Below are 72,089 nucleotides of genomic sequence, written 5' to 3' on the forward strand. Positions count from 1 at the left end.
AGATGGATGCGTGTCTTTGCAGAGTGGCGATGCTTTTAAGCCGGTGAAGATACTGCGAGACACTGGGGCGGCCCAATCCTTCATTTTGGAGTGTGTTTTGCCTTTGTATGACACTTCAGCAACTGGTTACAGTGTGTTAGTACAAGGTGTGGAGATGATGTTTCTTTGTATTATGTGGAACTCTAGTCCTTCTTCTGGCCTGGTCTGAAACAGGATGTTGTGGTTTACTGTAAGTCCTGTCGAGTTTGCCAGTGGATGAACCAAGCTATGCTGGTTCCACCGTTGCAGCCTATTATTGCTTTTGATTAACCTTTCAGCAGGGTTCTGGTAGACTGTGTTGGTCCTTTGTCCAAAGCAAAGAGTAGTAATCAGTTTCTCTTGACCATTATGTGTGCTGCCACTCGTTTCCCTGAGGCCATTCCACTGAGGAAGAAGTTTAACTAATGTCTAATTATGGGGTCTTTGTTAAACAAAAGTGTCACAACACATAGAGGTATATTTATCAATCAGGGCATTTGAAGCCAAGCAGAGATCTTCATGCCTTCTGCCAAACCTCGTCTGATATCGCAAAGATTTGTACTGTCCCTCTGGGGATTTAGATAATTAAACTGTATTTTAGGGACTGCAGGTTACCGACATGGAGCTGTTTTTAAGCAACATTAGTCTGTTCGATTACAGCCTAATGCTGTTTTGTGGGGTTTGTATGGAGTCTCTTACAGAACATCTGATAATTTAGTTGCCTGAGTACTTCAGTCTGATAGACTGTGTAGTTTAGAGTAACAGTGCCTCTCTTGTCCAGATGACTATAGAGGTGGCATTCTGGACATTTAAGGCCTTGTTTCTCAGAGCAGGTAAGTTATTACTGACAGGGGATATAGGCCTCTAGCTGGGATAGGCATTTACACACAGTCTGTAGTATGTATCCACAGCTGGGTCAATAGGTCCAGGTGGAATGAACTTAGAACTTTTCGTGGGGACAGAGGGGTTGCAATCTCTAAAGAACCATTTGAGATGCACAGTGTGTATGAATTAGGAATATTTAAACAAATTCTAGTTTTGTGTCCTGATTCAGGCTGATTTTCTCCTATATGTATTATATTGTATATATTTTCTGGTCACCTACTTGTTTTCTTTCTCCCATCAAATCTAAAGAATTAGCCAAATAGACACGAAGAAAATCCACACACTGGGGCGGCTTCATCTCAAAGTACTTTTCAATTTTAGGCTTTTCAAATATTCCATTCTCCTGTTTCTTGTTTATAATATGTCTATATTCCCACTAATATTCCTTTGTGATCAAACTTTGACATGTATAATATTCTGTCTCTATAATAATAACAGTAATATTGAATATGTAGAGCGCATTTCCCATGCTCAATGCACGTGAAACTCGTTTCTTACTTCTGTCCTCAAATCCTTTGACGGTGTCATGGATTCCCCCGTTACTGCTGCTCATTCTGTGCACCAGTTCCGGAGGTCTACGTCACCGGCCTCTAGGCGTCACTGAACTGTCTCATTATGCACACCTGATTCCAATTCCCCTGATTAGTAATTGTATATATGTGCCCTTTGTTCACCATTGTCTTGTCGGTTATTGTTCCAATGTCCGTTGGTCTGTTGGTACCTGTGCTTTGCTATTTCGGCTTTCGTGCTGCCTGTATTGTGCACTTGTTATTGCGGGTCTTGTCGTGTGTATTGTTGTGCATTTGTTATTACGGGTCTCGTGTAGTATATTGCGGGTCTCGTCCCATGTATTTATTAGAGGTTTTGCATCAAAATAAAGTTATCTTCCAGCAAGACAATAACCCCAAAGAAATGGTTAATTGACCACAAAATAAACATTCTGCTGAGGCCATCTCAGTCTCCGGACTTGAACCCCATTGAAAACCTGTGGTTTGAATTGTAGGGGGCAATCCATAATTGCAGACAAAGGAAATAAAGGATCTTGAAAGATTCTGTATGGAGGAATGGCCTTAGATCCCAATGTGTTCTCCAATGCCAATGTCATGAAACAATTTAGAAAAAGTCTCTGTGACATTATCCTCGCAAGGTGAGGTATTGAAGACACTGGTGCCAATAATTGACCCTTCTGAGAAAAAAAGTATTACTTGTTAAACAAAATCCTTATCTCTGAGCAAATGTATTAGTATAAAATAATATAATTTGTTGCTCAGTTATTTATTTAGTTATTTAGTTATTTATTTTTCAAGTGGGACAATTTCAAACCTGACTGACCATGGAAGCCGCATTCTGTTACAGACAGAAGCCTGTGACATGACAGACCAATCAGGACTCATCTCTCGGCATGTCCAGTCTCTCCATAAGCTCAGCCAATCATTGCTAGCTTGGAAGAATCCTGTCTTTCTCCCTATATAGCTCAGTGCTTTCTCCTTGACTAAACTACGCTCAACATTTTACATTATATTCATATTTACAGATCACATACGAGTTTGTAATTAAGGCACCGGAAAGTGCACATATTCAAGAAGACATTTCAGCCACATAAGAACAAATCTTTAGGAACTAGCGTCAAATGACTAGGATACTATAACCAATCACAATTTGGCTAATTTTCAGGTGTGGCGTTAACTCAAACTGTAATTTGAGCTACACCTTGTTTGTCAACATAAGTAAACTATGAGTATCATCTGAGGTGACCCATCTATCTCCTGCCTTTATCTACATGCCAATCACTGATATTAGTATTTTATCTGCTCCTTGATCTCCTGCGCATTATCTGGCTTTATGGTCACGAGTCTCCCTTGCATACTGTACTCCACCTGCATACCCTTCAGTGGAAAACACACGCAATAGAGATTCATTGCTCGCACAGGTGTCTGTTCATGTGTTCTCCCACTGGGCATATACATTTACATTTACATTTAAGTCATTTAGCAGACGCTCTTATCCAGAGCGACTTACAAATTGGTGCATTCACCTTATGATATCCAGTGGAACAACCACTTTACAATAGTGCATCTAAATCTTTTGGGGGGGGGGGGTTAGAAGGATTACTTTATCCTATCCCAGGTATTCCTTAAAGAGGTGGGGTTTCAGGTGTCTCCGGAAGGTGGTGATTGACTCCGCTGTCCTGGCGTCGTGAGGGAGCTTGTTCCACCATTGGGGTGCCAGAGCAGCGAACAGTTTTGACTGGGCTGAGCGGGAACTGTGCTTCCTCAGAGGTAGGGAGGCGAGCAGGCCAGAGGTGGATGAACGCAGTGCCCTTGTTTGGGTGTAGGGCCTGATCAGAGCCTGAAGGTACGGAGGTGCCGTTCCCCTCACAGCTCCGTAGGCAAGCACCATGGACTTGTAGCGGATGCGAGCTTCAACTGGAAGCCAGTGGAGAGAGCGGAGGAGCGGGGGGACGTGAGAGAACTTGGGAAGGTTGAACACCAGACGGGCTGCGGCGTTCTGGATGAGTTGTAGGGGTTTAATGGCACAGGCAGGGAGCCCAGCCAACAGCGAGTTGCAGTAATCCAGACGGGAGATGACAAGTGCCTGGACTAGGACCTGCGCCGCTTCCTGTGTGAGGCAGGGTCGTACTCTGCGAATGTTGTAGAGCATGAACCTACAGGATCGGGTCACCGCCTTGATGTTAGTGGAGAACAACAGGGTGTTGTCCAGGGTCACGCCAAGGTTCTTAGCACTCTGGGAGGAGGACACAAGGGAGTTGTCAACCGTGATGGTGAGATCATGGAATGGGCAGTCCTTCCCCGGGAGGAAGATTCACCTAGTACTCAAAAAGACAGCCAAAAGTTAGTTGAATGTCCAATGTCTATCACTATGCTTTCAACCATCTAAAAGCACAACTAAATTCCAATGGAAAAATGTCTGATTTTTGTTTTAGTTGTCCCCCAAATACCTATCACTGCGCTTTCAACCATTTAAAAAAAATGTCACTTGAATTCAATGTCAGATATTTGGTTTATTTATACAACAGACTGTGCTTCATCTAGTAGCAGAACCAAATTACTTGGATTGCATTTGAGATTACATTTAAGTGCATGGTACAAATTATCAATGCCATTTGAGTTTCTGTGCAGATTATTAGAGCAATTGTGAAAATCTCCACAGACTTGCAATGATCTATACATGCTTTCTTGAACATGCACTTATTATATGATTATATAACAAGAAAGTTATAGTTACAGTAACCTCAATGTGGCCATGAATGTGTTACTCATTTTGAGGTTGAATGTTACATAACTTTGACTAAAGCCATAGTGTCACGGGTGTCGTAAAGATTGGACCAAGGTGCAGCGGGAATGTGTACACACATCTTCTTTATTAAATAAAAAGAAGAAAAAACAAAAGAAACACGTATACGAGACAACAAACGACACAACAAACGACACTAAGAGTCCGAACAGGTGCATAGACACTAAACAGGAGACAACAACCCACAATTCCCATTACAAACACACCCCTATACATAGGACCTTCAATCAGAGGCAACAGGAACAGCTGCTTCCAATTGAAGGCCAATCCCAATAAACTAAACATAGAACTAAACAACCTAGATCTAACATAGAAATACACTAACCTAGAACATAACCCAAAAACCCCGGAACACTCTAAACAAACACCCCTCTACATAACACATAGCCCAACAAACCCCGAAACCCTCTAAACAAACAACCCCCTGCCACATACTGACCAAACTACAATAACAAATAACCCCTTTACTGGTCAGGACGTGACACATAGGCTATTTCACAATCTAGCAAGTAGTGTTTCCCCACCTAGAAAGGAATGACCTTTGACTTTCACCTGGAATTCCTGCCAATATTCAGCAACTTCGCACAGCCATTGAAGTGGAGTGGGACAATATTCTACAGGCCACAATCATCAGCCTGACAAACTCTATGCAAAGAAGATGTTGCACTGCATGAGGCAAATGCTGGTCATGACAGATACTGACTGGTTTTCTGATTTACTCCTGCATTTCTGTACTTCCAATCATATGAAATCCATAGATTAGGGCCTAATACATTTATTTCGATTGACCGATTTCCGTATATGAACTGTAACTCAGTAAAATCTTTGAAATTGTTGCGTGTTGTGTTTATTTTTGCTCAGTGCATTTCAAAAGTGATATTGATTTGGTTGTCAACTGAACCAAATATCAACATTTTAAGGTTTATCTTCTGCTTGGATAGTTCCGTCTGTGAAAGTCACCCAGTAAAAACCTACTTGATTTAACTTGTTATGGATAGGGGGCAAAACCTGAGAAGATTCTGTACAGGAAGTACCCTGTCTGACCATTTCTTGGCCTTCTTTGTCATCTCTATCCAAAACAGAGGATCTCTGCTGTAACGTGACACTTTCTAAGGCTCCCATAGGCGCTCAGAAGGCGCCAGAACATTGAATGATGACTCTGCTGTCTCTGGCTGAAAAACAGTAGCGCATTTGGATAGTGGTCGATCTGAGAACAATGAGACGGGTGAGCGCGTGCACGTGAAGAGGCCATTTTACAGTTTCAGTCTTTGAACGAAAACTACGACTCCCGGTCGGAATATTATTGCTATTTTACGAGAAAAATCGCATAAAAATTGATTTTAACCTCTCTAGGGTTGGCGGGACGAAATCGTCCCACCTACGTAACAGCCAGTGGAATCCTGTGGCGCGTTATTCAAATACCTTAGAAATGCTATTACTTCAATTTCTCAAACATATGACTATGACTACAGCATTTTAACCTGTTAGGGCTAGGGGGCAGTATTTACACTGCCGGATAAAAAACGTACCCGATTTAATCTGGATACCACTCCTACCCAGTAACTAGAATATGCATATACTTATTAGATATGGATAGAAAACACCCTAAAGTTTCTAAAACTGTTTGAATGGTGTCTGTGAGTATAACAGAACTCATATGGCAGGCAAAAACCTGAGAGATTCCTTTACAGGAAGTGGCCTGTCTGACCATTTATTGGCTTTCTTTGACATCTCTTCCCAAAACAAAGGATCTCTGCGGTAACGTGACACTTCCCACGGCTCCCATAGGCTCTCAGAGCACGGGAAAAAACAGAATGTCGTCATTGCAGCCCCAGGCTGAAGCACATTATCGCCTTTGTCAAGTGGCCGATCAGAGGACAAAGGGCTTAGGCTCGTGCACTGGCCGCCCCCGTCTTTCTTTTTTTCCCTCTATGAACCGAAACGCAGATTCCCGGTCGGAATATTATCGCTTTTTTACAAGATAAATTGCATAAAAATTGATTTTAAACAGCGGTTGACATGCTTCGAAGTACGGTAATGGAATATTTAGAAATCTTTTGTCACGAAATGCGCCATGCTCGTAACCCTGATTTACCATTTCGGATAGTGTCTAGAACGCACGAACAAAACGCCGCTGTTTGGATATAACGATGGATTATTTGGGACCAAACCAACATTTGTTATTGAAGTAGAAGTCCTGGGAGTGCATTCTGACGAAGAACAGGAAAGGTAATAACATTAACTCTCATTAATCTAACCACACTGTCCGATTTCAAAAAGGCTTTACAACGAAAGCAAAACATTAGATTATGTCAGCAGAGTACCCAGCCAGAAATAATCAGACACCCATTTTTCAAGCTAGCACATAATGTCACAAAAACCCAGAAGACAGCTAAATGCAGCAATAACCTTTGATGATTTTCATCAGATGACACACCTAGGACATTATGTTATACAATACATGCATGTTTTGTTCAATCAAGTTCATATTTATATCAAAAACCAGCTTTTTACATTAGCATGTGACGTTCAGAACTAGCATACCCCCCGCAAACTTCCGGTGAATTTAATAACAATTTACTAAATTACTCACGATAAACGTTCACAAAAAGCATAACAATTATTTTAAGAATTATAGATACAGAACTCCTCTATGCACTCGATATGTCCGATTTTAAAATAGCTTTTTGGTGAAAGCACATTTTGCAATATTCTAAGTAGATAGCCCGGCATCACAGGGCCAGCTATTTAGACACCCAGCAAGTTTAGCCTTCACCAAACTCCGATTTACTATTAGAAAAGTTTGATTACCTTTGGTGTTCTTCGTCAGAATGCACTCCCAGGACTTCTACTTCAATAACAAATTTTGGTTTGGTCCCAAATAATCCGTAGTTATATCCAAACAGCGGCGTTTTGTTCGTGCGTTCAAGACACTATCCGAAAGGGTAAAGAAGGGTGATGAGCACGACGCATTTCGTGACAAAATAATTCTAAATATTCCATTACCGTACTTCGAAGCATGTCAACCGCTCTTTAAAATCAATTTTTATGCAATTTTTCTCGTAAAAAAGCGATAATATTCCGACCGGGAATCTGCGTTTAGGTAAAAAGACGAAAGAAAATAAAGTACGGGGTCGACTTGTGCACGCGTCTAAGCCCATTGTCCTCTGATCGGCCACTTGCCAAAAGCGCAAATGTGTTTCAACCTGGGGCTGCCTCGATATCATTCAGCTTTTTCCCGGGCTCTGAGAGCCTATGGGAGCCGTAGGAAGTGTCACGTTACAGCAAAGATCCTCAGTCTTTAATAAACAGAGACAAGAAGAACAAGATCTTGTCAGAGAGGGCACTTCCTGTAAGGAATCTTCTCATGTTTTTGCCTGCCATATGAGTTCTGTTATACTCACAGACACCATTCAAACAGTTTTAGAAACCTCATGGTGTTTTCTATCCAAAGCCAATAATTATATGCATATTCTAGTTACTGGGTAGGAGTAGTAACCAGATTAAATCGGGTACGTTTTTTATCCGGCCGTGTAAATACTGCCCCCTAGCCCTAACAGGTTAAACAGCGTTTGACATGCTTCGAAGTACGGTAATGGAATATTTAGAATTTTTATGTCACGAAACGCGCCGGCGCGTCACCCTTCGTTACCCTTCGGATAGTGTCTTGAACGCACGAACAAAACGCCGCTATTTGGATATAACTATGGATTATTTGGAACCAAACCAACATTTGTTGTTGAAGTAGAAGTCCTGGGAGTACATTCTGACGAAGAACAGCAAAGGTAATCCAATTTTTCTTATAGTAATTCTGAGTTTGGTGAGTACCAAACTTGGTGGGTGTCAAAATAGATAGCCTGTGATGGCCGGGCTATCTACTCAGAATATTGCAAAATGTGCTTTCACCTTAAAGCTATTTTAAATCGGACACCGCGATTGCATAAAGGAGTTCTGTATCTATAATTCTTAAAATAATTGTTATGTTTTTTGTGAACGTTTATCGTGAGTAATTTAGTAAATTCACCGGAAGTGTTCGGTGGGAATGCTAGTTCTGAACGTCACATGCTAATGTAAAAAGCTGTTTTTTGATATAAATATGAACTTGATTGAACAAAACATGCATGTATTGTATAACATAATGTCCTAGGAGTGTCATCTGATGAAGATCATCAAAGGTTAGTGCTGCATTTAGCTGTGGTTTTGGTTTTTGTGACATTATATGCTAGCTTGAAAAATGGGTGTCTGATTATTTCTGGCTGGGTACTCTGCTGACATAATCTAATGTTTTGCTTTCGTTGTAAAGCCTTTTTGAAATCGGACAGTGTGGTTAGATAAAGGAGAGTTGTCTTTAAAATGGTGTAAAATATGTTTGAAAAATGGAAGTTTTCGGACTTTCGAGGAGTTTGTATTTCGCGCCACGCCCTATCATTGGATATTGGAGTGGTGTTCCGCTAGCGGAACGTCTAGATGTAAGAGGTTTAAAGTCTAAAAGTATTTGGTTTTAAATATACTTAAGTATCAAAAGTAAACATATACAACATTGCAAATTCCTTATATTAACCTTTCTGGGACATGTGGTATGCTAGCGTCCCACCCGCGGGACACACTGCCAACAGCCAGTGAAATAGCAGGGCGGCAAATTCAAAACATGTAAGGCTTGGGCGTAGTGGAGGAGGAATCAGACGCAGGAAGCAGCGATAAGGGTGATAGCTTTTAATGCGCGACACAGCAAAACACCAGCCACCCCTAATAGCGAACTGAGCGCACACAAAAATCAAAGTGCCCCAAACACAGGGGACAAAACACAGTGAGCGCAAAACCATGCACTAGCGCCAAATACATACAGCGTGTAACAAAGCAACACACAGAGAAACAATCCCGCACAAAGAGCAGGCGGGCCAACTAGCTAATATAGCCCCGCTAATCAACCCAACTAAGGACAGGTGCAAACAATAACAGAAAGAGGAAAACAAAAGGAATCAGTGGCAGCTAGTAGGCCGGTGTCGACGACCGCCGAGCGCCACCCGAGCAGGAGGGGGCGCCACCTTCGGTGGGAGTCGTGACAAAACAACAAAAATCTCATAATTCAAATTCCTCAAACATACAACTATTATATCCCATTTTAAAGATAATCTTCTCGTTAATCCAACCACATTGTCCGATTTAAAAAAGGCTTTACAGTGAAAGCATAACATTAGATTATGTTAGGATAGCGCCTAAACAAGAAAAACCACACAGCCATTTTCCAAGCAAGGAGAGGCGTCACAAAAACCAGAAATACAGCTAAAATGAATCACTAACCTTTGATGATCTTCATCAGATGACACTCCCAGGACTCAATGTTACACAATACACCACATTTTACATTGGCGCGTGATGTTCAGAAATGTTTTGCCTCCCAAAACATCCGGTGAAGGAGCACATCAATTTACCAAAATACTCATCATAAACGTTGATAAAATTTACAACAGTTATTGAAAGAATTATAGATACACTTCTCCTTAATGCAACTGCTGTGTCAGATTTCAAAATAGTTTTACGGCGAAAGCACATTGTTCAATATTCTGAATACAGAGCTCAGCCATCAAAGCAAGCTATACAGTTACCCGCCAAGTTCTGGAGTCAACAAAACTCAGAAATAGTATTATAAATCTTCACTTACCTTTGCTGATCTTCGTCGAAATGCACTCCCAGGACTCCCACTTCCCCAAGAAATGTTCGTTTTGTTCGATAAACTCCATATTTATGTCCAAATACCTCCGTTTTGTTCGCGCTTTCAGATAACTAATCCAAAGGCATAATGCGCGAGTGCAAAACCAGAGACAAAAAGTCAAATAGTTCCATTACCGTTCGTAGAAACATGTCAAACAATGTTTACAATCAATCCTTAGGGTCTTTTTAATATAAATCTTTGATAATATTCCAACCGGACAATAGCGTATTCATTACAGAGGAAAAAGAAGGAGCGTGAGGGCGCAGTAAACAACTCACTGGTCCCAGGCTTGAGACAGCACTTATTCTCGCCCCAGTAACAGTAGAAGCATGAAACAAGGTTCTAAAGACTGTTGATATCTAGTGGAAGCCTTAGGATGTGCAAAATGACCCCACAGACACTGTAGTTTGGAAAGGCAATCAGTTGAAAAAACTACAAACCACTTCCTGGTTGGATTTTTTCTCAGGTTTTTGCCTGCCATATGAGTTCTGTTATACTCACAGACATCATTCAAACAGTTGTGTTTTCTATCCAAATCTACTAATAATATGCATATCCTACCTTCTGGGCCCGAGTGGCAGGCAGTTTAATTTGGGCACGTCATTCATCTGAATTTCCGAATACTGCCCCCTGTCACTAAAAAGTTAAGCAAACCAGACGACACCATTTTATTTACAAATAGCTAGGTGAACACTCCAACACTCAGACATCATTTACAAACGAAACATGTGTTTAGTGAGTCTGCCAGATCAGAGGCAGTAGGGGTGACCATTCTCTTGATAATTGTGTGAATTGGACAATTTTTCTGTCCTGCTAAGCATTCAAAATGTAACGAGTACATTTGGGTGTCAGGGAAAATGTATGGAGTAAAAAGTACATCATTTTCTTCAGGAATGCAGTGAAATAAAAGTCAAAGTTGTCAAAAATATCAATAGTAAAGTACAGATACCCCAAAAAACTACTTAAGTAGTATTTAAATTGCCCCTGAGCAAGGTCAAACCCACTGTTCGCCGAAGACATGGATGTTGATTATGGCAGCCCCCCGCACCTCTCTGATTCAGAGGGGTTGAGTTAAATGCGAAAGACACATTTCAGTTGAATGCATTCAGTTGTTCCCTAAACAATTTTTTACTTAAGCACTTTAAACCACTGCAAGGGACCTGGTGAGCTGGGCATACAAAAAAAATAATACTAGTAATCATTTTTTTTAAATGTCTCTGCTTGATGCCCCCCCATGGGCTGCTCAGGTCATCGCTCTCATTCTGTCTTGGTTAAGCAGGTTGGTTCAGCAGCAACAAAATCCATGGTAAGCTTCCTAGTTGCATAGGAAATGGGGAGGGCTTTGAAATGAAATCCATGGTAAGCTTCCTAGTTGCATAGGAAATGGGAGGGCTTTGAAATGAAATCCATGGTAAGCTTCCTAGTTGCATAGGAAATGGGGAGGGCTTTGAAATGAAATCCATGGTAAGCTTCCTAGTTGCATAGGAAATGGGGAGGGCTTTGAAATGAAATCCATGGTAAGCTTCCTAGTTGCATAGGAAATGGGGAGGGCGCGGGGCTTTGAAATGCCACTGTGGCCAGGTTAATGATTTTTGCAGACAGTATAGGAAGCAACTTTATAGAGATGAGATGATGACTTGGAATTAAATAAGTAATCAAATAAAACAAATCTGTTATTAAAGTAATGCGAATGTGAAGCAGTAATGGGAAGTCACTACCAATGCATAGTGCAATGATTGTAAAAAAAAAGCAAATATTGAAACCGAAGTCGAAAACCGTGATTATTTTTTAGTAAGTGAACCCAAACCCGAACTGACCTCAAAAAACACTAATCGCTCAGCACTACTATTGACGCACCCACAGCATGGGCCGCATCTCAACCCACAGCATGGGCCACATCTCAATCTATCCCATCTCAATCCACCGTTTGGGCTACAAACTAATATGACCACATTATAACCCATAAAAATGATTGGAGGTACGGATGTAGTTTTGTGTCAACAAAAGAAGGGGTTGAATATGTGTCAAAAAATAAAACAATCCTGAGCTTTCTTATATCTCCTAGATATAGGAGAGACACTTCAAAACCATATCATTTTTGACTGTCTTTTTTTGCCATTTATGAAAGTGTTATTCAACACATTTATGTGGGCTGTAGGGGTACATTTATTATTATTTTATTTTTTTATATACATACAGGGGTCTGTGTTCTGTCTGCCCTCTCGACTCCCAGACTGACTCCTCCAGCACCGGTCGGCCGTGTGTCCTCTCCGGCCACAGCTGGTGCAGGAGGACCCACCTTCTCCGGTGCCCCTCGACACAGCCCCCACTAACTCCATAGGAGTAGGGGCGGGGTTGCACGGAGGTGGAACGGACAGGACCCTTTCCGAACGCCCGCGGGCAGCCAGCAGATTGTCCAGTCAGATAGACATGTCGATGAGCTCATCGAGAGAAAGAGCGGTGTCTCGACAAGCTAGCTCCCTGCGGACGTTCGCCCGGAGACTACACCTGTAATGTTCTATCAGGGCCCTGTTGTTCCACCCTGCCCCAGCAGCCAAGGTCCTGAACTCCAGCGCCAAGTCCTGCGTGCTCCTCGTCTCCTGCCTGAGGTGGAACAGCCGCTCACGGCCTGAAAGCGGCGGGTGAACTCTGGATAGTGATCCCTCGCCGAGTCCGGACCATTCCAGACTGCATTGGCCCACTCCAGAGCTCGGCCCATCAGGCAGGAAACGAGGGCACTCACGCTCTCCTCCCCCGAGGGAGCAGGTCTGACGGTGGCCAGGTACAGCTCGAGCTGGAGCAGAAATCCCTGGCACCCAGCCGCCGCTCCATCATACTCCCTCGGGAGCGCCAGACGAAGCACGCCGGAGCCAGACGCAGTGGGAGGCGGAGGTGGCTGCGTCGGAGGAGGTGGAGAGAGGAGACCACTCCTCTCCCAACGGTCAATCCTCTCCATCATTTGATCCATTGCGGATCCAATTCGGTGGTGGACAGATGTATGATGGAGCATGCGCTCCTTCATCGAGGGAAGGGGGTTGGCAGCTGCTCCTGCTGACTCCATAGGTGGTGCGGGATTCTGTAAGGCTTGGGCATAGTGGAGGAGGAATCAGACGCAGGAAATGGGAGGGCTTTGAAATGAAATCCATGGTAAGCTTCCTAGTTGCATAGGAAATGGGGAGGGCTTTGAAATGAAATCCATGGTAAGCTTCCTAGTTGCATAGGAAATGGGGAGGGCTTTGAAATGAAATCCATGGTAAGCTTCCTAGTTGCATAGGAAATGGGGAGGGCGCGGGGCTTTGAAATGCCACTGTGGCCAGGTTAATGATTTTTGCAGACAGTATATGAAGCAACTTTATAGAGATGAGATGATGACTTGGAATTAAATAAGTAATCAAATAAAACAAATATGTTATTAAAGTAATGTGAATGTGAAGCAGTAATGGGAAGTCACTACCAATGCATAGTGCAATGATTGTAAAAAAAAAGAAGCAAATATCGAAATCGAAAACCGTGATTATTTTTTAGTAAGTGAACCCAAAACCGAACTGACCTCAAAAAACACTAATCGCATGGGCCGCATCTCAACCCACAGCATGGGCCGCATCTCAATCCATCCCATCTTAATCCACCGTTTGGGCTACAAACTAATATGACCACATTATAACCCATAAAAATGATTGGAGGTACGGATGTAGTTTTGTGTCAACAAAAGAAGGGGTTGAATATGTGTCAAAAAATAAAACAATCCTGAGCTTTCTTATATCTCCTAGATATAGGAGAGACACTTCAAAACCATATCATTTTTGACTGTCTTTTTTTGCCATTTATGAAAGTGTTATTCAACACATTTCTGTGGGCTGTAGGGGTACATTTTTTTTTATTTTTTTTTTTTATACATACAGGGGTCCTAAAATTCAAATTCAAATAGCTAAATGATCTAAGGTATGACCATCTTACAACAATTCCACATGTTAGCTTAGTTGAAATTATCTCTATGTTTGTCTCATCCTCACTTTTAAATTTGGTGGTGGATCTTTGATGTCATAGGGCTATTTTGAATCGATTGGTCCTGGGCACATTAAGGTCAACGGCAATTGGGCGGCAAATGTATATTACAGTAGCTATGGGATTATTTCCTGCATATGCATCTTTCGATGCAAAACCCACCACTGGTGTGCATGGTAAAATAGCTCTATTTTAATGTCATCCAACAAATGGAATAGCTTGGAATTTGCTAAACGGCATTGGCAATTGGATTGGAACCGTTGCTGTGGTCAGATGACATGAAAAGCTCTTTGGTCAAACACACCAGTGGTGGATTTTGTGTTGAAGAAAGATGCATATGCAGAAAACAACCCCATACCTACTTTCACATTTGGTGATGGATCTTTGATTTCATGGGGCTATTTTGGTTCCACTGATCCTGGGCCCGCTAAGGTCCATGGCAATTGGGCGGAAAATTGAGTTTCAGTTGTGCGTTGTTTTTACAGCATTACACTACTTTGAACCCACGACTTGAACCACCCCCGGGCAAATGTGGCACCACAGGTCCCAGAGTTGTGGGGCAAATAATACATTTTTTAATGGTCACCAGGTAAAACTCAGAAACCTAGCTGTAGCAAGGACCTGAAGGGTTGCCCTATTGCCTGGGGCAAGTGAATTGAGGAGTCGGGCAAGTTGAGCCTGCTCTAATTGCTCCAATGAGGGTAAAGTGACATAGAATTTCACATGATTCATGGACATGAGAGTAATTGGAGTGATTTGGTGTAACTAGAGGGGCTTTGTCTGCAGTCAAGAGGAAGCTGTACCAAATTTTGACACTTATTTGAACAATGAACAACATAGCAATTTAGATGTGGAGTAAATTGCCTTGGACTTATTTGAGCTCTCAATCTGTAGCACTTGTAATTCACACAAAGCAGTTTACAGATTGTGAACAAGCCTTGCATTGATGCTACTGCAGCTTGTGTTCAGATTTCTTGGCAGTGCTGTAAGTGAAATGACGTTTGCACTTATAACATGAAACACACCCACAGTCTCCCAGAAAGCAGATACACTTGACATTCATTGACATGGAATGTATTTTCACTTTAGAGACTGACAATCTAACATCAAAGAGGACAGGTGTTGACGAATGCCTGGTGTCACAAGTAAAAAATGCATTGATACCATCGTTACCACCCTTGTGCTCCACAAACCCTTATCTCAATCCCAATCTTGATCTCGATCTGTCACATTGTGTTGACTGTCACATTTGAGAAGTAGAGCATGACAAGGGTAGTCTGACTAACACCTAACTTGAAGTCCTCCTGACTTCAGAGTCTGCAAAGGCTATTTACAGTAGATATTGTTGGCAAGATGCGTCGATAATAAAAGGTATGCGTTTTTTTACTGATTGTTTCTTCTCTGTGTCTTTCTCATTCACAAATTGCAGTTGGCTAAGAACAAGGCAGCACAGATGCCCCTTAAAAGTACCCAGAGAGCTAATACTAATGGCATGCATATCAATCTCTCATGGCTCAAAGTGGAAGAGAGATTGACATCATCATTACTTGTTTTCGTAAGAGGTGTTGACAAGCTGAAGGTACCGATCACCCATGCATACCCCACAAGACATGCCACCAGAGGTCTCTTCACAGTCTTCAAGTCCAGAATAGACAATGGGAAACGCATAGTACTACATAGAGCCATGACTACATGGAACTCAATTCCACATCAGGTAACTGATGCAAGCAGTAGAATCAGATTTTAAAAAGCAGGTAAAAATACACCTTTAGGAACAGCGGGGAGTGTGAAGTAACACATACATGGGCACAGACACATACAGTTCAAGTCAGAAGTTATTTTATTTTTTATTTTACCTTTATTTAACTAGGCAAGTGAGTTAAGAACAAAATCTTATTTTCAATGACGGGCTAGGATGGCCTGTTCAGAGGCAGAATGACAGATTTTTAAAATGCAGCTCCGGGATTTGACCTTGCAACCTTTTGGTGACTAGTCCAGTGCTCTAACCACTAGGGTACCTGCCACCCCAGTTTACATACACTTAGGTTGGTGTCATTAAAAGTTGTTTTTCAACCACTCCACAAATTTCTTGTTAACAAACTATAGTTTTTGCAAATCGGTTAGACATCTACTTTGTGCATGACACAAGTCATTTTTCAAACAATTGTTTACAGACAGATTATTTCACTTATAATTCACTGTATCACAATTCCAGTGGGTCAGAAGTTTACATAAACTAAATTGGCTGTGCCTTTAAACAACTTGGAAAATTCCAGAAAATTATGTCATGGCTTAAGAAGCTACTGATAGGCTAATTGACATCATTTGAGTCAATTGGAGGTGTACCTGTGCACCAGGGTTTGAGTTCAAGGAGGAAAGAATGCTTCTTTTGAAGCTGGACAGTTTTTCTTCTGAAGAAAGAACATGTTTTTATCCAGATTCCCCCAATCTATATATTCATCTATTCAGTTTGTTTCTATGTCAGGTTGCAAATAAAGTGCCATTTTGGATGTATTTTGTCTGGAGCAGTTGTATTGTTTAAAACACTATGATGAACTGTAGTCCAAAATGCCTACTGTTAAATCATGTCACTTTATTTAGGTTGACTGGTTGTGTCACTATGAGGGGCGTCAGGAAGCCAGTGGTTAGAGCATTGGACTAGTAACCGAAAGGATGCTAGACTGAATCACCGAGCTGACAAGGTAAAACGCTGTCATTCAGCCCCTGAACAAGGCAGTTAACCTGCTGTTCCTAAGCCGTCACTGTAAATAAGAACTTGTTCTTAACTGACTTGCCTAGTAAAATAAAAATAAATGAGGACTACTCTGAAGTCAATATATTGATTTTTCGTTGAATTTTTCTTAAGGTCCAAGTTAGTCTTTCATTACTGTCATTGCCGCAGGTACTGCATAACTTTCCTGGCAAAACTCACCTAACTTTCTGCTTTTCCAAATGGGTGTTCTTTTTATAGTATTACACAACTTTGAACCCACAACTTGAAACCCCCCCAAGCCTATTGAAAAAAGGAGGCGTGTTTACTGTTTCTAGTTGAGGTGTATGACTGAATAAAATGAGGGAGGATGGGAGGCTGAGCGCACAGGATGGAGAGGTGAAGACAGGTGCAGCTTCAAGGTAAGATGATTTTGGCATTCATGCAAACAGACATTTATGGCACAATATACCCTGCTTTTAAGATACGACATGTTTGAAGTGGCACACATCTCATTGACTAGGCTGGGCTAAGAAGTAACATCTGTTTCACTGCATTTATGCCATTTAGTGCCACATCAGAGAAAACAGTCAAACAAAAAAACATGTCTATTTACTCACCTTTGCTGCTTGGACACACGAAGGAAACTAATAAGATTAAGTATTGCAGGAGAAGCTGGAAGATACCCAACAACAGGTGAAGGTGGAGATTTAATGACAGCCTTTCCCGACAAACATTGTGGCCATGTTCCCCTGCTAAGACGTGGCATGCATCAACCAATGGTTGACTGGTTTTCTGATTTACTCCTGCATTTCTGTACTTCCAATCATGTGAAATCCATAGATTAGGGCCTAATACATTTATTTCGATTGACCGATTTCCTTACATGAACTGTAACTCAGTAAAATCTTAGAAATTGTTGCGTGTTGCATTTATTTTTGCTCAGTATATTTCAAAAGTGATATTGATTTGGTTGTCAACTGAACCATATATCAACATTTTAAGGTTTATCTTCTGCTTGGATAGTTCCATCTGTGAAAGTCACCCAGTAAAAACCTACTTGATTTAAAGTCTAAAAGTATTTGATTTTAAATAGTTAAGTATCAAAAGTAAACATATACATCATTGCAAATTCCTTGTATTAACCTTTCTGGGACATGTGGTATGCTAGCGTCCCACCCGCGGGACACACTGCCAGCAGCCAGTGAAATATGACTTAAATGTAAAAAAAAATAATGTAAATAGCAGGGCGAAAAATTCAAAACATGTAAGGCTTGGGCGTAGTGGAGGAGGAATCAGACGCAGGAAGCAGCGATAAGGGTGATAGCTTTTAATGTGCGACACAGCAAAACACCAGCCACCCCAAAAAGCGAACTGAGCGCACACAAAAATCAAAGTGCCCCAAACACAGGGGACAAAACACAGTGAGCGCAAAACCACGCACTAGCACCAAATACATACAGCACGTAACGAAGCAACACACAGAGAAACAATCCCGCACAAAGAGCAGGTGGGCCAACTAGCTAATATAGCCCCGCTAATCAACCCAACTAAGGACAGGTGCAAACAATAACAGAAAGGGGAAAACAAAAGGAATCAGTGGCAGCTAGTAGGCCAGTGACAACGAAAACCGAGCGCCACCCGAGCAGGAGGGGGCGCCACCTTCGGGGGGAGTCGTGACAGTACCCCCCCCAACGTGCGGCTCCTGCAGCGCGCTGACACCGGCCTCGAGGGCGACCCGGAGGGCGAGGCGCAGTGCGATCCGGGCGGAGGCGATGGAAATCCTTCAACATGGATGGGTCCAAGACGTCCTCCGCCGGTACCCAGCACCTCTCCTCCGGGCCGTACCCCTCCCAGTCCACGAGGTACTGCAGGCCCCTCAAACCGGCGTCTCGAGTCCAAAATGATCCATATGCTGTACGCCGGGGACCCCCGATGTCCAGAGGGGCGGAGGGACCTCCGGCATCTCACCTTCCTGCAGGGGACCAGCTACCACCGGCCTGCAGAGAGACACATGAAACGAGGTGTTAATACGGTAATAGGAAGGGAGTTGTAACCTATAACACACCTCGTTTATCCTCCTCAGGACTTTGAAGGGCCCCACACACTGCGGCCTCAGCTTCCGGCAGGGTAAACGGAGGGGCAGGTTCCGGGTCGAGAGCCAGACCCTTTCCCCCGGTACAAACACGGGGGCCTTACTGCGGTGGCGGTCAGCACTCCTCTTCTGCCGTCCACTGGCTTGCATCAGGGATTCCTGGACGGCTCTCCAGGTTTCCTAGGAGCGCTGTACCCATTCCTCCACCGCAGGAGCCTCGGTCTGGCTCTGGTGCCATGGTGCCAGGACTGGCTGGTAACCCAAAACACACTGAAAGGGTGACAGGTTAGTGGAGGAGTGACGAAGTGAGTTCTGGGCTAACTCCGCCCAAGGAATGTACCTCGCCCACTCCCCTGGCCGGTCCTGGCAATACGACCGCAGAAACCTGCCCACCTCCTGGTTCACCCTCTCCGCCTGCCCATTACTCTCGGGGTGATAACCGGAGGTCAAACTGACCGAGACCCCCAGACACTCCATAAACGCCCTCCATACCCTGGATGTGAACTGGAAACCTCGATCAGAGACAATGTCCTCCGGCACCCCGTAGTGCCGGAAGACGTGGGTAAATAGGGCCTCCACAGTCTGCAGGGCTTTAGGGAGACCGGGCAACGGGAGGAGATGGCAGGACTTTGAAAACCAATCCACAACCACCAGGATCGTAGTGCTCCCCTGAGACGGGGGGAGATCTGTCAGGAAGTCTACTGACAGGTGCGACCATGGCCATTGTGGAACGGGGAGGGGCTGTAACTTCCCTCCCAGGAGATGCCTAGGAGCCTTACTCTGGGCGCACACCGAACAGGAAGAGACATAGAACCTCAAGTCCTTAGCCAAGGTGGGCCACCAGTACTTCCCCCTGAGACCCCGCACTGTCCTCGCCACACCAGGATGACCCGAAGAGGGTAGAGTGTGAGCCCATCGAATCAATTGATCACGGACACTGAGCGGCACGTACATGCGACCCACGGGACACTGTGAAGGCGCAGGTTCCAATACTAACGCCCGCTCGATGTCCGAGTCCACCTCCCATACCACCGGTGCCACCAGCCTAGAAGCTGGAATGACGGGAGTCGGATCGATGGGCCGGTCCTTAGTGTCATAGAGACGGGACAGCGCGTCGGCCCTCGTGTTCAGGGAGCCTGGTCTATTGGAAATAGTGAACCTGAAACGGGTGAAGAACATGGCCCACCTTGCCTGACGCGGATTCAGTCTCCTAGCTGCCCAGATATACTCCAGATTCTGATGGTCGGTCCAGATGAGAAAGGGGTGCTTAGCCCCCTCAAGCCAGTGTCTCCACACCCTCAAGGCTTTTACCACCGCTAGCAATTCCCTGTCCCCCACATCATAGTTACGCTCCTCCGAACTGAGTTTCTTCGAAAAGAAAGCCCAGGGGTGGAGTTTCGGTGGCGTACCCGAGCGCTGTGATAGCACGGCACCCACCCCAGCCTCGGATGCATCCACCTCCACTATGAATGCTAGAGAGAGGTCCGGGTGTGCCAACACGGGTGCTTCGGTGAACAGCACCTTCAACCTCTTGAAGGCTCCGCCCGCCTCAGTCGACCACCGCAAACGCACCGGCCCCCCCTTCAGCAGTGAGGTAATGGGAGCCGCTACCTGGCCAAAACCCCGGATAAACCTCCGGTAGTAATTGGCAAACCCTAAGAACCACTGCACCTCCTTCACCGTGGTTGGAGTTGGCCAATTACCCAAGGCCTTAACGCGGTCACACTCCATCACCTCCCCCGTGGTGGAAATACGATAACCCAGGAAGGAGATTGCTCGTTTGGAGAACACACACTTCTCAGCCTTGACGTATAGGTCATGCTCCAGCAGTCTCCCAAGCACCTTGCGTACCTGTGACACATGCGCGGTGTGGGTGGCGGAATATATCAGAATATCATCGATATAGACAACCTCGCCCTGCCCATGCAGGTCCCTGAGAATCTCATCTACAAAGGATGGAAAGACGGCTGGAGCATTCTTTAACCCATACGGCATGACGAGGTACTCATAATGGCCCGATATGGTACTAAATGCGGTTTTCCACTCGTCTCCATCCTTAATATGGACCAGGTTATATGCGCTCCTGAGATCCAGTTTTGTGAAGAATCTTGCTCCGTGAAATGATTCCACCGCCGTAGCGATGAGAGGTAGAGGGTAACTAAACCCCACCGTGATAGCATTTAGACCTCTGTAATCAATGCACGGACGCAGACCTCACTCCTTTTTCTTCACAAAAAAGAAAATCGAGGAGACGAGTAAGATGGGGGGCCGAATGTACTCCTGTCCCAGAGATTCCGTGACATATGTCTCCATAGCCATCGTCTCCTCCTGTGACAAGGGGTACACATGACTCTTGGGAAGCGCAGCGTTAACCTGGAGATCTATCGCACAATCCCATAGTCGATGAGGTGGTAATTTGGTCGCCCTCTTTTTACAAAAAGTGATTGCCAAATCGGCGTATTCAGGGGGTATGCGCACGGTGGACACCTGGTCTGGACTCTCCACTGACGTGGCACCTATGGAAACTCCTAGAAACCTCCTCTGACCACCCCTGGAGAACCCCCTGTTTCCACGACATCCGGGGATTGTGATCAGCCAGCCAGGGGACCCCAAGCACCACCGGAAACGCAGGCGAATCGATAAGAAATAAAGTAATCCGTTCCTTATGATTCCCCTGCGTTACCATGTCCAGTGGAACCGTGGCCTCCCTGACCAGCCCTGACCCTAATGGCCGGCTATCTAGGGAGTGCAAGGGGAAGGGGGAAACTATCGGCACTCGCGGAATGCCCAGCTCAATGGCGTATCCGCCATCCATGAAATTCCCAGCTGCGCCTGAATCGACTAGCGCCCTATGCTGGGAAGAGGGAGAAAAATCTGAAAACAAAATTAATAAGAACATGTGACCAACAGGGGGTTCTGGGTGAGTTCGGTGCTGACTCACCTGGGGTGACCGAGAAGTGTTCTGTCTGCCCTCTCGACTCCCAGACTGACTCCTCCAGCACCGGTCGGCCGTGTGTCCTCTCCGGCCACAGCTGGTGCAGGAGGACCCACCTTCTCCGGTGCCCCTCGACACAGCCCCCACTAACTCCATAGGAGTAGGGGCGGGGTTGCACGGAGGTGGAACGGACAGGACCCTTTCCGAACGCCCGCGGGCAGCCAGCAGATTGTCCAGTCAGATAGACATGTCGATGAGCTCATCGAGAGAAAGAGCGGTGTCTCGACAAGCTAGCTCCCTGCGGACGTTCGCCCGGAGACTACACCTGTAATGTTCTATCAGGGCCCTGTTGTTCCACCCTGCCCCAGCAGCCAAGGTCCTGAACTCCAGCGCCAAGTCCTGCGTGCTCCTCGTCTCCTGCCTGAGGTGGAACAGCCGCTCACGGCCTGAAAGCGGCGGGTGAACTCTGGATAGTGATCCCTCGCCGAGTCCGGACCATTCCAGACTGCATTGGCCCACTCCAGAGCTCGGCCCATCAGGCAGGAAACGAGGGCACTCACGCTCTCCTCCCCCAAGGGAGCAGGTCTGACGGTGGCCAGGTACAGCTCGAGCTGGAGCAGAAATCCCTGGCACCCAGCCGCCGCTCCATCATACTCCCTCGGGAGCTCCAGACGAAGCACGCCGGAGCCAGACGCAGTGGGAGGCGGAGGTGGCTACGTCGGAGGAGGTGGAGAGAGGAGACCACTCCTCTCCCAACGGTCAATCCTCTCCATCATTTGATCCATTGCGGATCCAATTCGGTGGTGGACAGATGTATGATGGAGCATGCGCTCCTTCATCGAGGGAAGGGGGTTGGCAGCTGCTCCTGCTGACTCCATAGGTGGTGCGGGATTCTGTAAGGCTTGGGCATAGTGGAGGAGGAATCAGACGCAGGAAGCAGCGATAAGGGTGATAGCTTTTAATGCGCGACACAGCAAAACACCAGCCACCCCAAATAGCGAACTGAGCGCAAACAAAAATCAAAGTGCCCCAAACACAGGGGACAAAACACAGTGAGCGCAAAACCACGCAATAGCGGCAAATACATACAGTGTGTAATGAAGCAACACACAGAGAAACAATCCCGCACATAGAGCAGGCGGGCCAACTAGCTAATATAGCCCCGCTAATCAACCCAACTAAGGACAGGTGCAAACAATAACAGAAAGAGGAAAACAAAAGGAATCAGTGGCAGCTAGTAGGCCGGTGACGACGACCGCCGAGCGCCACCCGAGCAGGAGGGGGCGCCACCTTCGGTGGGAGTCGTGACAAAACAACAAAAATCTTATAATTCAAATTCCTCAAACATACAATTATTATATCCCATTTTAAAGATAATCTTCTCGTTAATCCAACCACATTGTCCGATTTCAAAAAGGCTTTACAGCGAAAGCATAACATTAGATTATGTTAGGATAGCGCCTAAACAAGAAAAACCACACAGCCATTTTCCAAGAGAGGCGTCACAAAAACCAGAAATACAGCTAAAATGAATCACTAACCTTTGATGATCTTCATCAGATGACACTCCCAGGACTCAATGTTACACAATACACCACATTTTACATTGGAGCGTGATGTTCAGAAATGTTTTGCCTCCCAAAACATACGGTGAAGGAGCACATCAATTTACCAAAATACTCATCAGAAACGTTGATAAAATTTACAACAGTTATTGAAAGAATTATAGATACACTTCTCCTTAATGCAACCGCTGTGTCAGATTTCAAAATAGCTTTATGGCGAAAGCACATTGTTCAATATTCTGAGTACAGAGCTCAGCCATCAAAGCAAGCTATACAGTACTTCTCGTTCCTGAGGGAAGTGATGGGGGATTCCATTTACATGCCCACAAGTTCTGGAGTCAACAAAACTCAGAAATAGTATTATAAATGTTCACTTACCTTTGCTGATCTTCATCGAAATGCACTCCCAGGACTCCCACTTCCCCAAGAAATGTTTGTTTTGTTCGATAAACTCCATATTTATGTCCAAATACCTCCGTTTTGTTCGCTCGTTCAGATCACTAATCCAAAGGCATAATGCGCGTGTGCAAAACCCGAGACGAAAAGTCAAATAGTTCCATTACCGTTCGTAGAAACATGTCAAACAATGTTTACAATCAATCCTTAGAGTCTTTTTAACATAAATCGTTGATAATATTCCAACCGGACGATAGCGTATTCATTACAGAGGAAAAAGAAGAAGCGGCGCGCCTGTGTGAGGGCGCAGTAAACAACTCACTGGTCCCAGGCTTGAGACAGCTCTTATTCTCGCCCCAGTAACAGTAGAAGCATGAAACAAGGTTCTATAGACTGTTGACATCTAGTGGAAGCCTTAGGATGTGCAAAAGTACCCCACAGACACTGTAGATTGGAAAGGCAATCAGTTGAAAAAACTACAAACCACTTCCTGGTTGGATTTTTTCTCAGGTTTTTGCCTGCCATATGAGTTCTGTTATACTCACAGACATCATTCAAACAGTTGTGTTTTCTATCCAAATCTACTAATAATATGCATATCCTACCTTCTGGGCCCGAGTGGCAGGCAGTTTAATTTGGGCACGTCATTCATCTGAATTTCCGAATACTGCCCCCTGTCACTAAAAAGTTAAGCAAACCAGACGACACCATTTTATTTACAAATAGCTAGGTGAACACTCCAACACTCAGACATCATTTACAAACGAAACATGTGTTTAGTGAGTCTGCCAGATCAGAGGCAGTAGGGGTGACCAGGGATGTTCTATTGATAATTGTGTGAATTGGACAATTTTTCTGTACTGCTAAGCATTCAAAATGTAACGAGTACGTTTGGGTGTCAGGGAAAATGTATGGAGTAAAAAGTACATCATTTTCTTTAGGAATGCAGTGAAATAAAAGTAAAAGTTGTCAAAAATATCAATAGTAAAGTACAGATACCCCAAAAAACTACTTAAGTAGTACTTAAATTGCTCCTGAGCAAGGTCAAACCCACTGTTCGCCGAAGACATGGATGTTGATTATGGCAGCCCCACGCACCTCTCTGATTCAGAGGGGTTGACTTAAATGCGAAAGACACATTTCAGTTGAACGCATTCAGTTGTTCCCTAAACAATTGTTTACTTAAGTACTTTACACCACTGCAAGGGGCCTGGTGAGCTGGGCATACCAAAAAAATAATACTAGTAATTATTTTTTTTAAATGTCTCTGCTTGATGCCCCCCCATGGGCTGCTCAGGTCATCGCTCTCATTCTGTCTTGGTTAAGCAGGTTGGTTCAGCAGCAGCGAAATCCATGGTAAGCTTCCTAGTTGCAAAGGAAATGGGGAGGGCTTTGAAATGAAATCCATGGTAAGCTTCCTAGTTGCATAGGAAATGGGGAGGGCTTTGAAATGAAATCCATGGTAAGCTTCCAAGTTGAATAGGAAATGGGGAGGGCGCGGGGCTTTGAAATGCCACTGTGGCCAGGTTAATGATTTTTGCAGACAGTATATGAAGCAACTTTATAGAGATGAGATGATGACTTGGAATTAAATAAGTAATCAAATAAAACAAATATGTTATTAAAGTAATGTGAATGTGAAGCAGTAATGGGAAGTCACTACCAATGCATAGTGCAATGATTGTAAAAAAAAAGAAGCAAATATCGAAATCGAAAACCGTGATTATTTTTTAGTAAGTGAACCCAAAACCGAACTGACCTCAAAAAACACTAATCGCATGGGCCGCATCTCAACCCACAGCATGGGCCGCATCTCAATCCATCCCATCTTAATCCACCGTTTGGGCTACAAACTAATATGACCACATTATAACCCATAAAAATGATTGGAGGTACGGATGTAATTTTGTGTCAACAAAAGAAGGGGTTGAATATGTGTCAAAAAATAAAACAATCCTGAGCTTTCTTATATCTCCTAGATATAGGAGAGACACTTCAAAACCATATCATTTTTGACTGTCTTTTTTTGCCATTTATGAAAGTGTTATTCAACACATTTCTGTGGGCTGTAGGGGTACATTTTTTTAATTTTTATTTTTTTTATACATACAGGGGTCCTAAAATTCAAATTCAAATAGCTAAATGATCTAAGGTATGACCATCTTACAACAATTCCACATGTTAGCTTAGTTGAAATTATCTCTATGTTTGTCTCATCCTCACTTTTAAATTTGGTGGTGGATCTTTGATGTCATAGGGCTATTTTGAATCGATTGGTCCTGGGCACATTAAGGTCAACGGCAATTGGGCGGCAAATGTATATTACAGTAGCTATGGGATTATTTCCTGCATATGCATCTTTCGATGCAAAACCCACCACTGGTGTGCATGGTAAAATAGCTCTATTTTAATGTCATCCAACAAATGGAATAGCTTGGAATTTGCTAAACGGCATTGGCAATTGGATTGGAACCGGTGCTGTGGTCAGATGACATGAAAAGCTCTTTGGTCATACACACCAGTGGTGGATTTTGTGTTGAAGAAAGATGCATATGCAGAAAACAACCCCATACCTACTTTCACATTTGGTGATGGATCTTTGATTTCATGGGGCTATTTTGGTTCCACTGATCCTGGGCCCGCTAAGGTCCATGGCAATTGGGCGGAAAATTGAGTTTCAGTTGTGCGTTGTTTTTACAGCATTACACTACTTTGAACCCACGACTTGAACCACCCCCGGGCAAATGTGGCACCACAGGTCCCAGAGTTGTGGGGCAAATAATACATTTTTTAATGGTCACCAGGTAAAACTCAGAAACCTAGCTGTAGCAAGGACCTGAAGGGTTGCCCTATTGCCTGGGGCAAGTGAATTGAGGAGTCGGGCAAGTTGAGCCTGCTCTAATTGCTCCAATGAGGGTAAAGTGACATAGAATTTCACATGATTCATGGACATGAGAGTAATTGGAGTGATTTGGTGTAACTAGAGGGGCTTTGTCTGCAGTCAAGAGGAAGCTGTACCAAATTTTGACACTTATTTGAACAATGAACAACATAGCAATTTAGATGTGGAGTAAATTGCCTTGGACTTATTTGAGCTCTCAATCTGTAGCACTTGTAATTCACACAAAGCAGTTTACAGATTGTGAACAAGCCTTGCATTGATGCTACTGCAGCTTGTGTTCAGATTTCTTGGCAGTGCTGTAAGTGAAATGACGTTTGCACTTATAACATGAAACACACCCACAGTCTCCCAGAAAGCAGATACACTTGACATTCATTGACATGGAATGTATTTTCACTTTAGAGACTGACAATCTAACATCAAAGAGGACAGGTGTTGACGAATGCCTGGTGTCACAAGTAAAAAATGCATTGATACCATCGTTACCGCCCTTGTGCTCCACAAACCCTTATCTCAATCCCAATCTTGATCTCGATCTGTCACATTGTGTTGACTGTCACATTTGAGAAGTAGAGCATGACAAGGGTAGTCTGACTAACACCTAACTTGAAGTCCTCCTGACTTCAGAGTCTGCAAAGGCTATTTACAGTAGATATTGTTGGCAAGATGCGTCGATAATAAAAGGGATATATTTTTCTCATGAAAACCTCAGGGATGATTGATTCACTTGGCATATAATGGTGTCCGCCTGGGTTTCCTTGTTTCTATTTCAATATGTTCTTTTAATTCTCCCCACAGTTTATATCAGTGAGTTGTGTAGGTTGTACTTCAATGGGAAAGGTGGAGAGACTACCCAGCTAGCGCATAACGTTCTGAGAACCATATATTTATCAGAGCTTGGTGAGAGCGTGGTTGTCCTTTAGTTATTTTGCGTACAACCTTCCAACAAATATCTGGGAACGGTGCAGGATAGATGCTTGGCTTTGGAACCTTCTCAGCACAAAATAAATACATTATTTTCTTGGTATTTCATTACTTTAACAGAAGGTTTCATAAAAGTTCACATTTAAATTGAATTTGAATTTTGGTAGTGTTCCAGGAACGCTCTGCAACTGGTTCGACATTGGGAATGTCCTAAAATAGTTCAGAGAACGTTAAGAAACAACGTTCTTCTGTGGGAATTTCAGTACTTCAGCATAACATTTTCTACAGGCAGAGACGTAACCAGGGTTTGAGTTCTAGTGAGGCCCGGAAGGCTGGAAAGGAGGAAAGAATGCTTCTTTTGAAGAAAGAACATGTTTTTATCCAGATTCCCCCAATCTATATATTCATCTATTCAGTTTGTTTCTATGTCAGGTTGCAAATAAAGTGCCATTTTGGATGTACTTTGCCTGGAGCAGTTGTATTGTTTAAAACACTATGATGAACTGTAGTCCAAAATGCCTACTGTTAAATCATGTCACTTTATTTAGGTTGACTGGTTGTGTCACTATGAGGGGCGTCAGGTAGCCAGTGGTTAGAGCATTGGACTAGTAACCGAAAGGATGCTAGACTGAATCACCGAGCTGACAAGGTAAAACGCTGTCATTCAGCCCCTGAACAAGGCAGTTAACCTGCTGTTCCTAAGCCGTCACTGTAAATAAGAACTTGTTCTTAACTGACTTGCCTAGTAAAATACAAATAAATGAGGACTACTCTGAAGTCAATATATAGATTTTTCGTTTAATTTTTCTTAAGGTCCAAGTTAGTCTTTCATTACTGTCATTGCCGCAGGTACTGCATAACTTTCCTGGCAAAACTCACCTAACTTTCTGCTTTTCCAAATGGGTGTTCTTTTTATAGTATTACACAACTTTGAACCCACAACTTGAAACCCCCCAAGCCTATTGAAAAAAGGAGGCGTGTTTACTGTTTCTAGTTGAGGTGTACGACTGAATAAAATGAGGGAGGATGGGAGGCTGAGCGCACAGGATGGAGAGGTGAAGACAGGTGCAGCTTCAAGGTAAGATGATTTTGGCATTCATGCAAACAGACATTTATGGCACAATATACCCTACTTTTAAGATACGACATGTTTGAAGTGGCACACATCTCATTGACTAGGCTGGGCTAAGAAGTAACATCTGTTTCACTGCATTTATGCCATTTAGTGCCACATCAGGGAAAACAGTCAAACATAAAAACATGTCTATTTACTCACCTTTGCTGCTTGGAGACACGAAGGAAACTAAAAGATTAAGTATTGCAGGAGAAGCTGGAAGATACCCAACAACAGGTGAAGGTGGAGATTTGATGTCAGCCTTTCCCGACAAACATTGTGGCCATGTTCCCCTGCTAAGACGTGGCATGCATCAACCAATGGTTGGGTACCACATCGACTATGTTATCTACTGACAGATTTGTACAGTATAACATATGATGTGGATAGCTGATACATAAAATACCTATCAAGGCGTTGTAAGAGCTAGCATGCGTCAGCAATGCCTGGGCGGAGGTACAGTACATGCCCATTAAGTCACAGGAGCATTAGCAGCTCTTAAAGGGCCAGAACCACATTTTGGCCTTTATAACACAGGCTCTGCTGAGTTATACTTAATATAATACGCTTTACTTGCTATAATAAGTAAATCATTATAATTGATTGCATTTATATAGCGCCTTTCCAGATGCTCAAAGCGCTGTAATGGGGGGCAAACTCACCTCATCCACCATAAATGTGTAGCACCCACTTGGGGGATGCATGGCAACCATCTGTGCCAGAACGCGCACCACACATCAGCTATCAGGTGGAGAGGTGAGGAGTGTTATGTGGAATGAGGGGGATAATTTGGTGGCCATGATGGAAATGGGGCCATGATGTGAATTTACGGACAGGATCTAAATTTGATCACCCTGTTGCAGGAGATTTTTCCTGCAGTGCAGGAAATTGAAACCTTTGTAGTGTATTTGAGGTTTAAAAAGGCTTCTAAAGTTTATAATTTCCACTTTGAGTGTTTCATTTATATTTTTGTTCGGTATATACTCAAAACATACTGCCATTCAAAAGTTTGGGGTCACTTAGAAATGCCCTTGTTTTTGAAAGAAAGCACATTTTTTGTCCATTTTAAATAACATCAAATTGATCAGAAATACAGTGTAGACATCGGTACTGTTGTAAATGACTATTGTTGCTGGAATTAGCTGATTTGTTTATGGAATATCTATATATATAGGCGTACAGAGGCCCATTATCAGCAACCATCACTCCTGTGTTCCAATAGCACGTTGTGTTAGCTAATCCAAGTTGATCATTTTTAAAAAGCTAATTGATCATTAGAAAACCCTTTCACAATTATGTTAGCACAGCTGAAAACTGTTGTCCTAGTTAAAGAAGCAATAAAACTGGCCTCACTAGTTGAGTATCTTGAGCGCCAGCATTTGTGGGTTCAATTACAGGCTCAAAATGGCCAGAAACAAAGACCTTAGTTCTGAAACTCATCAGTCTATTCTTGTTCTGAGAAATGAAGGCTTTTCCATGTGAGAAATTGCCAAGAAACTGAAGATCTCATTCAACGCTGTGTACTACTCCCTTCACAGAACAGTGCAAACTTGCTCTAACCAGAATAGAAAGAGTGGTGGGAGGCCCCAGTGCACAACTGAGCAAGAGGACAGGGATATTAGAGTGTCTAGTTTGAGAAACAGACACCTCACAAGTCCTCAACTGGCAGCTTCATTAAATAGTACCCCCAACATAAACAGTGAAGAGGTGACTCCGGGATGCTGGCAGCAGGGGTTCAAACTCTAGAACCCAGTTCCTACATTTGAATATAAAAATGTATTGTTGGGGATACCTGCCCGGTAATGGGATTCATTGTCAAGAGACCATGGCGGGAAATTCAAAATTTCAATTACTCAAACAATCAACTATTTTTCACCATTTGAAAGATAAACATCTCCTAAATCCAACCACATTGTCCGATTTCAAAGAGGCTTTACGGCGAAAGCCTAAAGTTAGGTTATGTTAGGAGAGTACATTGAAAATAGCTGTGTGTAATGTTTTGTCAATTCAAAGACAGGCGTCACCAAAAGCAGATAACCAGCTAAAATTATGCACTAACCTTTGACAATCTTCCTCAGATGACACTCCTAGGACATTATGTTATACAATACATGTATTTTTTGTTCCATCAAGTTCATATTTATATCCAAAAACAGCATTTTACAGTAGCGGTGAAATTCAGAATTTTTTTTCTTCAAAAGCTTCCCGTCAATCAACGTTACAATTTACAAAATTACTATTGGAAAACATTGGTAAATTATAATATTTTCATTCAAATAATTATAGTTTAACATTTTGTAAATGCTACTTTATTGCCAGATTTCAAGATAACTTTACTGGGAAATCACACTTTGCAATAAACAGGGTGCTGTGCTAAGAACAATAGGCTAGGATATACAGTTAGCACCATCTTGTAACCATGTAATATCAATAATACTATTGTCAATAATCCCTTACCTTTGATTATCTTCATCCATTGGCACTTCCAGGAATCCCAGGTCCTCAACAAATGTGGTTTCTTTCGACAAAGTTCATAATTGATGTCCAAATAACTCCAAGTTGTTAGCGCTTCGGTAGGCTACTAAAAAGTAGAGCGGGGGGGAAATCATGACGTAAACTAAAAAAAAATATCTATTTACGTTCATTCAAACATGTCAAACGTTGTTTAGCATCAATCTTTAGAGCCATTTTTAACGTGAAACATCAGTAATGTTTCAACCTGACCTCTCCTGTGTCTTGAAAAACGTTTTTGAAAAATGTCTCGCCTGACATGAACTCAAATGAATGCGCAGGTGCGGGCAATAATGAAGTGACGACATCCCAGGGAGGTCAACTTCTCTTCCTTGTCATCCGGTCTCTGTTCATCATAGACGCTTCAAACAACTTTATAAAGATCGTTGACATCTAGTGGAAGCCGTAGGAAGTGCGAAATGAATCCTTTCTCACTGTGTTATCTATTAACAATGACTCAAAAAAATAGTACAGCCACAAAATTCTTTTTTTTTCTCAGGTTTTTGCCTGCCATATTAGTTTTGTTATACTTACAGACACCATTCAAACAGTTTTAGAAAATTCAGAGTGTTTTCTATCCAAATCTGGTAATAATATGCATATCCTAGCTTCTGAGTTGGTGTAGGAGGCAGTTAAAAATGGGCACATATTTTTTTCAAAATTCTCAATACTGCCCCCTAGCCCCAACAGGTTAAACAAAACTATGCTACATTTTATCTCTGGGACCCTCAGGATGACAAATCAGAGCAACATTACTGAATGTAAGTACATTATTTACTTTCACAGGTGAATGTATCAAACCAGTTGCCGTGATAAATGTTTTTTGTTGTTGTGCACTCTCCTGAAAAAAATAGCATGTTATATTTTCACTGTAATAGCTACTGTAAATTGGACAGTGCAGTTAGATTAACAAGAATTTAAGCTTTCTGCCCATGTAAGACATGTCAATGTCCTTGGTAATGTTCTTGTTACTTTCAACGTCATGCTAATCACTAGTGCACAATTAGTGCACGTTAGCTCAACCGTCCAGGTGGAGGGACACCGATCCCATATAGGTTAAAACCTCTTTAGGATCGGACCCTTTTCTTCAATATTCACTTAAAATGACATACCCCAATCTAACTGCCTGTAGCTCAGGACCTAAAGCAAGGATATGCATATTCTTGATAATGTTTTAAAGGAAACACTTTGAACTTTGTGTTAATTTGAAACGAATGTAGGACAATATAACACCTTAGATATGGTAAAAGGTAATACAAAGCAAAAAAAACTAGTTTTTTATCAGATTTTTTCTATCATCTTTGAAATGCAAGAGAAAGGCCACAATGTATTATTCCAGTTTATGCACAATTTAGATTTTGGCCTCTAGATGGCAGTAGTGTATGTGCAAAGTGTTAGACTGATCCAATGAACCATTGCATTTCTGCCCAAATGTGCCTAATTGGTTATTTAATACATGTTTAAGTTCATAACTGTGCACTCTCCTCAAACAATAGCATGGTATTCGTTCACTCTGTCTACTGTAAATTGGACATTGTAGTTAGATAAACAATAATTTAAGCTTTCTGCCCATATCAGATGTCTGTAATGGGGTGAGTGACTGGTTACTGGGAAGTCAGGTGCAGGAGAGCAGAGATGAGTGATAACAGGATAACTTTAATATACACCCTGGCCCAAAGGCACAGGCGAGGCAGCACAAAGCACAACCACGGTAACATGAACCGGATTAAACAAAACAAACAAACCTAGCGCAAGCCAGCCTGTAGCGTAACACAATACACAAAGAACAATTCCACACACAGACATGGGGGAAACAGAGGTCAATAAACATTTAGTCTGATGAAGGAATGTGAACCAGGTGTGCGGTAAAACAAGACAAAACAAATGGAAAATGAAAGGTGGAGCGGCGATGGCTAGAAGACCGGTAACGTCGACCGCCGAACGCCGCACCAACAAGGAGAGGGACTGACTTCGGCGGAAGCCGTGACAATGTCCTGGGAAATTTTCTAGTTTCTTACAACCTCATGCAAATCACATTAGCTCACGTTAGCTCAACCGTCCCATGGAGAGAATTGTAAAAGTTTCTAGCAATGATTCTATCTAAGGAAGGAAATATATCTATTCCCAAATATTTAAAGTAGAAATTTAGTCCTCTATCTGGGTCTTAAGAGGCAGTAGGGCAGATTTGGTTGGATTTATTTTATAACTTGAGATGGAACTGAATTTGAATATGATCTTTAAAGCGTTTGGGCGGGATTGAGATACATTGTCTAGATGAAGTAAGATATCATCGCTGTATAATGAGATGACGTGATATGCAGAATTGAGAGATATTAGTGTAATTTCTTTCGATTGTCAAATTTGCCTAGGCCAGTGGTTCCATAGACAATAAAAAAACAGTGATGAGATGGGTTGATCTTTCCTACTACTTCTAGTTATTTGGAACAGAACAGAGCAGGTATTGCCTGTTATTACTATGGCTGAGGGATTGGCATACAGTATTGTAATCCTATCAATGAAATTGGAGCCAAGTCCCATACTGTACGTTCCAAAACCGACCAAAGATGTGACCATTCTAGTCCATCAAAAGCTTTTTCTGCATCGAGAGAGAGAACTGCCTAAGGAGCTTTGGTTTCTGATGAAGCATGTAAGATATGTAATAGACAACAGAGGTTATCGGGGATAATCGTTTTTTACTAACCCGCTTTGGTCCGGATGTACCAATTTGGGTAAGTGAGTTTTGAGCCAGGATGGCATGATTTGAGAAAATAGTTTAATATCTGTGTCTATCAAAGATAAAGGGCGATAGTGAGAGCACTTGTTGGCCTCCTTACCTTTTTTTATGAATGTGAAATTAGTGCTGTATTTACATCCATTTCAAATGAACCTTTGTGAATGGCTGTGTTAATCATTTCAAATAACAGTGGACCTAATTAAATTTTTTTTAAATAGACCTCAGGAGGAATACCATCCCAACCAGGTGATTTGCCTTTATTCATGTTATCCAATGCCCTTTTGAGTTCAAGGTGAGAGATTCAGGCTCCCAGCAAGCCGTTGAAATGTGGTTGTTTATCTACCTTGGATGCAATGACTGTAAGTCACTCTGGATAACGTGTCTGCTAAATTACGAAGATGTACATTGAGGGAAAAAGTATTTGATCCCCTGCTGATTTTCTACGTTTGCCCACTGACAAAGAAATGATCAGACTATAATTGTAATGGTAGGTTTATTTGAACAGTGAGATACAGAATAACAACAAAAAAATCCAGAAAACGCATGTCAAAAATTTTATACATTGATTTGTGTTTTAATGATGGAAATAAGTATTTGACCCCTCTGCAAAACATGACTTAGTACTTGGTGGCAAAACCCTTGTTGGCAATCACAGAGGTCAGACGTTTCTTGTAGTTGGCCACCAGGTTTGCACACATCTCAGGAGGGATTTTGTCCCACTCCTCTTTGCAGATCTTCTCCAAGTCATTAAGGTTTCAAGGCTGACGTTTGCCAACTCGAACCTTCAGCTCCCTCCACAGATTTTCTATGGGATTAAGGTCTGGAGACTGGCTAGGCCACTCCAGGACCTTAACCTCTTACATCTAGGGGGCAGTAATTTCACGGCTGGATAAAAAACGTACCCGATTTAATCTGATTATTAGTCCTGCCCAGAAACTGGAATATGCATATAATTATTAGCTTTGGAGAGAAAACACTCCAAAGTTTCTGAAACTGTTTGAATGGTGTCTGTGAGTATAACAGAACTCCTATGGCAGGCAAAAACCTGAGATGCTTCTGTTCAGGAAGTACCCTGTCTGAACATTTCTTGCCCTTCTTGATTCTCTCTATCGTTTACAAAGGATCTCTGCTCTTACGTGACACTTCTCACGTCAACAATGGAGTCTCACAGCCCGGGAAAAACAGGAATGATGTAATTCAAAGCCCTGGCTGAAGCACACGAGAGCAAAAGCTGAGTGGTCAGTCAATGGACTAAGCCTTAGGCGCGTGACACGCCCCGCCCCCGGCTTTCGGTTTTTTCCTCAGTTTACAGACAGGCAGATTCCCGGTCGGAATATTATCGCTTCTCTACGAGATAAATTGCATAAATATTGGTTTTAAACAGCGGTTGACATGCTTCGAAGTACGGTAATGGAATATTTAGAAATTTTTTGTCATATTTTGCGTCATGCTCGTGGCCGAGATTTAGCGTTGGGATAGTGTCTAGAACGCACGAACAAAACGTCGCTGTTTGGATATAACGATGGATTATTTGGGACCAAACCTACATTTGTTATTGAAGTAGAAGTCCTGGCAGTGTATTCTGATGAAGAACAAGCAAGGTAAGAACATTTTTCTTATAGGAAATGTGATTTTGGTGAAGGCTAAACTTGCAGGGTGTCTAAATAGCTAGCCCTGTAACGCCGGGCTATGTACTTACATTATTGCAAAATGTGCTTCATCCGAAAAGCTATTTTAAAATCGGACATATCGAGTGCATAGAGGAGTTCTGTATCTATAATTCTTAAAATAATTGTTATGCTTTTTGTGAACGTTTATCGTGAGTAATTTAGTAAAATCACCGGAAGTGTTCGGTGGGAATGCTAGTTCTGAACGTCACATGCTAATGTAAAAAGCTGGTTTTTGATATAAATATGAACTTGATTGAACAGACATGCATGTATTGTATAACACAATGTCCTAGGTGTGTCATCTGATGAAGATCATCAAAGGTTAGTGCTGCATTTAGATATGGTTTGGGTTTATGTGACATGATATGCTAGCTTGAAAAATGGCTGTGTGATTATTCCTGGCTGGGTACTCTGCTGACATAATCTAATGTTTTGCTTTCGCTGTAAAGCCTTTTTGAAATCGGACAGTTTGGTTAGATAAAGGAGAGTCTTGTCTTTAAATAGCTGTAACATAGTCATATGTTTGAAAAGTGTAAGTTTTCGGATTTAGAGGAGTTTGAATTTCGCGCCCCGCCCATCATTGGATATTGGAGCAGACGTTCCGCTAGCGGAACGTGTAGATGTAAGAGGTTTTAATGTGCTTCTTCTTGAGCCACTCCTTTGTTGCCTTGGTCGTGTGTTTTGGGTCATTGTCATGCTGGAATACCCATCCACGACCCATTTTACATTTACATTTACGTCATTTAGCAGATGCTCTTATCCTGTTTAGGATAGGGGGCAGTATTTTCGCGGCCGGATAAAAAACTTACCCGATTTAATCTGGTTATTACTCCTGCCCAGAAACTACAATATGCAAATAATTATTGGCTTTGGATTTGATTTGGATAGAACACACCCTAAAGTTTCTAAAACTGTTTGAATGGTGTCTGTGAGTATAACAGAACTCATATGGCAGGCCAAAACCTGAGAAGATTCTATATGGGAAGTGCCCTGTCTGACCATTTCTTGTCCTTCTATAGCCTCTTTATCGAAAATACAGGATCTCTGCTGTAACATGACATTTTCTAAGGCTCCCATAGGCTCTCAGAAGGCGCCAGAACGTGGAATGATGACTCTGCAGTACCTGGGCGAAAAACAGTAGGGGTTTTGGAAAGTGGTCGATCTGAGAACAATGACACTGGGGCGCGCGTGCAGGTGATGACTCCATTTTAATTCTTTCAGTGTTTGAACGGATACAACGTCTCCCGGGTTGAAATATTATCGCTATTTTACGAGAAAAATTGCATAAAAATTGATTTCAAACAGCGTTTGACATGCTTCGAAGTACGGTAATGGAATATTTTGATTTTTTTCACACGATATGCGCTGGCGCGTCACCCTTCGCATAGTGTCTTGAATGCAAGAACAAAATGCAGCTATTTGGATATAACTATGGATTATTTGGACCAAAACAACATTGGGTGTTGAAGTAGAAGTCCTGGGAGTGCATTCTGACGAAGAACAGCTAAGGTAATCCAATTTTTCTTATAGTAAATCTGAGTTTGGTGAGTGCCAAACTTGGTGGGTGTCAAAATAGCTAGCCCGATAGGCTCTCAGAAGGCGGCAGAAGGTTGAATGATGACTTTGCACGCCATGGCTGAAAAACAGTAGCGCATTTGGTAAGTGGTCGATCTGAGAACAATGAGACTGGGGCGCGCGTGCACGAGAAGAGTCCATTTTAGATTTTCAGTCTTTGAACGAAAACAGGGTTTCCCAGTCGGAATATTATCACTTTTTTACGAGAAAAATCGCATAAAAATTGATTTAAACAGCGGTTGACATGCTTCGAAGTACGGTAATGGAATATATTGAAATGTTTTGTCACGAAACGCGCCGGGCACATCACCCTTCGTTACCCTTCAGATAGTGTCTTGAACGCACGAACAAAACAGAGGATATTTGAATATAACTATGGATTATTTTGAACCAAAGCAACATTTGTTATTGAAGTAGAAGTCCTGGGAGTGCATTCTGACGAAGAACAGCAAAGGTAATCCAATTTTTCTTATAGTACATCTGAGTTTGGTGAGTGCCAAACTTGGTGGGTGTCAAAATAGCTAGCCCGTGATGGCTAGCTATCTACTCAGAATATTGCAAAATGTGCTTTTGCCGAAAAGCTATTTTAAAATCGGACATAGCGATTGCATAAAGGAGTTCTGTATCTATAATTCTTAGAATAATTGTTATGTTTTTTGTGAACGTTTATCGTGAGTAATTTAGTAAATTCACCGGAAGTTTTCGGTGGGTATGCTAGTTCTCAACAAAACATGTTAATGTAAAAAGCTGGTTTTTGATATAAATATGAACTTGATTGAACAAAACATGCATGTATTGTATAACATAATGTCCTAGGAGTGTCATCTGATGAAGATCATCAAAGGTTAGTGCTGCATTCAGCCGTGGTTTTGGTTTTTGTGACATTATATGCTAGCTTGAAAAATGGGTGTGTGATTATTTCTGGCAGGGTACTCTCCTGACATAATCTAATGTTTTGCTTTCGCTGTAAAGCCTTTTTGAAATCGGACAATGTGGTTAGGTAAAGGAGAGTCTTGTCTTTAAAATGGTGTAAAATAGTCATATGTTTGAAAAATTGAAGTTTTGGGATTTTTGAGGTATTTGTAATTCGCGCCACGTTCTACCATTGGATATTGGCGAGGCGTTACGCTAGCGGAACATCTAGATGTAAGAGGTTATCCAGAGCAGGCCAGAGGTGGATGAACGCAGTCCCCTTGTTTGGGTGTAGGGCCTGATCAGAGCCTGAAGGTACGGAGGTGCCGTTCCTCTCACAGCTCCGTAGGCAAGCACCATGGTCTTGTAGCAGATGCGAGCTTCAACTGGAAGCCAGTGGAGTGTGCAGAGGAGCGGGGTGACGTGAGAGAACTTGGGAAGGTTAAACACCAGACGGGCTGCAGCGTTCTGGATGAGTTGTAGGGGTTTAATGGCACAGGCAGGGAGCCCCGCCAACAGGGAGTTGCAGTAATCCAGACGGGAGATGACAAGTGCCTGGATTAGGACCTGCGCCGCTTCCTGTGTAAGGCAGGGTCGTACTCTGCGAATGTTGTATTGCATGAACCTACAGGATCGGGTTACCGCCTTGATGTTAGTGGAGAACGACAGGGTGTTGTCCAGGGTCACGCCGAGGCTCTTAGCACTCTGGGAGGAGGACACAATGGAGTTGTCCACCGTGATGGCGAGATCATGGAAAGGGCAGTCCTTCCCCGGGAGGAAGAGCAGCTCCGTCTTGCCGAGGTTCAGCTTGAGGTGGTGATCCGTCATCCACACTGATATGTCTGCCAGACATGCAGAGATGCGATTCACCACCTGGTTATCAGAAGGGGGAAAGGAGAAGATTAATTGTGTGTCGTCTGCGTAGCAATGATAGGAGAGACCATGTGAGGCTATGACAGAGCCAAGTGACTTGGTGTATAGCAAGAATAGCCCTCTCCTATAGCCCTCTCCTAGAACAGAGCCCTGGGGGACACCAGTGGTGAGAGCACGTGGTGCGGAGACGGATTCTCGCCACGCCACCTGGTAGGAGCGACCTGTCAGGTAGGACGCAATCCAAGAGTGAGCCGCACCGGAGATAGCCAACTCTGAGAGGGTGGAGAGGAGGATCTGATGGTTCACAGTATCAAAGGCAGCAGATAGGTCTAGAAGGATGAGAGCAGAGGAGAGAAAGTTAGCTTTAGCAGTGCGGAGAGCCTTCGTGACACAGAGAAGAGCAGTCTCAGTTGAATGACCAGCCTTGAATCCTGACTGATTTGGATCGAGAAGGTCATTCTGAGAGAGATAGCAGGAGAACTGGCCAAGGACGGCACGTTCAAGAGTTTTGGAGAGAAAAGAAAGAAGGGATACTGGTCTGTAGTGGTTGACATCGGAGGGATCGCGTGTAGGTTTTTTGAGAAGGGGTACAACTCTCGCTCTCTTGAAGACAGAAGGGACGTAGCCAGCAGTCAAGGATGAGTTGATGAGCGAGGTGAGGTAAGGGAGAAGGTCTCCGGAAATGGTCTGGAGAAGAGAGGAGGGGATAGGGTCAAGCGGGCAGGTAGTTGGGCGGCCGGCCGTCACAAGACGCAAGATTTCATCTGGAGAGAGGGGGGAGAAAGAGGTCAAAGCATAGGGTAGGGCAATGTGAGCAGGACCAGCGGTGTCATTTGACTTAACAAACGAGGATCGGATTTCGTCGACCTTCTTTTCAAAATGGTTGACGAAGTCATCCGCAGAGAGGGGGGGGAGGAGGATTCAGGGGGGAGGAGAAGGTGGCAAAGAGCTTCCTAGGGTTAGAGGCAGATGCTTGGAATTTAGAGTGGTAGAAAGTGGCTTTAGCAGCAGAAACAGAGGAGGAAAATTTAGAGAGGAGGGAGTGAAAAGATGCCAGGTCCTCAGGGAGGCTAGTTTTCCTCCATTTCCGCTCGGCTGCCCGGAGCCCTGTTCTGTGAGCTCGCAATGAGTCGTCAAGCCACGGAGCAGGAGGGGGGGACCGAGCCGGACGGGAGGATAGGGGACATAGAGAGTCAAAGGATGCAGAGAGGGAGGAGAGGAGGGTTGAGGAGGCAGAATTTTCAATGCCCTGGCTGAGGGAAGGAGGTTCTCACCCAAGATTTGACGGTACATGGCCCCGTCCATCGTCCCTTTCATGCGGTGAAGTTGTCCTGTCCCCTTAGCAGAAGAACACCCCCAAAGCATAATGTTTCCACCTCCATGTTTGATGATGGGGATGGTGTTCTTGGGGTCATAGGCAGCATTCCTCCTCCAAACACGGCGAGTTGAGTTGATGCCAAAGAGCTACATTTTGGTCTCATCTGACCACAACACTTTCACCAGTTGTCCTCTGAATCATTCAAACTTCAGACAGGCATGAATATGTGCTTTCTTGAGCAGGGGGACCTTGCGGGCGCTGCAGGATTTCAGTCCTTCACGGCGTAGTGTGTTACCAATTGTTTTCTTGGTGACTATGGTCCCAGCTGCCTTGAGATCATTGACAAGATCCTCCCGTGTAGTTCTGGGCTGATTCCTCACCGTTCTCATGATCATTGCAACTCCACGAGGTGAGATCTCGCATGGAGCCCCAGGCCGAGGGAGATTGACAGTTCTTTTGTTTTTCTTCCATTTGTGAATAATCGCACTAACTGTTGTCACCTTCTCACCAAGCTGCTTGGCAATGGTCATGTAGCCCATTCCAGCCTTGTGTAGGTCTACAATCTTGTCCCTGACATCCTTGGAGAGCTCTTTGGTCTTGGCCATGGTGGAGAGTTTGGAATCTGATTGATTGCTTCTGTGGACAGGTATCTTTTATACAGTTAACAACCTGAGATTAGGAGCACTGCCTTTAAGAGTGTGCTCCTAATCTCAGTTTGTTACCTGTATAAAAGACACCTGGGAGCCAGAAATCTTTCTGATTGAGAGGGGGTCAAATACTTATTTCCCTCATTAAAATGCAAGTCAATTTATAAAATTTTTGACATGCGTTTTTCTGGATTTTTTTGTTGTTATTCTGTCTCTCACTGTTCAAATTAACCTACCATTAAAATTATAGACTCATCATTTCTTTGTCAGTGGGCAAACGTACAAAATCAGCAGGGGATCAAATACTTTTTTCCCTCACTGTAAATGAAAAAATGAACACTTGCAAAGCACACTGGGTATTATACTAATGAGCTTCGCTACAAAACAAGACCATATTTGGTCAGTCTGGACCAAATCTGAACCAATCGTAGACGTCCATGTTTCACTAGTTTAAAAAGCACAGTACAGCACAGTACAGTACAGTAGAGCATAGTAATGTATAGTGGAGTACGGTAGATTCCGAACATGTGAAACGTAGACGTCTACGTTTAGGTCAAATCAAGGCCGGTTCAGACCGGGCCTGATCTGAACCAATCATAAACATCTATATTTGTGGACGTTGTGATGTTGAAATCAAGGCCGGTCCGTACCGGACCAAAAATCTGCATCTGTAGATGTTAAAATCAAAGCTAGGGCAGACTGACCAAATTTCAACAACTTTTTAAAGTCCATGGACGTCCAGTGTCAGTCGCTGCTTATTTGTCTCTCCATTCATAATTGCCTTTATCTCGCTTTCAGATGAATCGACTTGTGGTTATCATTGCGACTATCCTTGTCCCCACTGGATACAGTGCTGCAGAAGTTTGTAAGCGATTATTTAATTTTTTTGTTGGCCTGTGACTGTCTTCTACTGTACATTTTGTGACTCTTTGCATAACTTTTCCCCTTTTCAATTTGAACAGTGTGGTGTTACCATGATCCTAGTTGTAGTAAGTATTGATTTTAACCCCATGGTTACAATGTTCACTGAGTATACAAAACATTAGGAATATTGAGTTGCACCCCCTTTTTGCCATCAGGACAGCCTCAATTCATCGTGGCATGGACTCTACAAGGTGTCGAAAGCGTTCCACAGGGATGCTGGACCATGTTGACTCAGTTGTGTCAAGTTGGCTGGATGTCCTTTGGGTGGTGGCCCATTCTTGATACACATGGAAAACTGTTGAGCATGAAAAACAAAGCAGCTTTGCAGTTCTTGACACAAGCCGGTGCGCCTGTCACGTACTACCATACCTTGTTTGAAGGCCCTTCAATCTTTTGTCTTGCCGATTCAACCGCTGAATGACACACATACACAATCTCAATTGTCACAAGGCATAATAAACCTTCTTTAAGCTGTATCTTCCTTCTTTAACCTGTCTCTTTACCCCATCTACACTGATTTAAGTGAATTTAACAAGTGCTATCAATATGCTTTCACCTGGATTTACCTGGTCAGTCTTTGTCATGGAAAGAGCAGGTATTAATGTTTTGTATACTCAGTGTAATTTTTATTCACAAATTGTACATGAAGCATTTGCTTTGAAGTGATTGTGATGGCAGTGGATAATAGACTATAGAATTTATGTATTAGAATATTATATGACACTTATAAGACAATGGTTTATTGAAACCATTGTATGATTGATTCCATGTTAAGATGACACTACTTGGTCCACCATTGCCAGTGAACATTGCAATGGATCCCATCAGTCTCCCATCAACATCATCTCCGCATCGGCAGTGGGCGACACAAACCTGACTGAATTCAACTTTACCAAATACAGAGACAACTCTACAATGAAGAATATCACGAACACTGGCGAAACTGGTGAGGAGATTGGATGGATGCCTTGCCTTCTCAATCCATCAGTGGTGGAAAGTAGTTGAGTAAAAGTAAAGATACCTTAAAAGAAAATAACACAAGTAAAAGTGAAAGTCACCCAGTAAAATACTACTTGAGTAAAAGTCTAAAAGTATTTGGTTTTAAATGTACTTAACCTCTAGACGAAAAGTGAAAATAAAATCAAAATATAATTTATGTTTTAGATTCTTCAAAGAAGCCACCCTTTGACTTGATGACAGCTTTGCACACTCTTGGCATTATCTCAACCAGGTTCATGAAGTAGTCACCTGGAATGCTTTTCCAACAGTCTTGAAGGAGTTCCCACATATGCTGAGCACTTGTTGGCTGCTTTCCTTCACTCTGCAGTCCAACTCATCCCAAACCATCTCAATTGGGTTGGGGTAGGGTGATTGTGAAGGCCAGATCATCTGATGCAGCACTCCATCACTCTACTTCTTGCACAAATAGCCCTTGCACAGCCTGGAGGTGTGTTTTGGGTCATTGTCCTGTTGAAAAACAAATGATAGTCCCACTAAGCACAAACCAGATGGGATGGCATATCACTGCAGAATGCCGTGGTAGCCGTGCTGGTTAAGTGTGCCTTAAATCACAGACAGTGTCACCAGCAAAGCACCCCACACCATAACACCTCCTCCTCCATGCTTCACGGTGGGAACCAAACATGAAGAGATCATCTGTTCACCTACTCTGCATCTCACAAAGACACAGCGGTTGGAACCAAAAATCTAAAATTTGGACTCATCAGACCAAAGGACAGATTTCCAGCGGTCCATTGCTCGTGGTTCTTGGCCCAAGCAAGTCTCTTCTTCTTATTGGTGTTCTTTAGTAGTGGTATCTTTGCAGCAATTCGACCATAAAGGCCTGATTCACGTAATCTCCTCTGATCAATTGATGTTGAGATGTGTCTGTTACTTGAACTCTGTGAAGCATTTATTTGGACTGCAATCTGAGTCTGGTAACTCTAATGAATTTATCCTCTGCAGCAGAGGTAACTCCGGGTCTTCCTTTCCTGTGGCAGTCCTCATGAGAGTGAGTTTCATAATAGAGCTTGATGGTTTTTGCTACTGCACTTGAAGAAAATGTAAAAATTCTTGAAATTTTCTGAATTGACTGACCTTCATGTCTTAAAGTAATGATGGACTGTCATTTCTCTTTGCTTATTTGAGCTGTTCTTGCCATAATATGGACTTCGTATTTTACCAAATATGGCTATCTTTTGTATTGCACCCCTACCCTGTCACAACCCAACCGATTGGCTCAAACGCATTAAGAAGGAAATAAAGTCCACAAATTAACTTTTAAGAAGGCACACCTGTTCATTGAAATACATTCCAGGTGACAACCACATGAAGCTGGTTGAGAGAATGCCAAGAGTGTGCAAAGCTGTCATCAAGGCAAAGGGTGGCTACTTTGAAGAATCTCAAATATGAAATATATTTTGATTTGTTTATCACTTTTTTGGTTACTAAATGAATGTGTTATTTCATAGTTTTCATGTCTTCATAGTTTTCATGTCTTCACTATTATCCAACAATGTAGAAAATAGTTAAAATAAAATAAAAACTGGAATGAGTAAGTGTGTTTAAACTTTTGACTTGTACTGTATGTACCAAACCAGGAACCTTAATGTTCGAAATGTAACCAATTCCTCTCTTTTTGTTCCTCCTCTCTTTCTTTCAGTCAAAGTGAAGCTGACGAGTGGCGTCCAGGTTAAAGGTGGGGCACTGTCAGAGGCCTATGACAGCCTGCAGTTTCACCTGCACTGGGGGAATGGTACCTCAGTCCCTGGGTCGGAGCACACAGTGGATGGAACCCGCTACCCCATGGAGGTATGGAAAGGTTCAACGCAACCCACCCCACCACCCTTCATGGATTGGAGCAAGAATGGCTGGAGGGAGTTACCACCATATTCCAAACACTAGTCCATTACATGTCTTTGTTTATTTGAATCACCATTAGCTTTTGCAGAAGCAGCAGCTACTCTTCCTGTGGTCCTTTTAAATTCATGAGGGGAAATGTATGAGTGCACTTCGGGAGAAAAGTAGAGAATCTGAATGTACCCCATGTTACATGTGGTGAATTTTTATACTGACGCAAATATACCGTACTGCAATGGATCAATGTCAAGGTCTTAGTGATCTTTGAACAGCTATGGTAGATTGTAGTCTACCTTTTTAAATGTAGTATTCTAACGTTTGAATTTCCCAATGGATTCAGATCTTTTTATATCAACTGTTATGCTTCACCTTTCAGTTACACATAGTAAATTCCAAGTCTTCGCTCAATGGTAGCACGACTGTGGCCGTTGCAGACAGCACAGGACTCGCTGCTCTTGGCTTCTTCATAGAGGTGAGCGGATGCTTTAACTTTCTTAGAAATAGCATTCATTTTTCCACAGTAGATTAGGCATTTCAATGTTTTATTGCTGCTTTTTCAAATAGGCAATGACAGGTAATGCGACTGGTTCCCCACCAGCCTGGAAAACTCTGACATCCTACTTGGCCAACATCACACTAAAAGGTGAGAGGAGAGATTTGACTGGTTCTGATTTGATCAAGAACTACTTTCTCAAAATAAAGTTTGTAATGATTTTTTCTCTTTGAATTCAAAATTAGTAATTTTCTTGTTCAATTTCAGTAGCATATGATTTTATATACGTTTTCTCTTTCTCTCTTCCTCAAGATGATATTGTAAACATTACTCATGCTATTTCATTGGATGAGCTCCTGGAAGGGGTGGACCGTACCAAATACTACCGTTACCTTGGCTCCCTGACCACTCCAAACTGCAGTGAAGCTGTGGTTTGGACCGTGTTCAAGGACCCTATCAGAGTCAGCCAGGACTTGGTGAGTTCGTGCAACAATTGTACCATAAACTGAACACCATGGACTATAATCCCATATCAGTTCCATTTGTAAAGAGTTTATAAAGGGGTTATAATTACGTTATTAACAATTATTGAATCATTTGTAAATGCATTATAAACCAATAAAAAGTTATATCGAATTGGTCAAAATTGTGCAATAACTGGTCAGTGTTTGAAAAATATTAAGCCAGTATTTACATCCAGTTATTAACCATTAATAAATGCACTTAGAAAATGCTTATAAGATTAACCCTTATGTATCATCATACAACCTAATTTTCAATAATTGCGCAGTTGAACAGTGATTTTCTCACTTTTGGGTGTGATGCATTGGTGCTCTGTCCAAGGAATGTAAGAGGTTGCTTTTAATCATGTGTCTTGACGCCAATGTTCCCTCGGGGACTGCTGCCCAGAAGAAATATCAGCACGTGCAGAGAAGCACGAGATTGAACTTCACTCAACTTTCTAGAGTTTTCCCCTTTAGTTAACACTATGAACATTTCCTATTACTGTGGGAATTGTGATAGAATCAACACAATATCAGCCACTTTCAATGCAACGTTCCGAAACATAACGAACTATGCAAGACTTAGTATGGAAAAAAACTATGCAAAATATTTTGTTGTAGGCAGAAGGCATCGGAGTAGGATTCTATTGCATTGATAGGCACGACTCAGGCCCATACTCTGGTCTACACAGTCTGCTGCGCCATAACCAACCAAAGCTGCAGTAGGCCTACATGAAAATAGACCAAAGCCATATATGGATCTGTGCCATTTACTTTGAACGGAATTGTTTTTACAGCATGAGCGGTTGTGAGTCGATGTGCTTGTTTTGAGATCAAAGTGATAACAACATGTAGCGACCTGTGCACATTTGCACATTTGTTAATATCCTTTGTTAGTGAGTGAGTTATTAGCCCATTTATAGATAGTTTGTAGTCAGCAATGGGGGAGTGATTGCTTCCTACAAGAGCACAAATGTATGCATTTCTAGACATCTTTGAAAAGAGAGTCAGGTAAAGAGCAATTTTTTGGACTTAAAATGGCAGTATTATATTTTGAGACAGGCTTGAATAAGCTAAGTAGCCAATAGGCAAAGGGTATGGGAATAATGATGTATTTTATTTTGTAAAGTGGTTTCTTACATCAAACAACACAACAACATTTTCAGTCACCTCCTTGTCTGAAAGACAAGTCAATAAACAGGTTAATGTCAAGCCCTACATTGAACACCACATATTGGCTGCTACTGTATAGCGATAGAACAGCTATTTCAATGTTAAAATGTTATGGGATGCATTTTCTCCATTGTTTTTCATGGTAGGCCACTCTGGTAAGACTACATTATGATGAAATAGCCACAGTAGCCTATTTGACCACTGTTAAAACTAACTTAAAGCGTGTACAGCCTCAGTGTTCACAGTAAAGTTGCTCTGAATTTTCACAACAATGTTAAAGTTTGTGCTCAGCAAACCAGAAATTTGCTCAGTGATTAAATTGTTTTGAGGGAATGTGGCTTGATGCACCTTTGAATCCCTGAAGCCCTTCCCAAATTTACATCCAGGACATTATTCAATCATTATTCTTAACATATTACCCCTTTCCAGATTATATCAACGCATTTACCACTTCTCTGTGATAGTCCAAGTATGGTGAATGCTCTGGTGTGAAATGGTAACCTTTTGGTTGGTGAAACAGTGGAGGAGGTATCCTCTCACAATGTTGAATGTTGAATTTGTCCATAGACAAACATTGGCAGTGGAATGGCCCGTACTGAAGAGCTCAGTGACTTTCAACGTGGCACCGTTATAGGATGCCACCTTTCCAACAAGCCAGTCCGTAAAATTTTTGCCCTGCTAGAGCTTCCCCGATACACTGTAAGTGCTGTTATTGTGAAGTGGAAATGTGTCGGAGCAACAAAGGCTCAGCCGCAAAATGGTAGGCCACAAAAGCTCACAGAATGGGTCCGCTGAGTGCTGAAGCCTGTCCTCGGTTGCAACACTCACTACCGAGTTCCAAACTGCCTCTAGAAGCAACATCAGCACAAGAACTGCTTGTCGGTGAGCTTCCTGAAATGGGTTTCCATGGCCGAGTAGCCGCACACAAGTCTAAGATCACTATGCGTAATGCCAAGATTCACATGGAATAGTGTAAAGCTCACCACCATTGGATTCTGGAGCAGTGGAAACAAGTTCTCTGGACTGATGAATATTTAACTAGGCAAGTCAGTTAAGAACAAATTCTTATTTACAATGACGGCCTACCGGGGAACATTGGGTTAACTGCCTTGTTCAGGGGTAGAACTTAGTAATTTTTGGTCACGAAATGCGTCGTGCTCGTAACCCTTCTTTACCATTCGGATAGTGTCTTGAACGCACAAACAAAACGCCGCTATTTGGATATAACTATGGATTATTTGGAACCAAACCAACATTTGTTATTGAAGTAGAAGTCCTGGGAGTGCATTCTGACGAAGACAGCAAAGGTAATAACATTTTTCTTATAGTAAATCTGACTTTGGTGAGTGCTAAACTTGGTGGGTGTCTAAATAGCTAGCCCGTGATGGCTGGGCTATCTAGTCAGAATATTGCAAAATGTGCTTTCACCGAAAAGCTATTTTAAAATCGGACATGGCGATTGCATAAAGAAGTTCTGTATCTATAATTCTTAAAATAATTGTTATGTTTTTTGTGAACGTTTATCGTGAGTAATTTAGTAAATTCACTGGACGTTTTCGGTGGGTATGCTAGTTCTGAACGTCACATGCTAATGTAAAAAAGCTGTTTTTTGATATAAATATGAACTTGATTGAACAAAACATGCATGCATTGTATAACATAATGTTCTAGGGTTGTCATCTGATGAAGATCATCAAAGGTTAGTGCTGCATTTAGCTGTGGTTTTGTTTTTTGTGACATTATATGCTAGCTTGAAAAATGGGTGTCTGATTATTTCTGGCTGGGTACTCTGCTGACATAATCTAATGTTTTGCTTTCGCTGTAAAGCCTTTTTGTAATCGCACAGTGTGGTTAGATAAAGGAGAGTCTTGTCTTTAAAATGGTGTAAAATAGTCATATGTTTGAAAAATTGAAGTTTTCGGATTTTAGAGGAGTTTGTATTTCGCTCCACGCCCATCATTGGATATTGGAGCAGGTGTTCCGCTAGCGGAACGTCTAGATGTAAGAGGTTTTAAGAAGAAATTTATGGAGTGGTTGAAAAACAAGTTTTAATGTCTCCAACCTAAGTGTATGTAAACTTCTGACTTCAACTGTACACACATTTCAGGAATTTGTCTGGTTTTAATCTAACTTTTAACCAAAATGCAATTTACATACCTCAGTGTTTTTGGGGTGATTTATTTATTCACTTGGAGAGAAATTTGCCTCAAAGTTTGGTTGATTTCACGTTACTTGGCATCTCAAATAAAACTAGATTTTGAACTGACGTCTGTACCCAGTGGGTAAAGCCATTGGGCCAGCCTGATGTCACACTTATGTCTATGATCCAGCAATTAATTAACCTTCTCCCCTCAGATTGATCTCTTCAGCACAACATTGCACATTGACCACAACTCCACCTCTGCATTGATGACCAACGTCTTCAGAAACATCCAGCCTGTCAACGGCCGGATGGTGACGACCCAGGGCAGCCCAACCACAGCCCCACCAGTGTCGGGAGCCTCCACAAAGTGCTCCTCTCTGGGCCTTATGGCCCTGGCCTGGATGCTGCTGAGGGTTTAGTGTTGGCAAGTAATGCCTCACCTGAAGTGCATTCCATATCTCCATTAACCCTAAAGCTAAATACTGTACTTTGATTACCAACACGGGTCATTTTGACCCCATGGGGAAACTATTGGAAAAAACAACAATCATAACAAAATAGAAACTTATTTCGTATCAAAACATCATTATTTAGACATGTAATTAATGTTACCTAAAATGTAAAAAAAATACCTAAACAGAATTACAGTTATTTTGCATATACTGCCAATCTAATATACAGTGCCTTCGGAAAGTGTTCAGAAATCCTTGACTTGTTCCTCATTTTGTTACATTACAGCCTTATTCTAAAATTGATTACATTGTTTTTTTCCCTCATCAATCTACACATAATACCCCATAATAACATAGCAAAAATAGGTTTTAGTAATGTTTGCTAATATATTACAAATAAAAAACTGAAATATCACATTTACATAAGTATTCAGACCCTTTACTCCGTACTTTGTTGAATCACCTTTGGCAGCAATAACAGAATTGAGTCTTCTTGGGTATGACGCTACAAGCTTGACACACCTGTATTTGGGGAGTTGCTCCAATTCTTCTCTGCAGATCCTATCAAGCTCTGTCAGGTTGGATGGGAAGAGTTGCTGCACAGCGATTTTCAGATCTCTCCAGAGATGTTTGATCGTGTTCACGTCCGGGCTTGCTGGGCCACTCAAGGACATTCAGATACTTGTCTCAAAGCCACTCCTGCGTTGTCTTGGTTGTGTGCTTAGGGTCATGGTCCTGTTGGAATGTGAACCTTCAGCCTCAGTCGAAGGTCCTGAGCACTCTGGAGCAGGTTTTCATCAAGGATCTCTCTGTACTTTCCCCCTTTCATCGTTCCCTTGATACTGACTACTCCCCCTGTCCCTGCCACTGAAAAACATCCCCACAAGATGATGCTGCCCCCACCATGCTTTACCGTAGGGATGGTGCCAGGTTTCCTCTAGACGTGCCGCTTGGCGTTCAGGCCAAAGAGTTCAATCTTGGTTTCATCAGACCAGAGAATCTTGTTTCTCGTGGTCTGAGAGTCTTTAGGTGCCTTTTGGCAAACTCCAAGCGAGCTGTCATGTGCCTTTTACTGAGGAGTGGCTTCCATCTGGCCACTCTACCATAAAGGCCTGATTGGTGGAGTGCTGCAGAGATAGTTGTCCTTCTGGAAGTTTCTCCCATCTCCAGAGAGGAACTCTAGAGCTCTGTCAGAGTGACCATCGGGTTCTGAATACTTTCTGAAAGCACTAAGGTGCTTCATCTTTGCAGGTTCTGTTTATCTGGTCAAAATAACTGATACAGTTCCCCCTCCAACCTATGATGATATTTATAAGTTAATGGTATATATCCAGAGAAACCTGGATTCAAATGAAGACTTATTTGCCCTAGAATGATTACTTTTCAGAGTAATACACATCAATACACATCAACACAGAATACACATCAACACAGCTCTCTTTGAAGATTCAGAGTGTATCTGTGTTCTGTATTGCAGTTATATGTAGTAGGTATACCATTGGCAGACTTTGTATACAATTAGAAGATTGTTATATGTACAAAAATGAGTTTGTTTTGGATTTGGACACAGTCTTACGATACGTGGTGTTGAAAAGTAGAATCTTAGGTGATTACATGGGGAGCTACAGTGGGGAAAAAAAAGTATTTGATCCCCTGCTGATTTTGTACGTTTGCCCACTGATAAAGAAAGGATCAGTCTATAATTTTAATGGTAGGTTTATTTCAACAGTGAGAGACAGAATAACAACAAAAATATGCAGAAAAACGCATGTCAAAAATGTTATAAATTGATTTGCATCATAATTCATGTAAAGTTCCTATTTATCAAATTACTATATGCAGAATTGAGTGTTTTGGGCTGGGATCAATATGACCTCAAAAAAGTATACTTTTTTGAAAGTCCATATTGATAAAGAAACACTAAACAATTATTTAGATTTTTTAAGAACAGGTTTATTGATAAAGTAATGAAAAATAGGAAGAAGCTTGAGGTTTAAAGGGATGATGACATGGTGTCTGCCATAGCATGACAAGCCAATTGATCAACATGGATAAACAAAATGGGTTTTATCAATAATTTGAGTCATTGCAGCTTTTCCAGTTGTCATGAACAGTCGTCTTATGACAACATCACTGTAGAAGCCTAAGCGCGGTGGTAGACTTGGGCTCCCGAGTGGTGCAGCGCTCTAAGGAACTGCATCTCAGTACTAGAGGCATCACTACAGACCCTGGTTCGATTCCAGGCTGTATCACAACCAGCCATTATAGGGAGTCCCATAGAGCAGTACACAATTGGCCCAAGTTAGGTTTTGGCCAGGGTAGGCCGTCATTGTGAATAAGAATTTGTTCTTCACTGACTTGCCTTGTTAAATAAATGTGAAAAAAAGACTTCAGTGCTATACCTGAATGCTTGTCTCAATTTTCCTATAATTAATTTGCCACATTTGCACTACTGCCTCCATGAATTATTGTAACGAGTGCACTGAGAGTCGGGAAGCAAGAACAGGGAGTGAGTGTGTTAATAAATAAACAAAACAATAAACACAAAACACAAACAACGAAACATGAAACACTCCCCTGCCTCAGCCAGCTCGTCGGGCTTTCATGCCTTTGAGGGATTGCCAGGCTTCCCTGCTTCCACCGGCTCGTCAGACTCTCATGCCTTAACCGGATCACCAGGCTCCCCTGCCTCAGCCGGTCTGATAGGTTCCCGCGCTACAGCCGGCACGACAGGTTCCCACGCCTCGGCCGGCGTGACAGGTTCCCGCGCTTCAGAATGGGTGATCGGTCCGCTCCTGATCCCCGGGTTCGTCCCATCGGCTGGAGCCACACGTCGGGGAGGGGGTACTGTCACGTATACTCCTCTAGGTCATCAGGCTGCTGATTATCCCGCACACCTGTCAACATCGTCTCGCACACCAGCGCCTCATGACACTCACCTGGACTCCATCACCTCCTTGATTATCTTCCCTAAATCTGTCACTCCCCTTGGTTCTTTCCTCAGGTGTTATTGACTCTGTTTCATGTCAGTGCATCGTTTGTGTTTCGTGTTTATTATTTAGTTTATTTATTAAAACACACACTCCCTGTACTTGCTTCTCGACTCTCACCGCACTTGTTACAATTATTTATACTCACGACTGCTACATTCGTTACCAAGTAAGAGGTGGGAATTGAACAGTTGTGAAGTCGTAAATACCAGTTGGTTGCGTTCCCGTGCTTTGAACTCATTGAGAAAAGCAGATTGGCTAATGGCCAACAAACTGCGTTAACCATAAACAAAAATTGCAGCTGCTTGTAAACAAATTATAGAGGAAAAAAAACATAATGATAAAATGCTTGAAATAAATAATGTTTTGTTGTTACCTTTAATTGCAGAAAATGTTGTTATCGAGGTAAATTCTTTAGTAAGTGATGTCAAAGGTCAGCATGTGGGAGAAGTCGGTTGGAGGGCATGAATTTTTCCACGTTGTATGTGGTAAATTCCAACTCCCACTTGGTTAAAAACGCAGCGTAAGTGAGGTACTGTTATCAATCAATCAATCAATCAAATGTATTTATAAAGCCCTTCTTACATCAGATGATGTCACTAAGTGCTGTACAGAAACCCAGCCTAAAACCCCAAACAGCAAGCAATGCAGGTGTAGAAGAGGAAAGTGAGCCCTCTGAACAGGGTTGAATAGTGATTCACATATAAGTGGTGAGAATCTTACAACTGCCGTTGTAAAGACAGAAAGCTCAAATCAACCCTACTCCTCAGCCCGAAGGTCCAGTGTGCGCTCCGAGAGCAAAATGGTCTGAATTTACAAACTGACAATTTTTCTCTGAACGGAAACACCATAATATGAATCAAATTAATTAAGCCAAATTGTGTGAAATGACTAGCTAGTTAGCGAGGAGCCCAGTTTCATAATATGACCATATTTTCCAGCTGCTTGCCGTCGCGAAAAAACAGGCCTTATTTTAGTGCATTTTTCACCCTGCTAGCTCCTATTCATTCTATTGAGCACCGTGGCACCAACTCGCCTTCCGAACGTTCTATTCCTAGCTTATTGTTCAACGTCACAATGCCTGCTTTGCTATTGTTGGCAATGAGAGCTGCTCACATTGTTTTATAGTTAAAATGTAAACAACAAAAGAATATTGGAACTCTGCGGTCCTCCCATTGTTTCCTATCGGCTTGCGCTAGTGTTTCAGTTTAGCCAACGTTCTAAAGCCATTTTTCAGCCTTGGGTGAATTTTGACTCGTTCTATTGTCCAGCCTATAGATAGCCAGAGCGAATTTACGAAAGCACCCGAATGTCAATTGAGAAAGCACAATGACTATACCATTTAGCTAAACTAAGAATGACGAGAGTAATCAAGTCAATAAAGGTTGGGTAGTTAGATAGCCCATAGTTAATATACTGGCAAGTTGGATGTATAACTACTAACGTTAGGTAGCTAGCTAACATACCAGTACATACTGCTGTAATGATATGCTGTGGTTTGTAAGGACAGCGTAGTTAACAAATTGTCAGCCAACATGTAAGGTAACGTGTAGGGTAACTTATTTGAAAAGTCATTACTTTAAAACATTGAGTAGCAAGCTACCCCTTGGTCCTGTGATCTGAGGAGGGGTTTTCACACCTAGCTCAGCTATTAGACTATTCTTTAGTAAAGGTTGAATAGTCTATTGTTCAGCTATTAGCTCTCCTCCCCAACTTGCAACAAATTGCTGTTCCCATCTTATTCCTTTCCCTCTTCCACGCGTATTCATTCTACTCCTGAGTGGCTCACTTGTGGACGTTCTGGCAGGATATGGCAGCATGTTCGGTTGTGCGTCAAGAATTCTGCATACAGTAGCATGTTTGTATGAAGGTGTGGTTATTCACAGGCAAATTGTTATATGCTATGGAGGTACATCGGTGTCTTTTTGTCGAGAGCAAAACCTTTTTATTTTCAATCAAAAATAATTGTTCTGAAAGCAACTTTTTTCCGACACAAAGGAAGTCAAAGCGGACACCTACAAAGATGGCATCTCAGGTAAGCAGCACTGGGCTGTATTGATGTATCCTGAAAATGACCTCTGCTGCTTTTTTTTCTGCTGTATTGAACGGTCATATCTCAGTTATTGTTTTCATGTCTATAAAAAATAAGATGTTTTCTTTACTTTCAGAGATCGAGCTGACCAAGGGATCGAAAATGTAGATATTGCCAGATGTTCACTGCCCGAGGAACAGGCTGTGGAAGCTTTATTGCTGGCAAAAGTGTTCATAACCAGAGGTAATTAAACTGTTCTGTGTTCTTTTTCTCCATCTCTGCCTGTCTTGTTGTACATGGAACCTGTCTCACATGCATTAATTAAAAAACCCTTAAGATGTCAGCTGCTAATTTTCATATTTACACCACATAAACACATTTTCACTGGACTATCTGTTGCTGGCAAGTCATGATTTCACTGGGGGTTAGCCTTGCAATAACCAAGTGGTGAGACACATAGCCCTCCATTTTAAATGTTTCAGGTACACTCTGATAGGTGCCTGCATCATATACAGTATCTTCTATTGTGTGTACTCATGTGTCTGTTTTTCAGCATAACGTACTCTGTAGCCACTTAGTGTGGACACCAGGAGAGACCACACACACACACACACACACAATAACAGTCTCTCTTCTTCACTTCATCCCTCTCCCCCTTCTCCCTAAATCATCTAGGTTATATCAGCTGTTTTGGTGAACCCCTCCCGCATCTGAACTGGCTACATAGAGGGCACAGCATGATCAAATGTCACTTGGTCGGGTCAACAGGAAGTATTATTAAAGAGATGCTTTACATTGAAATACAGACAGACATGTAGTAGTCCCAGAGTTAATGATCCAACGTCAGTTTTGCATTTCACCTCCTGATATAAGACTGACCCTGTTAGAATAAAAAAAAAACAAGGCTTAATCATGCTCTCGTCTGCAGGTATGTTTTCATGTGAGAGAGGAAGCCAGTCCCGTCATCGCCACCTCAACCACTCTTAAGATAACCTTCGGGCCAACTTGGGGCCCAAGACTGGTTAGGAGACATCGCAATTCTGATGAACTGAGAGAATATTAGGGTAGCACTGTAATTCATGTGTCACGTCCAGACCAGTAAAGGGGTTATTTGTTCTTATTAGTTTGGTCAGGACGTGGCAGGGGTATTTGTTTTATGTGGTTCAGGGTGTGTTTGAGTATGTGTTCATGTAGAGGGGTATTTGATTTATTAGTCCGGGGTTTTTTGGTTAGTTCTATGTTGTTAGTTCTATGTCTGTGCTAGGGTATTGTATTTCTATGTTTAGGTATGGGGATTGGGGCCTTCAATTGGAGGCAGCTGTCTATCGTTGCCTCTGATTGAAGGTCCTATATTTAGGAGTGTGTTTGTTTTGGGAATTGTGGGAGATTGTTTCTTGTTTTGCTGTATGCCTGACGAGACTGTCTAGTTCGTTTGTTTTTTGTAGACGTTGTCTCTGTTTTTCCTTCTTTACAAATAAAAAGAAGATGAATATACATTTTCCCATTGCGTTTTGGTCTACACCCTACGACATCTGTGACATCAAGAATCATATGCTGTCTGCCACTGTTCTTACATCTTTCTGTATTCTACACCTCTCTCCCCACCTCGTCTTTCTTCCTCGTTTTATAATGCACACCATATGTGCATTGAAATACAGATTGAACTTGTGTTTATAATATTACAATTATCATAATTATAATGCATTTATGTATTTATATCACCTGGATAATGAACTTCTTTCAATAAAGCATTTCACATTCTCCACTGGTTGAAATTGAGTATCTCATTGAAATACTATCTTGTGTCCTCAGATTAATCCAGATGAAGGGAGTTGGATATGCTAGTTTTTGTTTTCTGTAAATATGAATTACAAGTCAATCATGTTTATAGTCTATTGCATAGTTACAATGTATAATCATTGATGTCCCAGGAGCAGGAGTGGTAAACACTGTTGAAGTGTATAATTGTAATACATACATGCAGACACAGCATCATTCAAATAATGGAGTTTGATATGACTGAAAAATAATGTCTGAGAGATTCATACCTGAACCACACCTTTATTTGCCAAGGAAGAGTACATGATCAGTGAATATATTCAATGTACAGGCTACGATGTGGGAATCTCATGTGTGGTAATAACTACAGTACATGTGTATATAAGACTTGTATCCTTGGCACAATAAATGATTACATTCTACTCTATCCATAGGCTTCATTAATGCCATTCAGACTTGAAGTTGATACAACAACTATGATAGCTGAGGTTCATATATTGGTTTGAATATTAGTTCAGAACCTAACGTTTTAGGGTCCATACACATATCGGCTACATACTGTAGCTAGCTACACATACATAGGCATTCAGTTATTTTTATCCTCCACTACACAATAAGCAAGTATATATTTAGCTAGCTATGTTACTTCAGCTGCATTGCAAGGCAAGCTTACACAATTGTACATTCAATTTGCAGTAAATGCTTTAGCTAGCTAGATTCTTTACATCCACTGTTTCACAAGACAACAGCCTGGTTTGCTGGTTTTCTCAGGAGTCCCTAAAACATTAAACAAAACGAATTACAAATTCATTATCCTAACACTAGCTAGCTGGCTAATGTTAGCTAGTCAGATAACTTGCTAAATAGGGATTTTCGTAAATTAACTTTATGACAAAAAAAATATGCACAAACGTTTGTCTCTACATTAACTAACATATTCCTCTCAATTGTACATTTTTTGCTTGACTCGTTATGATGTTATAACAACTTACATCTGGTTCGACCGTAATGTTTTGTCAGCCATCTTTGTTGAAGAAGGCCACAAGGCGGCTCACATCAAAATTCGTCATTGGAACCACTCGATATGATTGGTCATATAAAAACCTTGGGACCCAAATGCATAATGAGTGCTCTAACTCCCCCTTGTGATGGTCTGAAGCAATGAAGCCATGACGCTGGGTACCTCTAAGTCCCGCGGTGCAAGCTCGCAACTTTTAAAGGAGGAACCACTGTATATTCCCCCCAAGCCGACATCGCAATGGCTCTCAAGGAACTACACTGGACTATGTGCAAACTATAAACCGCATATTCTGAGGGTGCATTTATTGTAGCTGGGGACTTTAATAAAGGAAATCTGGAAGGAAAACGCCACTGAAATTCCATCAACATAGCTCATGTATTACACGTGCAACACGGACCTATTGCTAATCTCCCTTCTGGGACGGCTACAAGACCTTCCCCTGCCCTCCTTTCAGCAAATCAGATAATGCCTCCATTCTGCTCCCCCCCACCTATAGGCAGAAAATTCTTAATTCTAGGTGTCCTGCTAGCGGGACAACTTTATGATTATTCAAATAAATAATCATAAAAATTATGGATATTAAACATTTATGTACATGTAAGTGTCTTATATTGGTTGAAAGCTTAAATTATTGTTAATCTAACTGCACTGTCCGATTTACAGTAGCTATTACAGCGAAAACATGCCATGCGATTGTTTGAGGATGGCGCCCCGAATCAAAATATTTTTCCACCGGCACGTTTCAGAAATTCACAAATAGCGATTAAATATTCACTTACTTTTTGAATATCTTACTCTGATTTGTCATCCAAAGGGTCCCAGCCATAACATGTAGTGTCGTTTTGTTAGATAAACAGTCAGTTTAGTTGGTGCCATCAATTTGAGTACTCGTTCAACTTCAGAAAAAGGAATTCGAAAATCTACCCCTAAACTTTGTTTCAACAAGTCAAAATTATTTTCTATTTACTCCTCAGATACCCTAAAATGTAATCAAACTATGATATTTCTTTCGGAAAGAAGTATGTTTAATAGGAAATCGATTTTATCAGGTGCGTCCTGTCTTCATAGCTCGTGCAAACATGAATTTCCAAGACTGTGTCCTTCTGCTAAAACTGATATTTCTTATTCGTTTTTGAAATTACAAGCCTGAAACCTTGAACATAGACTGCTGACACCCTGTGGAAGCCATGGGAATTGCATATAGGGAGCTAATTCTCAGTATGACCTTATACTTCCCATTGTAAGAGGATGGTCTCTCTCCCAAAATAGTGTTTTTTCTTTGGATTTTCTCCTACCATATCTATTGTGTTATACTGTTCTATGTTATTCTAGCATTTATACAAACTTCAAAGTGTTTTCTTTCCAATGGTACCAGTTATATGCATATCCTGGCTTCATGGCCTGAGCAACAGGCAGTTTATTTTGGGCACGTCATTCATGTGGAAGTTGAGAAAAAAGGGGCCTAGCCCTAAGAAGTTTTAAACAGGAAGCTCCCATGGAAAGGACTGTTCAACGTTGGTCTGACCAATCCGAATCTATACTTCAAAAATGTTTTGATCACGCAGACTGAGAAATGTTCCAGGCCGCCTCTGAGAATAGTATCAATATATAGACTGACTCGGTGACTGGGTTAATCAGGGAGTGCATAGAGGAAGTTGTTCTCACTGTGACAATTCGAACTTATCCAAACCAAAAAAAACTAAACTGAAAACGCGAACCACCTCGTTTAACCATGGCAAGGTGACTGGCAACATGGATGTGTGCAATGTTGTTGATCCATTCTCCAGGGCGCCCAAGAAAGTCCAGCAAGGGCCAGGACCGTCTCCTAAAGTGTATTCAGCTGCAGGATCGGGGCACCACCAGCACAGAGCTTGCTCAGGAATGGGAGCAGGCAGGGGTGAGTGCATCTGCACGCACAGTGAGGCGAAGACTTTTGGAGGATGGCCTGGTGTCCAGAAGGGCAGCAAAGAAGCCACTTCTCTCCAGGAAAAACATCAGGGACAGACTGATATTCTCCAAAAGGTACAGGGATTGGACTGCTGAGGACTGGGGTAAAGTCATTTTCTCTGATGAATCCCCTTTCCGATTGTTTGGGGCATCCGGAAAAAAGCTTGTCCGGAGAAGACAAGGTGAGCGCTACCATCAGTCCTGTGTCATGCCAACAGTAAAGCATCCTGAGGCCATTCATGTGTGGGGTAGCTTCTCAGCCAAGGGAGTGGACTCACTCACAATTTTGCCTAAGAACACAGCCATGAATTAACCTTTATGGGCTAGGTGGGACGCAAGCGTCCCACCTACTCAACAGCCAGTGTAATCCCGTGGCGCGATATTCAAATACCTTAGAAATGCTATTACTTCAATTTCTCAAACATATGACTATTTTACACCATTTTAAAAACAAGACTCTCGTTAATCTAACCACACTGTCCGATTTCAAAAAGGCTTTACAACGAAAGCAAAACATTAGATTATGTCAGCAGAGTACCCAGCCAGAAATAATCAGACACCCATTTTACAAGCTAGCATATAATGTCACATAAACCAAAACCACAGCTAAATGCAGCACTAACCTTTGATGATCTTCATCAGATGACAATCCAAGGACATTATGTTATACAATACATGCATGTTTTGTTCAATCACGTTCATATTTATATCAAAAAACAGCTTTTTACATTAGCATGTAACTAGCATGTGACTAGCATTCCCACCGAACACTTCCGGTGAATTTACTAAATTACTCACGATAAAGGTTCACAAAAAACATAACAATTATTTTAAGAATTATAGATACAGAACTCCTTTATGCATTCACTATGTCCGTGAAAGCACATTTTGCAATATTCTGAGTAGATAGCCCGGCCATCACAGGCTAGCTATTTTGACACCCACCAAGTGTGGTACTCACCAAACTACGATTTACTATTAGAAAAGTTTGATTACCTTTGCTGTCTTCATCAGAATGCACTCCCAGGACTTCTACTTCAATAACAAATGTTGGTTTGGTTCCAAATAATCCATAGTTATATCCAAATAGCGGCGTTTTGTTTGTGCGTTCAAGACACTATCCGATGGGTAAAGAAGGGTGACGCACCCAACGCATTTCGTGACAAAAAAATTCAAAATATTCCATTACCGTACTTCGAAGCATGTCAACCGCTGTTTAAAATCAATTTTTATGCTATTTTTCTTGTAAAAAAGCAATACTATTCCGACCGGGAGTCGTTGTTTTAGTTCAAAGACAGAGAAAATAAAAACATGGGGTCGCCTCGTGCACGCGCCTCAGTCTCATTGTACTCTGATCGACCACTATCAAAATGCGCTAATGTTTTTCAGCCAGGGCCTGCAAAGCCAACATTCATCATTCTGGTGCCTTCTGAGAGCCTATGGGAGCGTTAGAAAATGTCACGTCATGCCAGAGATCCCCTGTTTTGGTTAGAGATGATCAAGAAGGCCATGGAATGGTCAGAGAGAGCGCTTCCTGTTTGGAATCTTCTCAGGTTTTGGCCTGCCAAATGAGTTCTGTTATACTCACAGACACCATTCAAACAGTTTTAGAAACTTTAGGGTGGTTTCTATCCAAAGCTAATAATTATATGCATATTCTAGTTACTGGGCAGGAGTAGTAACCAGATTAAATCGGGTACGTTTTTTATCCGGGCGTGCAAATACTGCCCCCTATCCCCAACAGGTTAAGAATGGTACCAACACATCCTCCGAGAGAAACTTCTCCCAACCATCCAGGAACAGTTTGGTGACAAACAATGCCTTTTCCAGCATAATGGATCACCTTGCCATAAGGCCATAAGTGGCTTGGGGAACAAAACATTGATATTTTGGGCCCATGGCCAGGAAACTCCCCAGACCTTAATCCCATTGGGAACTTGTGGTCAAACCTCAAGAGGCGGGTGGACAAACAAAAACCCACAAATTCTGACAAACTCCACGCATTGATTATGCAAGAATGGGCTGCCATCAGTCAGGATGTGGCCCAGAAGTTAATTGACAGCATACCAGGGCGGATTGCAGAGGTCTTGACAAAGAAGGATCAACACTGCAAACATTGACTCTGCATCAACGTCATGTAATTGTCAATGAAAGACTTTGACACTTATGAAATGCTTGTAATTATACTTCATGACACATACTTGACATGTGTCAATAAAACCCAAAACACAGCTAAATGAACACTAACCTTTGACGATCTTCATCAGATGACACTCCTAGGACATTATGTTACACAATACATGTATGTTTTGTTCGATAAAGTGCATATTTATATCCAAAAACAGCATTTTACATTGGCGCGTGATGTTCAGAAAATGTATTCCCACCAAAACCACCGGTGAATGTGCACATCAATTTACAAAAATACTCATCATACATGTTGACAAAATATATAACAATTATTTAAAGAATTATAGATAGACTACTCCTGGATGCAACCGCTGTGTCAGATTTTAAAATAGCTTTACGGAGAAAGCACATTTTTCAATATTCTGAGTACATAGCTCAGCCATCACAGCGAGCTATATAGACACCCGCCAAGTTCGGGGCAAGCTAAACTCAGTGGCAACCTAAACTCAACCTAAACTAGTATTAGAAATATTGTCTTACCTTTGCTGATCTTTGTCAGAATGCACTCCCAGGACTGTGTCGTGTCTTTGGCTATGCCGGATTAAGTGATATGACATGCTAACCTATAAAATGATTTCTTTGTAATTAATATTACCTGATTAAGCTAATCATGTAAATGTAATTAACTAAAAAGTCGGTGCACCACGGAAGAACGTTTATAGAGCCGTTATCTTCCGAATAAACTCTTAAAATACTTTGTAATATTTTACATCGATAGCAGTCAATATTAACCCTTGTCTTATTTTCAGTCTCATAATGAAAGTTGTAAATTCTTGGTTATCTTCACGAACCCTGGCTAACAAGTTGAATCAGCAATACAAAATTGGGTTTAATTATTTATTTACTAAATACCTAAATGAATCACACAGAATTACAAATACACCGAATACAAATGATGTCATACATGATGGCTGGTTACACAAAGGAAAGGGGGTTGGGCTTGAATGAAAGAGCGGGAAGATTTAGGAACAAAGAAATAGCAGCTATGCTATCGTAAATACATTATCTTATGCATTCTAAATTACCGCCCATTTGGAAAAGGAAAATGCAATAAATATTTACTCTGAGCTGCGCTTCGGTACATTGGTCGTAGATGCTGGCCGGGTTGGCCAACAGATCTTCCTGTCCTCGGAAGAATGTCTCTGGTGGTAAATTGGATACGTGGTGGTATCTTCGTCTGGTTGTTAGACTGGATCCGTCGTCCGTCCTTTCCTAGCCCACATCTACAGCGGCCGCTGCTAACTCAACGGCTAGGAAGTATCACTTCTGTAGTGAATAAGCTCAAAGTTCATACCATTCGCCACCAAAGCTCACGCCGAGGTTGGCTTAGTTCTGTACTTGACATGTGTGTCCTTCTAACGTAGAGGCTGCAGACCTCACGTACTGGAACAACGTGGTTATCTTTTCGTCAAAGGCTTATATAGTGGAGAGGGGGAAGGATGTGTTTCATCGTTTATAACCCCTGTCTCTTCACAGGGGTGGGCCACTGATCAAGCAGGGCACTTTCCTTATGAAAACCCAATTCTCTCATTTGGAAGCTAAAATTACATTTAATCTCCTAACAAACAATTTCAATATCAAACATTTCAATTGCATAACAATTCCATGTGACTCTGATAACTAGAGGGTGTATACTTTCCCAGGTACAGTTTATGTCGTCCTGTCATCAGTCATAATGTCTCAGATGACAACCGAACTTACATACGTTCCCAAGCATATTTCCAACTGGTTTTATTACCAAAATATGGTTCCTTTTCCCCATTTGTTTGATGTTCCCAGAATCTCTATATTTAACACAGGCTATTCAAGTCCTTCAGTAGGGTCAGAGAGGGGAAGGGAGAAAGGTATTTATGGGGGGGATCATAAACCTTACCCACAGGCCAACGTCATGACAACTGCTACCTCCACAAGAAATGTTGTTTTCGTTCGAAATAATCCATATTTATGTACAAATACCTCCGTTTTGTTTGTGCGTTCTGGTCACTATCCAAAGGCACCAGAGACGTACCAGAGACGAAAAGTACCAGAGACGAAATGTCAAAATGTACCATTACCATACTTAGAAGATTGTTTAAAATCAATCTTTATGGTATTTTTAACGTAAAATTGCGATAATATTCCAACCGGACAATAGCATATTCATTCAAGAAGAAAAAGAAGGAATGGCGTGCTCGCGGGACCGAGCATATCCAATCCCTTTGTCTCCAGGCAGTCCACTCAGTAACTGAGCTCCTATTATCTGCCCAGTGACAGGAGAATGCTCAAACCACTTTCTGAAGGCTGTTGACAGCTAATGGAAGCCTTAGGAAGTGCAACGTCACCCCACAGACATTGTAGTTTTGATAGAGAATCAAAAGAAGAACTACAATTCTCAGACTTTCAACTTCCTGCTTGGATTTTTCTCAGGTTTTTGCCTGCCATATAAGTTGTGTTACACTCACAGACACCATTCAAACAGTTTAGAAACTTTTCTATCCAAATCTACTAATAATATGCATATTCTAGTGGGCCAGAGTTGTAACCTGTTTAAATTGGGTACGTTTTTCATCCGGCAGTGAAAATACTGCCCCCTACACCCCAACAGGATTTATGTAGCAAAATTTGAATTTTTATTTTTTTACTTTGAATAAAAGCAGAGACCAAGACCTACAAAATATACTGCTAAAAAAAATAAAGGGAACACTTAAACAACACATCCTAGATCTGAATGAAAGAAATAATCTTATTAAATACTTTTTTCTTTACATAGTTGAATGTGCTGACAACAAAATCACACAAAAATATTCAATGGAAATCCAATTTATCAACCCATGGAGGTCTGGATTTGGAGTCACACTCAAAATTAAAGTGGAAAACCACACTACAGGCTGATCCAACTTTGATGTAATGTCCTTAAAACAAGTCAAAATGAGGCTCAGTAGTGTGTGTGGCCTCCACGTGCCTGTATGACCTCCCTACAACGCCTGGGCATGCTCCTGATGAGGTGGCGGATGGTCTCCTGAGGGATCTCCTCCCAGACCTGGACTAAAGCATCCGACAACTCCTGGACAGTCTGTGGTGCAACGTGACGTTGGTGGATGGAGCGAGACATGATGTCCCAGATGTGCTCAATTGGATTCAGGTCTGGGGAACGGGCGGGCCAGTCCATAGCATCAATGCCTTCCCTCTTGCAGGAACTGCTGACACACTCAGCCACATGAGGTCTAGCATTGTCTTGCATTAGGCGGAACCCAGGGCCAACCGCACCAGCATATGGTCTCACAAGGGGTCTGAGGATCTCATCTCGGTACCTAATGGCAGTCAGGCTACCTCTGGCGAGCACATGGAGGGCTGTGCGGCCCCCCAAAGAAATGCCACCCCACACCATGACTGACCCACCGCCAAACCGGTCATGCTGGAGGATGTTGCAGGCAGCAAAACGTTCTCCACGGTGTCTCCAGACTCTGTCACGTCTGTCACGTGCTCAGTGTGAACCTGCTTTCATCTGTGAAGAGCACAGGGCGCCAGTGGCGAATTTGCCAATCTTGGTGTTCTCTGGCAAATGCCAAACGTCCTGCGCGGTGTTGGGCTGTAAGCACAACCCCCACCTGTGGATGTCGGGCCCTCACACCACCCTCATGGAGTCTGTTTCTGACCGTTTGAGCAGACACATGCACATTTGTGGCCTGCTGGAGGTAATTTTGCAAGGCTCTGGCAGTGCTTCTCCTGCTCCTCCTTGCACAAAGGCGGAGGTAGCGGTCCTGCTGCTGGGTTGTTGCCCTCCTACGGCCTCCTCCACGTCTCCTGATGTACTGGCCTGTCTCCTGGTAGCGCCTCCATGCTCTGGACACTACGCTGACAGACACAGCAAACCTTCTTGCCACAGCTCGCATTGATGTGCCATCCTGGATGAGCTGCACTACCTGAGCCACTTGTGTGGGTTGTAGACTCCGTCTCATGCTACCACTAGAGTGAAAGCACCGCCAGCATTCCAAAGTGACCAAAACATCAGCCAGGAAGCATAGGAACTGAGAAGTGGTCTGTGGTCCCCACCTGCAGAACCACTCCTTTTTTGGGGGTGTCTAGCTAATTGCCTATAATTTACACATGTTGTCTATTCCATTTGCACAACAACATGTGAAATTTATTGTCAATCAGTGTTGCTTCCTAAGTGGACAGTTTGATTTCACAGAAGTGTGATTGACTTGGAGTTACATTGTGTTGTTTAAGTGTTCCCTTTATTTTTTTGAGCAGTGTAGTATATCATACACTACATTTAAGGAACAATTCTGCTCTGAAAATTGATAAACTTGCAAACTCACTTTTGAGAAAATGGTCTTTGAATATTTTGGTACCCACTGTAGAGCTTGGCTTTGTCCATTCAACATTTATGTATACGTTGATTCAGTGAGCAACTTTATTAGCAAGTGCATCGATGATGTTGTACCCACGGTGAAAATTAAAACCTTCCCTAACCTGAAACCGTGGATTGATGGCAGCATTCGCTCAAAACTGAAAGCGCAATGCACTGCTTTTAATCATGGCAAGGTGACCGGAAACATGACCGAATACAAACAGTGTAGCTATTTCCTCCGCAAGGCAATCAAACAAGCTAAGCGTCAGTATAGAGACAAAGTACAGTCGCAATTCAACAGCTCAAACTTACGACACCGACGTCTTGCTCCCAGACGAAGTAAACAAGTTTTTTGCTCGCTTTGAGGACAATACACAGACACCATTCAAACAGTTTTAGAAACTTCAGAGTGTTGTCTATCCAAATCTACTAATTATATGCATATTCTGGGCAAGAGTAGTAACCAGTTGAAATCGGGTACGTTTTTTATCCGGTCGTGAAAATACTGCCCCCTATCCTAAACAGGTTACGCCAAAATAGGTCCACAGACGATGCAATCGCAATCACACTGCCCTAACCCATCTGGACAAGAGGAATATCTACGTAAGAATGCTGACCCTGGGTCTCGACCACGCCCTGTGCAACTGTGTCCTGGACTTTCTAACGGGCCGCACTCAGGTGGTGAGGGTAGGAAACAACATCTCCACCCCACTGATCCTCAACACTGGGGCCCCACAAGGGTGCGTTCTCAGCCCTCTCCTGTTCTCCCTGTTCACCCATGACTGTGTCGCCAGGCACACCTCCAACTCAATCATCAAGTTTGCAGATGACACTACAGTGGTAGGCTTGATTACCAACAGCAACGAGATGCCCACAGGGAGGAGGTGAGGGCCCTCAAAGTGTGGTGTTAGTAAAATAACCTTACACTCAACGTCAACAAAACAAAGGAGGTGATCGTGGGAGTTGATCGTGGACTTCAGGAAACAGCAAAGGGAGCACCCCCCTATCCACATCGACGGGACAGTAGTGGAGAAGGTGGAAAGTTTTAATTTCCTTGGCGTACACATCATGGACAAACTGAAATGGTCCACCCACAGACAGCGTGGTGAAGAAGGCGCATCAGCGCCTCTTCAACCTCAGGATGCTGAAGAAATTTGTTTGTCACCGAAAACACACAAACTTTTACAGATGCAAAATCGAGAGCATCCTGTTGGGCTTATCACCGACTGGTACAGCAACTGCTCTGCCCACAACCGTAAGGCTCTCCAGAGGGTAGTGCGGTCTGCACACCGCATCACTGGGGGCAAAGTACCTGCCCACCAGGACACCTACATCACCCAATGTCACAGGAAGGCCAAAAAGAGCATTAAGGACAACAACCACCCGAGCCACTGCCTGTTTACCCCGTTATCATCCAGAAGGCGAGGTCAGCACAGGTGCATCAAAGCTGGGACCGAGAGACTGAAAAACAACTTCTATCTCAAGGACATCAGACTGTTAAACAGCCATCACTAACATTGAGCGGCTGCTGCCAACATACTGACTCAAATCGCTAGCCACTTTGATAATTAATAATTGGATGTAATAAATGTACAGTATCACTAGTCACTTTAACCTGGTTAACAATGTCACTTTATATCATGTTTACATACCTTACATTACTCATCTCATATGTATATACTGTACTCTATACCATCCACCGCTAGCTAGCCAACTCTACAGCTAGCAGTACTGTATCATTTTTAGTCAATAAGATTTTTGCAACGTAAGCTTAACTTTCTGAACTTTCGAGTTGTGTAGTCCACTTGTGTAGTTAGCAGGACTGACTTTGTGTTAGCTAGCCAACGTTTAATTACTTCTGCGTTATGAAAGGAACTAGACAGGAACACGAATTATCCATTGGTAGTTTGTTGTAACCAAGTATTGGTGCTAACATTGTGTATTGGTGCTAACCGTGTGTTATTGGATGCTAGCATGCTAGTTAGCTACGGCGTCATAGGACACGGTGCACTGGGTGGGTTTCACGGAAGAATACTGTATCAAGTTATCTAGCTGAATAAACTAAGTTTGAGCTTATTCCTGGAAACATTGAACCACTGTAGTCTACATCAATTATAATTTCTAAAGTGGAAGTTGGAAAATTTATATTTGAGTGTTTCAGTGAATGGTTAGTGAGGGAGGCCCTGCTCTCTCGCTTCCCCAGTTGTTTAGTTAATTTTCATTCCAAACTCCTTTGCATTAGCGTAGCCTCTCCTGTAGCCTGTCAACTATGTGTCTGTCTATCCCTGTTCTCTCCTCTCTGCACAGGCCACACAAACGCTTCACACCGCATGGCCGCTGCCACTCTAACCTGGTGGTCCCAGCGCGCACGACCCACGTGGAGTTCCAGGTCTGGAACTGCCGGTCTGCGGCCAACAAGACAGAGTTCATCTCAGCCTATGCTACCCTCCAGTCCCTCAACTTCTTGGCGCTGACGGAAATATGGATTACCACAGAAAACACTGCTACTCCTACTGCTCTCTCCTCGTCTGACCACGTGTTCTCGCATACCCCGAGAGCATCTGGTCAGCGGGGTGGTGGCACTGGAATCCTCATCTCTCCCAAGTGGACATTCTCTCTTTCTCCCCTGACCCATCTGTCTATCTCCTCCTTTGAATTCCATGCTGTCACAGTCACTAGCCCATTCAAGCTTAACATCCTTATCATTTATCGCCCTCCAGGTTCCCTTGGAGAGTTCATCAATGAGCTTGACGCCTTGATAAGTTCCTTTCCTGAGGATGGCTCACCCCTCACAATTCTGGGTGACTTTAACCTGCCTATGTCTACCTTTGACTCATTTCTCTCTGCCTCCTTCTTTCCACTCCTCTCCTCTTTTGACCTCCCCCTCTCACCGTCCCCCCCTACTCACAAGGCAGGCGATACGCTTGACCTCATCTTTACTAGATGCTGTTCTTCTACTAATCTCACTGCAACTCCCCTCCAAGTCTCCGACCACTACCTTGTATCCTTTTCCCTATCGCTCTCCTCCAACACTACTCACTCTGCCCCTACTCAGATGGTATTGCGCCGTCGCAACCTTCGCTCTCTCTCTCCTGCTACTCTCTCCACTTCCATCCTATCATCTCTTCCCTCTGCTCAATCCTTCTCCAACCAATCTCCTGATTCTGCCTCCTCAACCCTCCTCTCCTCCCTTTCTGCATCCTTTGACTCTGTATGTCCCCTCTCCTCCCGACCGGCTCGGTTCTCCCCTCCTGCTCCGTGGCTTGACGACTCATTGCGAGCTCACAGAACAGGGCTCCGGGCAGCCGAGCGGAAATGGAGGAAAACTAGCCTCCCTGCGGACCTGGCATCTTTTCACTCCCTCCTCTCCACATTTTCTTCCTCTGTTTCTGCTGCTAAAGCCACTTTCTACCACTCTAAATTTCAAGCATCTGCCTCTAACCCTAGGAAGCTCTTTGCCACCTTCTCCTCCCTCCTGAATCCCCCCCCTCTCTGCGGATGACTTTGTCAACCATTTTGAAAAGAAGTTTGACGACATCCGATCCTTGTTTGTTAAGTCAAACGACACCGCTGGTCCTGCTCACATTGCCCTACCATATGCTTTGACCTCTGTCTCCCCTCCCTCTCCAGATGAAATCTTGCGACTTGTGACGGCTGGCCGCCCAACAACCTGCCCGCTTGACCCTATCCCCTCCTCTCTTCTCCAGACCATTTCCGGAGACCTTCTCCCTTACCTCTCCTCGCTCATCAACTCATCCTTGACCGCTGGCTACGTCCCTTCCATCTTCAAGAGAGAGAGAGTTGCACCCCTTCTCAAAAAACCTACACTCGATCCCTCCGATGTCAACAACTACAGACCAGTATCCCTTCTTTCTTTTCTCTCCAAAACTCTTGAGCGTGCCGTCCTTGGCCAGCTCTCTTGCTATCTCTCTCAGAATGACCTTCTTGATCCAAATCAGTCAGGTTTCAAGACTGGTCATTCAACTGAGACTGCTCTTCTCTGTGTCACGGAGGCTCTCCGCACTGCTAAAGCTAACTCTCTCTCCTCTGCTCTCATCCTTCTAGACCTATCTGCTGCCTTTGATACTGTGAACCATCAGATCCTCCTCTCCACCCTCTCCGAGTTGGGCATCTCCGGCGCGGCTCACTCTTGGATTGCGTCCTACCTGACAGGTCGCTCCTACCAGGTGGCATGGCGAGAATCCATCTCCGCACCACGTGCTCTCACCACTGGTGTCCCCCAGGGCTCAGTTCTAGGCCCTCTCCTATTCTCGCTATACACCAAGTCACTTGGCTCTGTCATATCCTCACATGGTCTCTCCTATCATTGCTACGCAGACGACACACAATTAATCTTCTCCTTTCCCCCTTCTGATAACCAGGTGGCGAATCGCATCTCTGCATGTCTGGCAGACATATCAGTGTGGATGATGGATCACCACCTCAAGCTGAACCTCGGCAAGATGGAGCTGCTCTTCCTCCCGGGAAAGGACTGCCCGTTCCATGATCTCGCCATCACGGTTGACAACTCCATTGTGTCCTCCTCCCAGAGTGCTAAGAGCCTTGGTGTGACCCTGGACAACACCCTGTTATTTTGTTAATACATGTAGCTAGCTAGCTAGCTACCTAGGTAAACAATTGACCATAATCCCAACTCATGACGTTACTACCCTGCATGAATCTGCAGGTAGCTAACCAACCATGTTCAATGTTAGCTAGCTAACTAACATTAGGCTATAACTAACAAAGCAAATGGCTCTTAGATATTAATAATAAGATCATACACGTAACATTAGCTAGCAAGCCAACCAGCTAACATTAGCTAGCTAACAGTACATGTTAACTTGAAATGAAACCACAAATTAGAAATGTGTAACATCTGAAAATGTAGCTAGCTAGACTATCTTACACATATACATCATGAATGGATGCATCTCCCTGTCACAGATGCCATGGGTGCCCTTAGTTTGAAGATGTAATCCGGAGACAGGTGCTTTCTCCATCTCCTTAGGTATCATACTCGAATTCCACTGATTTCAAAACTCGGTCCTCCAGAAAGTGGAAAGCAACACTTATGCAGTTTTACTACGCGATACATTTGAGAAAAAAACTGCTTTTGACAGGATTACCTACACATACTGATCAGCTCAAATAGACAGAAGCGTACACACCAATCCAAACTCATCTCTCGGCATTTCCAACCAACTCATTATCTCAGCCAATCATGGCTAGTGGGAAGGTTGTTGACTTTTTCAACTAAGCTTGTAATTTAACCATTTTATTTATATTTACAGATGGCATACAAGTTTGTTATTAAGGCACATGAAAGTTCACATTCCAAAAACGCATTTTGATTTTAAAAAAGTTTGTTTTAATGGCTCTCCTGTGAAGTAGTGACCCGCGACATACGCCTAGTTTCCTAAAACGAGTCACATATGTGTAACTCCTTCAAGACTGTTGGTAAAGAATTCCACATGAAGCTGGTTGAGAGAATGCCAAGAGTGTGCAAAGCTGTCATGAAGGCAAAGGGTGGCTACTTTGAAGAATATAAAATGTATTTTTTTATCACTTTTTTGGTTACTACATGATTCCATATGTGTTATTTCATAGTTTTGATGTTTTCACTATTATTCTACAATGTAGAAAAAAGTAAATAAAAATAAAAATGAGTAGGTGTGTCCAAACTTTTGACTGGTACTGTATATCCAAACATATTTGAATGCTCCATTCTGCTTTTGAAACATTTTAAAAGTAATGATTCAGAAATATAGTACCCAACATGAGCTTTGTAAGATTACACAAGAAGGGAAATTACAACATTTAGAAACCTTTTTACACAATTCCTGCAACAACAGGATGATCAAAAGATACGGCATATGTACACACATTTCAGAAATGTGCTTTGTTTTATGTTAAGGGTAGATGTTGTTTTCATTTAATATGTTCACCACAAGGTGTCACTGTTAGAAAGGTCAAGATTAATGACTTGTATGGATAAAGAGGTGAAGCAATGCAGACTGGGAGAATGATAAGACGGATGTGAGTAAAGCCATGTTAAAACTTACCTCTCCGCCTGGACCTTTGTTACTGAGTAAAGTCTTCAGTTACTATACACAACAGCTAGCAAACTATTTAACTGTAGAATCTTACCTGCATATCTATTGATTATGATTCATCATGGCAGACTGACACACTTTCATAATACCCTTCCCACTAGGTATCAACCAGATGATGAATTCTTTCCACAGTGAAAGTTCACATGTTCAAGAATGGATTTCTAACAAAAAGATGCATTTTGATAAAAAAATATATATAATGTTTCAAATGCCTCTCCTGTGAAGTAATAACGTCCGTCTTTCGCCCCTGTTCGCGTGCGATGTCACATTTGTGCATTTTCTCACTACTGAACCATGCTGTGCAGAGCTGAATGAAG

General features: G+C 42.6%; 1 protein-coding gene across 2 annotated transcripts; it reads left to right on the plus strand.

Moving 5' to 3' along the window:
* The first annotated feature begins 28,465 nt into the window (after positions 1-28,465).
* On the plus strand, positions 28,466-49,616 carry LOC115157362 (carbonic anhydrase 4-like). Of its 2 annotated transcripts, XM_029705548.1 has the most exons (10): positions 28,466-28,541; positions 34,041-34,068; positions 41,616-41,682; positions 41,780-41,806; positions 42,517-42,687; positions 44,404-44,552; positions 44,977-45,072; positions 45,165-45,243; positions 45,406-45,569; positions 49,125-49,616. In XM_029705548.1, exons 1-10 carry the CDS (start codon positions 28,480-28,482, stop codon positions 49,329-49,331), a joined length of 1,050 nt encoding a protein of 349 aa, XP_029561408.1. In that variant the 5' UTR covers positions 28,466-28,479; the 3' UTR covers positions 49,332-49,616. The 2 variants fall into 2 exon arrangements, with proteins under 2 accessions (XP_029561408.1, XP_029561410.1); XM_029705550.1 differs by lacking the exon at positions 34,041-34,068 and having other exon boundaries at positions 28,468-28,541.
* Positions 49,617-72,089: the final 22,473 nt, after the last annotated feature.

Source organism: Salmo trutta, chromosome 21 (genome assembly GCF_901001165.1).
Source record: "Salmo trutta chromosome 21, fSalTru1.1, whole genome shotgun sequence".
Classification (NCBI taxonomy): Eukaryota; Metazoa; Chordata; class Actinopteri; order Salmoniformes; family Salmonidae; genus Salmo; species Salmo trutta.

Coding starts and splice junctions, on each gene's coding strand:
- LOC115157362 (XM_029705548.1), top strand. CDS start 28,480: ATGAGGGAGGATGGGAGGCTGAGCGCACAGGATGGAGAGGTGAAGACA. Junction 42,688..44,403: donor CACGAACACTGGCGAAACTG/GTGAGGAGATTG, acceptor TCTTTCTTTCAG/TCAAAGTGAAGCTGACGAGT. Junction 45,073..45,164: donor CTCTTGGCTTCTTCATAGAG/GTGAGCGGATGC, acceptor TTTTTCAAATAG/GCAATGACAGGTAATGCGAC.